Source organism: Hevea brasiliensis, chromosome 10 (assembly GCF_030052815.1).
Source record: "Hevea brasiliensis isolate MT/VB/25A 57/8 chromosome 10, ASM3005281v1, whole genome shotgun sequence".
Taxonomy (NCBI): domain Eukaryota; kingdom Viridiplantae; phylum Streptophyta; class Magnoliopsida; order Malpighiales; family Euphorbiaceae; genus Hevea; species Hevea brasiliensis.
The window spans coordinates 53,816,524-53,888,612 of NC_079502.1; the positions used below are offsets into that span (position 1 = coordinate 53,816,524).

Sequence of the window (72,089 nt, forward strand, 5' to 3'; positions counted from 1 at the left end):
ATTCTCTCAAGCCACTGTTCTGCTTCTAGCAGCTCTACTGTGCCTTTAAATTCTACTACTCCATATTTAATGGACTTGTCATATTGTCTTGCTGGAGGTTGTGGTTGTACAGGTGGTGCTTGTGCTTGCATTGGGGCTTGTGCTTGCATGTTTCCAGCCATTTACTGAAATAGTGTAGCCATCTGCTAAGCGAACTAAGCAGGAAACTGCATGGGCGGGATTGGTGCAACTGATCCACTGGCATTCTGAAGAGCTGGGGCCTCCCCCTATGCCTTAGCTACAACTGACTGCTCTACTGAATGATCCCCTTCTTCCATTTACAATCACAAAGTTTCTACTTCCTGACAACCAACATAAGGAGATTTCTCTCCATTAGTCCATATTCATGATGTAATGCACTATATGTATTAATTAATGACATTTGAACAGTTGTACTTATTAAAAATAATTTCAAATACAATTCAAAACTTATTTTAAAAACATGCTCTGATACCACTAAAACATGTCACACCCTACCCCTCTGTAAGGTATAACATGATCCCATAGTATACCTAATGAATTATCAAACTTTGCCTACCGATAACCCATTAAATATACTATAAGTGATTTTAAAATAAATCCATTTCATTTTTAAGTGAAAATGATGATAAAAAAAATTATTAAAGTGTCTTTGAGTTAGGTATATGCCATAAAATTTATTTACAAATAATTTAGCATTTTTAAAATTTTACAGAAATTTTGTATGGTAACGGCTAAAACTATACAAAACCAGTTATTCAACCTGTTGAAAATCAATCTATAAAAATATATTATATACAAATTGAATTCAAGCAATCTCAAATCATTTCCTTTCATTCCACCAACATCAAAAAAATATACTTATCTCATATACAAATCAAAATAAATGTTCATATACAAATTTACAACCCAAAAGATATTAAAATATTATTACAATTTCATTGATACAACTGCTCGTTTGTCTTTTATATACATACAGGCTAATTTAGATCAAAATGAATCGACAACTAATATGTATACCCGAAGATGATCTTTAATAGCTCCAAGCAACTCACTCTGCTACTGTACCTTTCTTTTTACCTACGAGAGTATAAAGAAGCTATCGCTGAGTATTTCACTCAGTGGTGCACAACTAAAATTTTAAAACACAATATAAGACATATTTTATCAAATCATAACAAGAAATTTGAAATATATTCAAATTTACCACAATTCATGAAACCAAAATCACAAATTTTAATAATTGTATATCATTTATTTCAATCAAATTTTATCCAAAATATTCACAATTTAAGGGTGTTGCCAATAATTCACACAGTTAGAGTCATGAGACAAAATTTTCGATTACTGCCATGTTGTACACCACGAAAAAGCAATCTCACCCCAATAACCGAGGCTAAAGGGGGACACAAAGGCTAGCTAGCTATATGAGTACTCATCCAAATCAACCTCAACTGTCAAGCCAGAGAGGGAAACTCAACCCCACAAGTGGAGGAGATCACATCAAATATCATCTCACTAGGCAAGCTAATGAGGAACACAAATCACATTGTCATGCTAACTATGGTTTCAAAACAAATTCAAATAATTTCCATCCAAAGAATCGCATTGCAAATCAAATAAACACATTTCATTCATCAAATTTCCCTTATAGGGTTGGCAACACACAATTTCTCAAAACACTTCTAGAGACATTCAAAACCGGCTCACTCCCTTGCTACAATAAAATTGATAGCCAACATTTATCTTTTCCATAATCATAAATTCATTTCACAATTTAAAATTTTCAAAGCAAAATACAAAATTCTCATATGTAATAAGAGAAAACATAATTGACACATTCAAAGTTAAATCAATTCAATTTCAAATTTTAAAACAAAAGAGTAGTATAGTTGTGCACAAACCTTTAATGAATCTCTTTATTTGTGTCTTAAGCCTTCTCTTTCTTGGAAGTCTCTTTGTCTACTGAAATCACACAATTACCAAGCTCTAATACTCATTCTAAGTTCCATTCATAGTTAACTAAACAAAATTCTTATGAATTCCCAAATTCTATTTGATTTTGGGCTCATGGAAGATTTAAAATCTGACGTACCTAATTTTAACCTAGTTCCAATCATAATTTTCGAAAGTGACCTTAATGAAAGTTATTCCTCTATGTCTTAGTTTTATTTTCCATTTTGAATCACTCAATTTGGAGTTCTGGATCTCAAGTTATAGCCAAATTACTAAACACTATTCTGGGTGCCATATCCTGAAATTCTAGGCTTTCTAAATTTGTACCTTAAATTTGTATGCTATATCCGGGCATCTTAAGCTCATAATCCCTGAAACAATGTTTTAGGCATCTGTCTTAGGTTTCCAAATCATTTTGAATCACTTCAATTGGAGTTTTTTAGAGGAAGTTATGGCCTGATAACCATTCGAAGGTCACAAGGCAAGTTGGCTAAGGTGCAGGAATTCCAGGTTTGGCATTTTCGAATTTCCTTAACTATTGCCCTACTTTGCCCTAAAACTTGGGTTTTGGTCAAAACATGAAGTTTTTAGTTCTATGTCTTATGAGAATTTTGGATTTAGAATTACTACATTTGCAATTTTGTAGCCCAAGTTATGGCAATTTTGCCAAAACTGGTCGGATAGCTAAATGTTTAGGATCTCTATGTTAGTCCAAAATCAGGGAAGGTGTGATGGACCAAAATTATCTAGCAAATTGGTTGAGTTAGGGTCATAATTAGGCTTTCTAATCTTCATGTAAATTGTTCTCCTATATCTCAGGTTTCCATAGGTTCAAGAATAACCTAAATTGGAGTTTCTTAGAGTGAATTATGCCTAATTTACTAAGTATTGTTCATTTGGTCATTTCTGTCAGGTCCAGAATTATAATTCCATATTCAAGCCTTAATTAGGATAACTTATGGTCATTTTCTGGGCAGGTTATCTTCATGAAAATTGTAGCATTATGTCTTAGGTTTCATTTCTAATTGGTTTCATATCAATTAGAGTTAAGTAGCTCAACTTATGAGCATTTAAGTGTCCTGGACACAAACCATCCAAATTCAACACCAAAGTGCAATTCTCACTTCCCTTAATTACTTTTACCAACTAACTTCAATTCATATTAATTTCACATTAGTTGGTCATAATTCAACATTAAGAACATTAATTACACTTCATGGCACAAAAGCCCTAATTCTCCAAACCCTAATTCGACATCATCCCAAATTCATGCAAACTCATGCAATTTCAACATGTACATCATATATAGCCCTCCATACAAGCTTGCATTCATATTTATTTCAATCAAAACACATCAAACCCTACTTGTACCTAAGCTGGCCAAAATTCATCCCCTTCCTAACATGCATGATTTTCATAATTTCCTAAGTTAATTCTACTTATTTAGCCTTAAATTCAAGAAATTTGTAAGAAAGGAAGGTTGGAAGATGACTCACCTTACTTAGCAAAATTTTCAATCTTCTAAACTTCAAGATTCCTTGCTTCTTCCACTTCCTGTCTTCTAATCAAAGTCAAATATCACATTTTTACTTAAGGGACTATATGTTTTATGGAGGAAAATCTAAGATTCAAGAGCTTGGAAGGTGTAGCAATGGAGGGAGAGGTCGGCAAGGGTGGCCGGCTGGTTTGGAGTTGGGGAGGAAAAGATGATAACTCTTAATTAAATGATTTTGTCTTCTTTTTACATTTATCTAATATATATGTATATTAATTAAATTTTTAATTATGTCATGATGATGTCATTGTGATGTCATAATTACAAAATTTTAATTTCCTAATCCCTTTGTTTTTCTTTTCTTCCTTTCCATACACTTCTTCATATTTTTATTCTTTTTCAATATTTGCATCTTACCCAAATTAATGGACATTTAGATCAAAAGTCAACTCTTAAAGTGAATTGACCAAAATGCCTCTCCTCGGGTTATAGTCCATCTTTTTCCATAATACTCGATGAGTCCTTAAGTTTGGATTCACTTAATTGTACTTCTTCCTTTTCATTTCTTTGATTTTCAATTTCCCAATAATTTCTAATTAATTCCTTCATTAAGGTCTCCATAGAATCCTACACGAATATATGATAGCAACTGATCTTACAGTCACTTCCCGTGTCGATCACCCATCGCCGGGACCTCGTCTCATTTAACCTATTTATGCTTTATTACTCTTATTTTCCTCCAACTTCATCTAATCTTTATTAGTTTAATTTATGATTTCTCTCTGTGATTTAAGTTTGGTTATAGACATCCTAGCTATCTAAACAGGCATTAGCCGTCGGAACAGTAGGATGTACAGAACTACTTAATATGAGGGTGTTACACATAACACTTTAGAGATTTCTATATCCCTAAATTGTTATGAAATCCTTAATAAGCCATCTATCCAATTTTCTTTCGTGACTTCACAAGCCATAATAGCCAAATAAATTCTCCTAACTCATTAATTAATTAAACTCTTTTAATTAATTGGTCAAGCATATATTGAAACACTTTAAATATTAGCTTAAACTCTCCTATTGTTGAATTTAGTTTCAAGTCATGCTAGTAACTTTACAATCTAATTGCAAACTAAATTTATTAATTTAATTAATCAATTAAATCATTTAATTAATTAATCAAATTAATTATGCTTTGATCATTTTGTTCTTGTGTGTGTGACTTCTTAGGTTCATAACTAATTGACAATAAGAATAATACTAACTCTTTAATTTTATTAGAACATTTTCCACACTAAGAGTAAAATTCCCTTTTCACTCTTAGTTCTCATAAATCATTGTTAACACCTAGCATAGTATACTATGACTACCTAACTAGTGATTAATTAATTCATCCCTCAACTCTTAAACCTTAATCATGCATACCATGCACTAAAATCTCTCCGTTATATAATCTCGATTCTAGCTAAGGTCATGGTTTATGTCAAACCCTAATTACTTGGAATCCTATGCCCTCATCTTAATTCTAATTCTTAACTAATAAGACTTTTTAGTCAGAAAATCTTTTCTGATTTGGTCTATCTATCCTTGTCAGGAACTTTATTTATCAAAAGCAATTTAGATAGAGTTATGATTTTATCCCTATTTATTTAGGGCAATGGATCCCATCTTGACTAAATACCTATCTCCATATATAACTAGTAAGAGCCAACACATGCCCATATATCCATGCCTAGACAAGTGTGTAAAAGGTACAAACTCAAACCACCTATATATGAAATAACAGTGTTATCTCAAGTTAAGATATTATATGCACTATTATGATCTAGTGATTAATTAATTCATCCCTCAACTCTTAAACCTTAATCATGCATACCATGCACTAAAATCTCTCCGTTATATAATCTCGATTCTAGCTAAGGTCATGGTTTATGTCAAACCCTAATTACTTGGAATCCTATGCCCTCATCTTAATTCTAATTCTTAACTAATAAGACTTTTTAGTCAGAAAATCTTTTCTGATTTGGTCTATCTATCCTTGTCAGGAACTTTATTTATCAAAAGCAATTTAGATAGAGTTATGATTTTATCCCTATTTATTTAGGGCAATGGATCCCATCTTGACTAAATACCTATCTCCATATATAACTAGTAAGAGCCAACACATGCCCATATATCCATGCCTAGACAAGTGTGTAAAAGGTACAAACTCAAACCACCTATATATGAAATAACAGTGTTATCTCAAGTTAAGATATTATATGCACTATTATGATCTAGATGACCATGTATTGAGGAGAGCAAACTTTATGTGTAAGTCATCTTCATGTTACTAATTTGGCCTACTTATCTTATAAGTACTCACTATGTTTGCTATATGGCATGAGACTTACCATTCCATCTTATTAGTATCTTATATTAATCTATGGAAACAAACATAGGTGGCAGTCTATATGGTTAAATCATACCTAATGAGGTATCCTCTACTGTGAACCATAATTTATACCACTCATATTCTTAACATCCTAATAATGGAACATTTAACAAGATACTAAAGGATATTTTCAATTAAAATCTAAACTATTTAAATTAAAAGAAAAGATATTTGCCATTAATTGAGAATTAATATTTACAAGATACAAATTTCAAATTATGCTCTAGGGCATACTACTAACAACCACCCCCAATCATGATTAATTAGATTTTAATTTCTTGATTAATATTAAGTGTTGACAAATGGACCAATGAGATTGGGACAAGAATTTTGATTAACCAATTAATATTCGCCATTTGTTAACTAATATTAATTGAGAGATTAAAAGGAGATAAGAAGAAGTAAATGTTATCTTTTTCTCCTCAAGTTAGCCGGCCATCCTTGCTCTCCCTCCTCTTTAGTTTCACTTTCATCCTTAATAAAATTCAAGACCATCAATTGTTGTTACTCTTGTAAAACCTTGAGGAAATTGTTTCTCCTTACTTCCAATAAGAAATTCCTTGAAACACAACATACTCTTCCTCCCTTATTCTTAACTGCCACCTTTTGAAGAACAAGGAAAAGTTCTTGGTTGATCAAGTGTTTTTGTGGAAAAGCTAGAGGACTAGCAATTGAGAGTCTTCACTATCCGGATTTGGTGGGAATTATTGATTCTGTGCCTTAAAGGTATGTTATCTCCAAAACCCTAGCTTGGTATAATTTAGGGAATTTGTTTTCTAGTGGCAGTTAGGCTTATCCAACAATAGAAGCATGATTCAGTGAGACTAAACGATGTGTTTTTCAATAGCTTAATGTGATTGCATGATGCATGAAAACACCATGTTAAAGAAAATTTTCAAATTGACAAATTCTGCACCTATTGATGAATTATTCCTACAATTGGTGCATTACTTTTTCAATTGGTGTTAGAGACGCCCTAATTTGCCATTAAGAACATAATACATGCTATAGGTAGCTTGGGACTATGTCAGGTTGCATAGGATGTAACTTGAATACAAGTCAAATTAAGGTGAAAATTTGAAGGTGCACAAATTTACTGTACATCCAAGTGGTTCGGCCAAAATTAACTTTTGTGTAGACAATTTTATCTTTTTGATTTGACTTGATTAATGGTGTTGGATGTCACACCTTACCCCTGTGTAAGGCATAACATGATCCCGTAAAATACTTAATAAACTATCGAACTTCATCTACCGATAACTCATTAAGTACCCTACAAGGGATTTTAAAACATTTTTCTTACTTTTTAAAAGTGGTGAGCATTTTCTTACATTTAATAGAAGTTTAAAAACTAGTTCAAATTTTTATCTATTTTATTTTTATGCAAATTTTAGAAAAATTTCAGCAGAGTGCCGTCTGTATTTTAAGAAAACAGTTCTTCAAAAAGCTGTAAAAAAACTTCCTATAATTCTTTTTCATCAACTCACTACTACCTCAACACAACTCAACATCATTTCTCAAACTCCAAAATTCAAATCAATAATTCACAACTCAATTGTCATCAAAATAGTACTCAATAAGTCCATTCATTTTTCATTAAAGTAAAAACAAATTACATTTATCAACCACTTTACATTAGCAAATCCAAAATAATATTATTACAAACTCTATATAACTGCTCATGACCAGTTTTTACATATACATACAGTTACATACACAAATATAAATATTACATTCAGGGTATAAATTTATACCAGATAAAACTTCAAGAAAGGTGGCTCCAAGATTCTCAGCAGCTTACTCTGCTGCTCCTCTAGTCTCTATATCTGCGATAGCAATAACAGCCATCGCTAAGTATTGTGACTCAGTGGTGCACAACATACTAAAATAATATTTATGCATAATTCAAATCACATTTATTTAAATATTGAACTGAACATGAAAAATAGATACAAAACATGATTTATAAATTTTTAGTCCTAACACTTTCATTTAGGAAGTCTCAAAACGAATTTCATAAAAACACACAGTTATATCATGCCATTCGAAACAATACTCATCTCAATAGCTAGAGGATTATGAGAAATCACAAGACTAGCTAGCTCAAATATATGGGTACCCATTCAAATTTCTTCTTCTACTGGCACACACCTCAACACTTCAACCAGAGAAGAAATCAAAATTCAAAACTAATTTGTCCCACTAGTCATGCTAGTGAGACATTCAAATATATGGTCATGACACTGTTGTTTCAAAACTATCTTATCAATTTATTAAACATTTACTGCCATTTCAAACACATACAAGTAAACTTTCAACAATTTAAGTCAAAAGCATAATAAACATTTCAATACAATTAAGTCACAATTTAATATCGCAGTTCATTCAAAACAATTTGCAGAAGAAAATTTACAGAAATTTTTATGTTGTGCACAAACCTTATACGAGTCGCCTCTTGGCCTTGACTCGATACTTCGAGTTCTTTCCTAGTATTCTTTTCAACTGAAACACACAATTTCACCGTGTTTCAGTATCATAACTTATAATAAATTTCATAATAATTTCACATCTATTTATTTCTAACTTTAATGTACTTAAATTAATGTTCTTTGAATTTTACATTTCAGCGTTACTATTCACGATACTATTCAAGTTAATTTGTTGACTTTCTAATGCTTAATAAGTATGGGAATTTCAATTTCACCCACGTATCACATTTTGGTTACCTAACTTATTGGTTTTGGTTGTTTTCCTCAAATCTTAAATCTCTTAGGTGAAATTCTAAAATTTCAGATTTGGTGCCCTGTTTTGCATTGTTCCATTGGTCATGTTGTTGTGGTAATTTGGCTAAATTTTCTTCATAGAAGTTGTTCCTTATTGTCTTAACTTTATTTTCCTTTTTGAATCACTCCATTTCGAGTTTTGTAGCCCTAGTTATGGCTATTTGAACATAGCTGGCCGGATTTAGTATTACCCAGAATTCTGGGCAAATTCTGGATTTTGGCAATTTTTATAGGTTGACTGTAGGTGGATTTTCAAATAGGTTATGGTCAAAATTTGGGTTTGTTTTCTTCATGAAAGTTGTAGGGCTATGTCTCATCTTTCTATCGATATAAAATTCAGGTCATTTGGACCTTCCCAGACCAAGTTATGGTCATTTACATTGTTACTATTCATTTGGTCATTCTTGTACAGGTAAGTGTGCCTAATTCCAAATTTGGCCTAATTGTTCACTAAGTTATGGTCACTTTCTGGGCATGATTTCTAGATAAAAAAAATGTGCCATTTTGGGTCTAGTTTCATTCCCAATTGGCCTCACACCAATTGGGTTGGTAAATTTTCAGTTTTGGTCCTTGAAAGGGACCTAGGTCAAGCTGCCTGCAGATTGACCTTCACCAATCCGAATTGGAACTTAGTTCCAACAATTCATACACTCCACAAATGGTCACAATTGACTATTACTCAACTCAAATAAGGTTAACTATATCATTTGGCCAATTCTCAAATTTTTCTCCAATTTCTTCAAAATGCTCAAACCCTAACTACACATAAAGTTTAATTTAATGCATTCAAAGTGTACATTCGTGATCTCTTCACCTAATGCACCTCAAATAACCACTCAAACACTTCAAAATCATTCATATCAAACCCTAACCCTAGCTGGATGAATTTCTTGTTTGGTCCCTCAACAATTATTTTTGTTTGATTTTACACAATTTCTAAGTTAATTGAGCTACATACACAACAAATAAAATAAGATTTTCAAATTCAATTACTTACCTTATGGAGCAGAATTTCTATCCTTCAATTTTCCTCACTTCCTTGGTTTTAATGACATCCAAGCTTCATATCAAGGTCCACTTGCAAGGTTTACTTAAGGGGGTTAGGGAAATTTATGGGTAAACTTAAGGTTTATGAGAGCTTGAGGTGAGCTACCATGGTGGAAAATGAAAGAGATGAGAGAGGGAAAGAGATGAGGACGGCAACACTAAAAAAAAAGAAGACCCAAATTGTTTTTTTTTTTCTTTTAATTTGTTTTTGTGTATTTATCATCAAATTGACTTGGTCAATATTTGTAGGAAAATTAAAATTAGTTTTGACATCATGATGATGTCATCTAAGTGATGTAAATAAACTTTTTCAATTTTCTTTTTTTTTTTGCATTTATTTTTCCATTAGTTCTTTAATTTAATTCTTGGTCCCAAAATTTTCTTTTCTCCAATTTTATTGGACAGTTAGGTTAGGAGTCAGCTCTAGGGGTGAATTAACCAAATTACCCCTCGCCGGTTCGATCCGGTTTGCAAGTAATTCCATATTTCTTCCGGATCCCTGACCTAATTATTTGACCTGCTTAACAATTCTTTTTCGTGATTTTCTCTTTTCCACTGTGTTCGCAATAGTCCTAAGGACCGCACCGTCACATTTTACAGTTCGAAATTTGAGTTTAGACTGACCTCGCAGTCATTCCTGAGAAGGTCACCCATCGCTATGACTCTCAGCTCATTTAACTTCTTGTGTTCTATTTTTCTTATTTATACTTAACTATTTGGCGATTACTAATTATTTGTGTTCAGGGCCTATCTAGGTGTCTTAGATGTGGTTCTAATTCTCTTAATTGTCCAGACTGACACCGATCACCAGAACAGTAAAATGTACCAGGCTATGCAAATAGGGATGTTACAATGGGCATGCATATGATGATGTCTAAAACCATTAGATAGAAAGAAAAATCACAAATTTTGAGTGAAGTACCATTATGCCAAGGTGGCAGATCCATATGGCAAGTGATGTGATCAAAGGTGTTTCATCAACTTTTATGACTTTTCTTGATGATTGAATTATTCAATCTAAGTCCCAAACTAAATATGACATGATTATGAATGTGATTCATGATTGAATAGGTTAATTTTGAATATGTGATATTTAGGATTAACATGTATGGTCAAGTGTTGAATATATGAACTGGCATGGTGGGTGATTATGGACTTTAGGAGACCAATGTGATTACTTCCTTATTCAATTTTATGGGCTTGTAATAATTAATTTTAATTCTTACAAGGGTTGTGTCATAAGTTGTTGTGATAGTTTATTAGGTTGTACATTTATTTATTTGAGCTTGTATGCTCAATTTTTTTTGTAATTTCACCTTGGTAAGCCAAGGATACTATATGTAATTAGCTTCATTGATGGAGATCAGTGGGAGCACAACACTTCAAGAGTTGAAGAATTGTGATCAAACTTCATTAGATGGATGTTAACCTAAAATGCCCTGAATTCATTTCTTGTGGCTAGAGTTGAATTCCCATAGAATAATCCATGATCATGCCATTTACATTACCATTGAATGAATGTATATATGTGATAAATATTTTCATGATGTAGGATATGCATAAAAAATAGTTAATGTGCAAGGTGAGACCGAATAGTAATTAGGCGGCCAAAGAAATCTTCCAATAAAATGATTAAGTTAGTAATTGTGTAATTTTGAAAATTACATCATGGCTCTCCACTAAGGCAATTATTTAAGAAATTGTAAACACTTACATTATTAGCTATGGTTGCATAGGAATGATGCATTTGGTTTAAAAGGTCTTTTCTAAAATAATTATTAAGCATGAGATGTTGTAAGTATGTAAATACTTTAGTGGCCAAGAATGGATGTGCCTAAGGTCATTGAAGTTCAAATTTGCATGCTTACTGACTTAGTGGATTCAACTTACCTAATGCAAGATAGACCAAGAATGGATGCGTCTGAGGTTTTGAGCATTAAGGGCCAAATTATTGATTGAGCCTCACATGAGATGTGATGAGCAAAGAGTTGCTCACTTGTAGATTGTTATGAATCCAAGAATGGATGTGCCAGAGGATGAATAACAAGTCTATAAGAATTTAATCACTCACTAGAAATTTAACCCAACTTAAATTTTTGTTTCCTACTTTGGAAGTGTAGGATCCGCTAAATTAGTAGGAGGACCAATTTGATTGAAAGACCATAATCATTTTGGTATATTACTTGATACAAATTACTAATTTGAATCTTTCTATTTTTTGCAGTATTTAATCTCATAAAATGAGTACACAACAACCACAACCATCCAACATACTAGCAGGCATATTGGATCATAATAGGTTAACTGGACCTAATTTTTCTAATTGGCTAAGAAACCTAAAACTTTTCCCAAATTTAGAACATATTGAATATGTCCTAGATTCAAGTGTTCATGGTCCCTTACCTATTTAGGCCTCATAGGAGGAATATGATACATTGGACAGGTGGAAGGAGCATGATCTAAGGGCAAAGTGCTACATGCTAGCATCAATGACAAATGAGTTGCAAAAATAGCATGAGAAGATGCAAAGTTCATCCGAAATCCTCTCTTACCTACAAGAGTTGTATGGTGGGCATAGCAGACATGCGAAATATGAGATATCAAAGCAGCTATTTAGAATGACGATGATGAGGGACAAAGTGTTGGAGACCATATCCATAAGATGATCCGATTTATTGAATAGCTGGAAGATCTTGATTTTAAATGGACTTTCAACTACAAATGGATTTGATCCTTCAATCCCTCTCTGAATCATTTGGGAATTTTATTACAAATTTCCATATGACAAAATAAGAATGCAACTTGGCTAGGTTGTTGAACCTACTTATGATTGCCCAAAAGAATATGCTCGGTAATAAAGGAAAGAAGGTAGCTTTAATTGCTTCTTCTTCCACTAGAAAGTTCAGGAAGAAGAAAGGCAATAAGAAAAAGAAACCTTCTGTTTTTGGACCTTCAGGCCGAATAGCCAAGTCATAGAAAAAGAATAAATTTGAAGTTGTTCCTGACAAAGGAAAGTATTTTCATTATCAGAAAGATGGGCACTGGAAGAGAAAATGCCCTAAGTATCTAGCAACTCTAGCTGACAAGAAGGATAAGCCTTCTGAAGGTATGTCTATTTCTTATTCTTTAGATTTAGATGATACTCCTAGTTCATCTACAGCTTGGGTATTAGATACTGGTGCAAGTTCTCACATATGCATTGATATGCAGGAACTAGCAAGCAGTAGCAGCTTATAGGCACAAGATGTTAAACTCAGAATTAGCAATGGAGCAACAATTGCAGCCTTAACCATAGGGTCTAAATCTTTGTATTTATCTAGACATGTTTTGTATTTAAATCGTGTATTATATGTACCTGATGCTTTTAAGAACATTATTTCTGCATCTAGTTTGACTAGAAGTGGTATGAATTCCAGTTTGTAAATGATATTTACAATATTTATTTTGGAAATAAAATTGTTGACATGGGTTATTTACATGATGGACTTTATTATTTGGATAATAATAATAAATAGAAAACCAGTATATACAATCAATTTGAATTTAATGCCATAATCAAATTCAACTCTAATCCAAAACATCTTTGGCACTTAAGATTAGGCAATGTTGCAAAAGATAAGATCACAAAATTAGAGAAAATGGAGATTTTATCTTCATTAGATTCTGACCCTACCCCAACTTGTGAATCTTGCATTTAAGGCAAAATGACTAGATCTCCCTTTGTTAGACAAGGGTTAAGGGCTAAAAATATTTTGGAGCTAGTGCATAGTGATGCATGCGGCCCATTTAAAGAAATGGCAAGAGATGATTATCACTATTTCATTACCTTTAAGGATGCTAAATCTAGGTATGGGTACTTGTATTTAATGAAATACAAACATGAATCCTTTGAAAAGTTCAAAGAATTTAAATCTGAAGTAGAAAATCAAACGGAAAAAAGTACTAAAACTCTTCGATCAGATCGAGGAGGAGAATATTTAAGTACTGAATTTGATGAGTTCCTAAAGGAACACGACATTATTTCTCAATTAACTCCTCCAGGAACGCCATAATTAAATAGCATATTTGAAAGGAGAAATCGCATCCTATTGGATATGGTACGTAGTATGATGAACTATACAGATTTACCAATCTCTTTTTGGGATTTGCATTAGAAACAACTTTACATATTCTTAATAGAGTTCCTTCTAAATTAGTCTCTTTCACCCTATATGAGATATGGCATGGAAGACAACCAAGTCTTAAACATGTCAAGATTTAGGGTTATCTAGCTTATATTAAGAAGCCAAAGACTAATAAATTGGAAACCAAATCTGAAAAGGGACGATTTCACTGCAAGAAATTAGATAAATTATGATGATTAAAATCATCACTAAATATTATATTTTTGTCATTAAAAGTTTATGGTGATGAAATATTTTCATCACAGTAATCGTCATTATAACAACGTAATTAATATATACCATGACAAATATTATTGTCGTCACTAAAAAAGAACCTTTTATGATGATAATATGAATTGTCATTAAAACTTATAATTTTACCGACAAATTGTTCACCATAATTTACATACAATTTTTGTTATTTAATCGTTCATTTCATCATTGAAAGTATCATTTTTTACTACAAATTATCCACTTCGTCACCAAATAAATAAACCTTTTATGACAAAAAAATGAGTTGTCATAAAAACTTATGTCTTTAATGACATATAGCTTGTCATAATTTACATCTAATTTTTGTTATTTAATTATTCATTTCGTCAATAAAGTTATAACATTTACTATGAATTATGCACTTGGTCACTAAGTAAATAACTCTTTTATGATCAAAAAATGAGTTGTCCTAAAAGTTTATATCTTTAATAACATATATTTCATCATCAATTACATCTAATTTTTGTCATTTAACTGTTAATTTCCTCACTGTAATTTATATTTTTAATTATAAATTATTAATTTTGCCACTGAATAATTAACTATTTTATGATGAATAAATTAATTGTCAAAAAATTTATTTATTAGGTGACAAAAATTGTCATAATTTAAACCTAATTTTTTTTTCATTTAATTGTTCATTTTCAATTACAAATTATTCACTTTGTCATGAAATTTTTATATTTAGTGACGATAATAAAAGTGTCATGTTCTTTTTTAATTACAATGACATTAATAAATTGTCATTATTTTGTTTTATGTAGTGACAAATTTATTATTTGTCATGATATTAATGCACTTTAAATGATGAGACTTTCATCACTAAAATAATTATTTAGTAGCATCTCATATTTTGTCAAAGAAAAATAATTAAAATGGTGACAATTTTATATTAAATCATGCGTCACCTAAAAATCATAATTTACATGTTCAATTATTATAAAATTTTTGACATTAAGAAGGATGAAAAAGATAACAATAAAATTATATCAAAATATAATAGCCTAAGAAAAATAATAGTAACTTCCAAATAAAATATTTGATTTGAAAAATAATAGTAACATCCAAATAAAATATTTGATTTGACAATTAAGTAAAATAAGTTGATCAATATGTTAAAACTACCAAGTAAGCAAACTATCAATTTGATAAACAAAACATCATAAATTGTTAAATATATTTAAATAATCAAATACGTAAAAAAAATGTCAATTTAAATCTTAACTAGCAAGTCTTCAATAATCTCGAAACTTCCAAAAAAATTGTTTGCAATTGGCAATTGAGTTTATTTAGCTGCAAAACAAAATTAGAAGCATTAATTCTACATACTTTTGTAACAAGTAAAAAAAAAAAACCCAAATATTTATTAGTAAGAAATAATTAGATTCGCAAGAAGTTGTGTAGAAGGACCGAGTTGATGGGTTACTAGTTTAACCAGTGGGCTATAAAAATATTAAATAAATATATATTAATCACTATGAATAACTTTCAATCTAACCTTAAGTTCATAAACATGATCCAATATAAAAATTAAAGCATCAAAATAATACAACCACCCAAATAAAACTATAGTTAAGCTCACAAACAAAAAATAAAAATTCAATTTCAGTTCAAATATCATCGTCAAAAATAGCAGTACAAGTTAAACTTAATGAAACCATTGAAGTTTCATAGCAGTACACCATCTTAATATTCTCTCTTCATGCATAATTCACATCTATGAACTAAAATTTATATCAATAGTAGAATCCAAATATTCAATAGCTTCATTTTCACAAAAGAAAAACATTCAAGCATCCATTAAAAAAAATTCACTCATAATTACTATCCATTTTCAAATGCCATAAAGTCATAATTCGCTGTATTAAACAGCTTAATTAAATACATGTATTAAATTACCCCAAGTTCGAGTATATTGTTTGCAAAATCTTAAATGTTTATACAAGTTATCAATATTGACAACAAACTAACCAGTAAAAGCCAACCTTGACCTTCAACCCAAATATTCCAAATTTACCTCCAATAGTTGATCATCAATCTAAAGTAATCAAGATTCCAAACTTAATGTGTCCTTTAGTTCACACCAATGTATACCGAAATAGAAACCCAAAAATGAAAAGTTACTTATTCAGCCTAAAAAGCTATACTTGTATACAAGTATTCATATCAGTGAATTTTAGCATTAACCATTGCTTGCACACACAAGAGCTATACAACATCAAGCAATTCTCGCAACATTAAGCGTTCAAACATCAAACAGATATGAGAGCTACACAATAATGAGAAATCCTTCGACATATGTAACTCAAACAGGAACAGAGCATATTATAGGATTGAATTGAAATGCAAATAAATAACAAAATATCTTCACTGAAATATAATATCATCTAATAGATCTAACAAATTGCTACTTATTTACTCAAAAGAAATTTTTTTAGCTCAAATAGTCTAATGCACTGTTTTAATCTGTTAGAAATGAAGCTTAGTAAATTCTACATCATTGTTAAGACATATATGAGGCTCTTATACCATTTTAATTTATCAATTTGACCAAAAGGTTCAATCTTATGAGTAAATGTACTACCTACCATGTTAATCCTCTGGTGATAGTAATTCACATTTCAAAAATCAAGGCTAGAATTATTTGAAATAGCTTATCTATTATCTCTTTATGTAAATAGTTTATCTATAGTCTTATTATATTGCTCCTTGATAATCTTGAAATATCAATACACTCTTATAAGTCTAGTGGTTTGCAGTCCTTATCATATTGTGATGGGAATGAAAAAGAAAAAGTGCTTACAAGCAAATCACAAGTCTATATCCATCTCTTTCTTTGACAATAATTCCAGCAACTTATCGAACTTTTCTCCTTAGTTGATTAGCTTATTTGTCATAGTCACCTCTGACTCGGACTTGTTGAACTTTTCTTGTGTGGCAGAAAGTTCTTTATGAAGCTTTTGGATTGTCAATTCAATTAATGAATTTCGTTTGCTAGGAGGTTTAGGACTATACCCAAGTCCTTTTATGTATCCACATGCACGGCCAAGGACCTCAAGAACTATTTTCTCTGTTGTCTTTTCAACTCCCTTGTATCATAATGATTTCGCTTCTCCACCATCAAATTCTATCATAAAATAATATGAAATGTTAAATCATATCCCATTTAGATCAATAATACACACACACACGAAAGAAATTACCCAATTTTCTTCAGCGGTAGGAGATGACCATCCTTTTTGTTTAGAAGAGTGAGTTCGTTTGTAGAGTTCTATCACATCACAAGGTTCTCCATTTAAATCTTTTTGAGACTTTCATAAAAACAAAAAAAGTAAAATAAAGCAAAACAATTGCTTAAAAAGATTAGTGCAACTTTGATAAATGTAATTTTGATTAATTGAAAAGGAAAATACTCACAATTTCTTGATGACGAATAGTAAATGGTTTTCTGCCAGAAATATGAGGGGCTTTAACCTTCTTTCTATTGAGTGCATTAATTTCACATTTTTTTCTGCAATGGAATAAAAGAATAATAATGGAAGACAAATAATAACTCCACCTAAGTAGTTTGCACTTAGCCGGTCCTAAGCCCGGATAAAGGAGGAGGGTTGCGGTAGGTGACAACCAGCGTAAAAATTTCGTCACACCCTATGATATGGATTCAAAAGATATAAACGTTGGGGCATCCTCTACTAACGACGCGCTACATCGAATCCCGGGTGTAGTGATAAATATGCAAGGGTGTAGGGCGTTCATCGAAAGCGACGCGCTATGCCGGCGCCCGGGTGTGGTGTTAAGTGAGCAAGGGTTCCCACATCATGGACGGGTGTGGGTAAAGAAGTTAGTCCATAGGACAGATAGTAGAACAAATAGTGGAACAGAATACAAGATAGACATAGAAAACAATAGAAGATATCATAGAAGGAGATCAATTAGGAAGGAGCAGGATAGGAGAAGGATTAGGGTTGGTACTTGGAATGTTGGATCACTTACAGGAAAATTAATGGAGCATGTGGATACCTTGGAAAGGAGAAGGGTGAATATTGCTTGCATTCAGGAAACTAAATGGGTAGGAGAGAAAAGTAAGGAAGTGGGTAATTCAGGGTACAAACTGTGGTTTACCGGAAAGGAGAGAAACAAGAACGGAGTGGGTATAATCATAGACAGAACATTGAAAGACGCAGTAGTAACTGTGAAAAGAGTAGGAGATAGAATTATACTAGTAAAGCTATACTAGAAGGAGAAATAATAAATATAGTTAGTGCTTATGCCCCACAAATAAGACTAGACAGTGAGAGTAAACAAAGGTTTTGGGAAGATATGGATGATCTAATGCAAAGCATACCGAATGAAGAGAATGTTTTCATTGGTGGAGATTTGAATGGACATGTAGGAAGTGATAGGCAAGGTTATGAGAATGTTCATGGAGGTTTTGGTTTTGGCAGTCGAAATGAGGAGGGAAAAAGCATCCTGGATTTTGCTATGGCATACGACCTAATACTAGCAAATACCTACTTTATAAAAAGAGAGTCACATTTAGTGACTTTCAAAAGTGGGCAACATAGAAGCCAAATCGACTTCCTCTTAACCAGGAAGACAAATAGAGCTCTATGCAAGGATTGCAAGGTCATTCTAGGAGAGGCTTTAACAAGTCAACATAGGTTGGTGGTCTTGGATGTCAAGTTTAGGAACAATTCAAGCAAGGTTAGAAGAAATAGTGTAGCTCGAACAAAGTGGTGGGAGTTCAAAGGAGTAAAGAAAGTGAAGTTCAAAAATGAGCTTCTCGAGTCCGAAGTATGGAAGCTAGATATGGAGGCCAATGATATGTGGATACAGATGGCATCAAAAATTAGAGAAGTAGCTAGAAAAGTACTTGGAGAGTCTAAAGGACATGGACCACCCTCAAAAGAGAGATGGTAGTGGAATGAGGAAGTACAAAAGGCAGTGAAGAGAAAAAGGGAATGGTATAAGAAATTACCTAAATGTGATAATAATGAGGCATATGAACAGTACAAGATAGCAAAGAAAGAGGCAAAAAAGGCAGTTAGTCAAGCAAGAGCACAGGCCTTTGAAAAGTTATATGAGAAACTTGGAACTAAAGAAGGGGTGAAAGATATTTATAGATTAGCAAGGAGTAGAGAAAGGAAATGTCAAGATCTCAATCAAGTTAGGTGCATTAAGGATAAAGAAGGAAAAGTGTTGGTGAAAGATGAGGACATTAAAGAAAGATGGAGAAATTATTTTAATGATCTCTTTAATAATAGTCAAAATGGAAATAGCGTGAATATAGATTATAGAACAATAGAAAAGAATGTAAATTATACTAGAAGGATTAGATCTTTAGAAGTAAAGAAAGCACTTAAGAGAATGAAAGTGGGTAAAGACTGTGGACCCGATGAAATACCAATTGAAGTGTGGAAGTATTTGGGAGATATGGGAGTGGCATGGTTAACTAAATTATTTAATAAGATTCTAAACTCAAAGAAAATGCCTGATGAATGGAGGAAGAGTATTTTAGTACCTATTTTTAAAAATAAGGGAGACATACAGAGTTGCTCAAACTATAGGGGAATTAAACTCATGAGCCATACTATGAAGTTGTGGGAGAGAGTTGTGGAGCATCGACTACGTCATGATACTTCTATCTCTCTCAATCAATTTGGTTTCATGCCTGGTCGTTCAACTATGGAAGCAATCTTTCTCATTAGAAGCTTGATGGAGAAATACAGAGATGTGAAGAAAGATCTACACATGGTTTTTATTGATTTGGAGAAGGCTTATGATAGTGTTCTAAGAGAGGTCTTATGGAATGTGTTAGAACAAAAGAGGGTATCTATTAGGTACATACAAGTATTGAAAGATATGTATGAAGGAGCAACTACTATTGTGCTCACAGTGGGAGGGGACACAAGAGATTTTCCGATCTCAATTGGATTACACCAAGGATCAGCCATAAGCCCTTACCTTTTTACATTAGTTTTAGATGAACTGACGAAACATATACAAGAGAGTATTCCTTGGTGCATGATATTTGCGAATGATATTGTTCTGATAGATGAGACACGAGAAGGAGTCAATAGGAAGCTAGAACTTTGGAGAAGTACTCTAGAGTCAAAGGGTTTTAAGTTAAGTAGAACGAAGACAGAATACATGCATTGCAAGTTCAGTGAAGGCCAAACTGGTGATAGGGAAGGAGTTAGTTTGAATGGAGTGGTACTGTTCCAAAGTAATCACTTTAAATATCTAAGCTCAGTCCTTCAAGTAGATGGGGGATGTGAGGAGGATGTTAGTCATAGAATTAAAGCCAGATGGTTGAAGTGGAGACGTGCCACGGGAGTTTTATGTGATCGTAAGATTCCCAATAAATTAAAAGGAAAATTTTACCGTACATACGACTGGCTATGTTATATGGTAGTGAGTGTTGGGCACTGAAAGAGTCGTATGCATCTAAGTTAAGAGTTGCAGAGATGAGAATGTTAAGGTGGATGAGTGGCCATACTAGACTAGATAAAGTCCGTAATGAAAGTATTAGAGAAAAGGTAGGAGTGGTGCCCATTGAAGATAAGTTGAGAGAAGGGAGATTAAGGTGGTTTGGTCATGTGAAGCGTAGACATACGGAGGCTCCAGTTAGACAAGTAGAGCACATTAGGTTAGAGGATAGAAAGAAAAAAAGGGGTAGACCTAAATTGACTTGGAGGAGAGTAGTACAACATGACTTAGAAGTATTACACATTTCTAAGGATTTAACCCAAAATCGTTTAGAGTGGAAAAAGCGAATCCATATAGCCGATCCCAAATTTTTGGGATAAAGGCTTAGTTGAGTTGAGTTGAGTTGAATGGAAGACAAATAATACAAACATAAATATTTAATATATAGTTATACCTTATACTCGGGTGATGCAAAATAATCATAGAGTTTTTCTCAATCACTTTGATTTGGATAATTTCCTAGCTTATTATTCTTTGTTTCCTTCAAAAAGTCGAACTTTTAAATTTTTGATGCAATCCAAAGCGCTCTTGTAGACTACTATTTTTAAGCCTATCAATCACATAGGCTTTAACCTTTGGATCATCCAAATCCATATCCAAATACACTTGCTTGTATCATTTAAATTGAAAATGTTAAATATAAAAATAGAAGGGTAATTATATATAAATTTTTATTTTCCTAAATGAAGTTTGCAAGGCAATTGAAAAAAAAAAAACAAAACAAAAAAAAGCTGCTAAAAAAATTGTGATTTAACTTACATTTAAGTTGGAAAAACATTGTTTCAATTGACTATCTTGATCTTTATTTTTATCTTTATCTTTATCAATATCACTCTATTTCTTTGGAACAGGAAGGATATCTCTAGTTACTATTCCAATTTGGCTAGCAAATTTTGCAGATTCATCCCTATTATTTGGTTGCCTAATTTCAGGATTCACAGTGATCTTCATTCTAGTGCCCATAGCTGCCGTTGTCTTTATAAGACCTTTACCCATAGTTTATCCTCTTCCTCTCTTTCTTGATGTAGATGCTGTTTACAAATCAATTTTATCAAGTTAACAGAAATTATTGTGCAATTACTGAACTAGAGAAAATGAGAAAAGTAAAAGTCTAATATCTTATGATCTTCCATGAAGGAAAGTTAAATGAAAGCACATTATATTAATAGCAAAGTAATAAATATGCACATTGGTGTAAAATCAATTTCACAAACCAAAAATTAAAATACTTAATATCTCATCGCCATTAAGTGTAGTTCAAATGTCAATACATATTCCATATTATACCTGGTATATCACTCGAATGAGTTAGTGGTGTAACGCCCTCGCAGTAGGTACTCTGTATATTCTACCGTTCCGACAATTAATATCTGTTCGGACAGCTAGAATGTCTAAAACTACACTTAAACTAGAGTGAGGAGACATAAATTGATAGAATAAATGTTAAGAAAATGCAAGAAAAATTTAGAGAAAATAAAAGAAATGAAATGCAACTGGGTTAAATGAGCCGAGGTTCTGGCAATGGGTGATCGTACCGGGAAGTAACTCAGAAGTCAGTTGCCGACCCCAGACCCACGAGCAACCCTAGAAAATAATTTTTAGGACTTAATTAAAGATTTACTGAGGCATAAATGACATTAAAAATATCAAAGAAAATCCAAGAAGATTTAACCAATCGGTAAGGACTGTTATAACTCGATAAGTCTAACGAATGGCATTTCGGTCATATTACCCTCAGTGATGAATTTTGACCTAAATGTCCATTAAAATGAGTGACAATAAATTTTAAAAATCCATTTAAAACATAAAGTAATTGTGTAATTAAATTATGGGACATAGAGGAGATTTTTGGAAATGTTAAAAATTATAATTTTTATAATTAATAAACAACTTTTATTTTGGATATATATACACATAAGATGACAAAACTTAATTAATCAAAAGCATTCCTTCTTCATCTTCTTCCTCTAGGCCGACCTCCATAGCCAACCCTTCCACCATTTTCTTTCAAGCTTGAATTCCTCCTTACTCATCCACCAAAAACCCTAAACCCCTTCATTAAAAATCATCCCCACACCATAGAGAAACTAGTAGTAGCAACAAGAAGGGAAGGAATTGAAGTTTTGGCAACTTGAAGAAGTGTCCATTAAAGGTTAGTGCTTAATTCTTCTCCCTTCTTTTATTAAACATGGAATTGGTGTTGAGATGAGTAGAATTTGTAAGGAAATTGTAACACCCCTCACCCGACTACAGTGTAGCCGAGCAAAGTGTGCTACATTCGGTGCCGGAGCACCCTATCTTATCTTACTTTATTCCTTTCATATTTTGATCTCGATATACTTTAATATTAATAAATTTTTCGACGGAGAAACCAGCGGAGTTTTCCCTATTTTATTACCAGTTGACGTATTTTACTATTTACCTGTTTGAAAGTTTCAATAATATTTTACAAATAAAGTCTCATCAATTATTTTCATAACCATCTCATAATTCACATCTCATTCATATATCTCAATTTCATATTCATTTCCATGCATTATCTATATATTTCAAATCTGTCTTCGAATCCATACAATCTCATTCATGCTCAAATCACATAAGTAAAATTTTCAAATTTCTTTAATTTACATAATTTCATAATTTACATGATATATAAATTAATTACATATGAAAAAGCTAATTTATTAAATTACATTACATTTCTATTAATTACCTGCTCATAATCTACATTATAATACAATATCTAGCATTTTATACTAAATACAAAATATGATCTATATGGGCCCTATCTATATGCATTGCTGAGGAGGTGACAACCTTGAATACTACAGCCACTTCTGCAGATCTGGGCTCCAAAAATCTTAGTCAAAGTACATGCGCGAGGAAACAAATCCATCGCGCTAAGCATTGCTGCTTAGTGGTGCAATAATAGAACAAGAAAATAAAATATACAAATAAAGAAAGAAAGAAGCATAATTTGAATATTTAAGAATCTGTTTAATTTAATACAATGTGTCTAATATTAATTATCTTTTGTTCTCATTTGTTTAGCTTTGGAAGCGTTTAATTCCAAAATTCACAGTGATAATGTACAACATACAGAATTAATAAAAATACTCAGTTTATATTTATATGGCAATAGAAGGTACATTTAAAATATTTAGTTAAGTTATACCTATTTTTGCAACTCTTTTATCATTTTTCTTAACAATTTTTTTTTTATGTGGTTTGGATCATTTCATAATTCTAACTAATTCTTTTGAAGTCTTATTAACTCATTTATTTGATGTCTAATATTTTTAATTACTAATAGTCTTAATTTATTTCAATAGATTACACTGCCCAAGTAACCTACGACAGGCTGACTAAACTGGATAACGGGTCGTTGGCACTGGACACCGCGGTGCCTCGGGCCGTCATACCATGGGACGCAGAACGTCAACCACGTATGCAGTCAGTATGGCTAAAAAGCCATGATAACACATAATGGGGCATAAAAGCCATGAATGTTGTCATAAAGCCATGAATACGGGCATAAAGCCATGAATACAGGCATAAAGCCTTTTGCAGTACTGCTAAAACAATACCCTATTGGCATGCCAAACTATCCAATCTGACACACATGTCTAGGCAATACAAGGGCACATAATATCATTAAATATTTATATATTGTGTTTTATGAGTTTATTATTTCATGATAAATTTCAATTATAATTCATACATTCATTTGATCATTTATATGATCACAATTCACATCAATTATCCTTTTATATCATTGTGCTCAAAATACTTCTCCTCTCTACAATAATGAGAACTAATGTCTCATTCATACATTAATAAGGTTCATTTATTCATTCATTATGTTATTCATATTGATCACAATTCTAAACAATGGTTCACATGTTCCATTGTATTCAAAACATTTTTCCTTTCTCATTTATACATTCAAGAATCTACTTATGTAATTACAAATTTTATATTTCAAGTTGAGTTACTAATATTTTATGAATTTCATTTGTGATGGGCATATAAGCCCTAACTATCTATTCACATCAATTAGGTGACTTATTTTTCATGTTTCAAGTAATCCATGAATATTTCATGGATTTCAAATTTATAGCCTTAATTTCTTTTTAACAAATTTGACTAGGATGCATAGTCCACATTTGTCATACAATTCTAAGCATTTAAGCTTAGAATTGATTCTAGGTCTTCATCTTAATTTACTAATCATTTTGATTACTATTCACCTTACTAGTCAACCAAAATGTTGACTTTTTTTATACTTAATGGATATATTAATTCTAATTACACCAAGATCCCATATTTTGAGTTTTATATTTGTTAGTATTAATTGCCAATTGCAATTTAAAGTCCCCTAGATGCATTTCTAAATTTTAAACTTTGAATTTCAAGTTTGGTGTCACTATTCACCTCATTGGTCAACAAAAATGTTGACTTTTGGATAGAAAATAGGTACATTGGTTTTAACACTCCCAATGCACCACATTTTACATTTAAAACTTGTTGGAATTGATTACCATTACCATTTCTAAGCTTAACACAAGAGAGCGGAAATTTCAGTGTCACACCCTACCCCTCTGTAAGGCATAACATGATCCCGTAGTATACCTAATGAATTACCAACTCCGTCTACTGATAACCCATTAAATACACTACAAGGGATTTTAAAAACTTTTCTTACTTCTTTTACAGTGGTGAGCACTATTTACAGGTATTAAAAACTTTTGTGAACTGAAGTGAAATAGCTAACTCCTTTGGATTATTTCGAATTTCTGTAAAAATTTTGGCAGAGTGCCATCTGTATTTTGGACAAAACAGTTCTTCAGAAAACCTGTAAAAAGCACACTTCAATATATTTCCAAATCTCAACTCCAACATATTTCTCAACACAACATTTTTCTCAATTCAAATCCATAGAAAATTTTCAAAGTCTGAGATAAGGAAATATAATACAATTTTTACAAGTCAAATAACTCATAATTAATTTACAACTTCAAGGTACAATTTGAATTTACAACTGCTCAAAACCAAAACAAAATATACATACAGTGAATATACATTACAGTACAAAATGCCAACTGTGATATACTCACTATACCCAAAAATCTCTCGCTGGCGGTACTAGCGACCTAGTGCATGCATCTTCCTGCGACAGCAATAAAAAGCTATCGCTGAGACAATGTCTCAGTGGTGCACAACATTAACCAAATACAACTTTAAATCACAATTCATAAACCATATAAATAATGGATACGTAAAACCATAGTTAAATTCAAGACAATGAATGTCATAAGGAATTTAAACTCCAATTCACAAATTATCAAAATTCATAATAACATAATTTAGTCAAATAGTTTAAGAATACCGTATTGCCAATTCATACACAATTTGATCAAATTACTGAATAACACAGTGTTGCCGATCAATATCACAATTCGATCAAATAACTGAATAATATCGTTTTGCAAATCAATAACACAATTCGATCAAATAACTAAATAATATCGTTTTGCAAATCAATAACACAATTCGATCAAATAACTGAAGAATACAGTGTTGCCAATCAATATCACAATTTAAGCCATGACACAATTTTTCCGTACATGCCGTGTTGTACACTACGACAAGACATACTCACCCCAATAATCGAAATCAATGAGGGAGGAAGCTAGCTATATAATGAGTACTCATCCACACTCACCTCAGACTGGGAAGTCAAAGAGGGAGGAACATAATCATACTCACCCCAGACTGATAAGCCAAAGAGGGAGGAATAATCACACTCACCCCATTAATGGAGGAGGAACATAGTATCAGTGTCATGCCAATTGTGAGTCAAAACAATTCCAAACATTTTATTCAAATGATCCGTAAGAATCCAATAAATTTCCAAAGTTATAATTTCATTCACAAAATGGCAACACAATTCGTAATTCACTTCAATTTCCACAAAAAACCATTTACAGTGCTTTTCAATCAATAAGTATCCATCAATATCATTCAAACAATTTTTCACAGTTTCAAACCATTCACAATGTTTTTCAATCAATAATTGTCCATCAAACACATTTCCACAATTTAAAACAATAATATACAAATAGTCAATATTTATTTCAATTGAAAAATTCAAGAGAAATAGTTGTTGTGCACAAACCTCTGATAATTGTCTCCTGGTCTGGACTCAGTGTTTCCTTCCCTTTTTCTGAGTCTTTGGTAACTAAGAAACACAATTTGAAGTGTCTCAGTGCTAATTTAATTTGCCTCTAACAATAATGTTCGATAAACAATTCACTGAATACCTTTGTTTGCTTAATCAATCCATATATCGACCCTCAATGTGTTCTAGGTAAATTAGGTCTTAACGTTATCAATATGTCATATTCGATAGTATTTTAGAGTTGGTACGTTTTACCAAACTCATTTCCTTGTTTAGTGCATTTTAATGCAACTTGCTGGATTCCGGAATACTAGTTTGACCTAGCCGGACGACCTAGTTCCCTCGGTTTTCGGGTTTCGGTCAAAACTACAAACTTGTAGATCTATGTCTTATTGCACGTGGGGCAAAATTTCAGGTCAATCCGAGTTAAGTAGACCAAGTTATGGTCATTATACTATTGCTGGTCAAATGGCATCAAATTAGGTCAATTTGGTCAACTTTGGTTCGGCCAGTTTTTGGACCCGAACTTGTGCAAGCTTTTTGACTTACTTCTGGTCATTTCTGGGCTTTGGTGTCTTCATAAGACTTGTCGGTATGGGTCTTAACTATTCATGGTTAAAATTTCAGGTCAATTGGACCTGTTTTGAGTGAGTTATGGCCTAAACACTCACTGCTGCCCAATTGGTCATTTTTCAGGTCCTAATTGCACCTAATCCGAATTGGTCATTTTCTTAGGTCACCTTGCAAGCAGAATTTTGGTATGTTTTCTCAATGAAAGTTGGCACATTTTGTGCCTAGTTTCACCTCCAATTGGTCTCATACCAATTGAGGTTACACATTTAAACTTATTGGCTAAAATGTACACTGCCCTTAGTTACCTTGCTTAACACACATCAATTACACATTTACCTTGCAATATGTTTACTTCCCTACCAAATCTGTTTTGGTACATTACCAAAACCATACTCCACTTCACTTTAAAGTCACTTTGGGCAGATTACAATTATCCTCAACACACCAAATATAACTCTAATTCCCAAAGTCCAAATACAATTACACATACACATAAACATTAATAGTTTATAAACATAAACTTTACACAACAAATTCGTATACATATCAATCACTCATTCGTGCTACAAATCTGCCTATATCTTCATGAACACATACACTTCTCCAAGAGGTTCAAGGCTGCGAAAATCCTCCTCAATACCCAAGTGTCCTACAATTCATCAATTTCCATCCAAATGCAAAAATCACCATATATATATGTGAAATAATTTACTAGGATATTAAATCACCATAATCAACATCATTCCTCATCAAATATATGTACAATAAATCATTAAATACATGACTCCATGGCTGTCCAAAAATGGATATCTCAATACTCTTCAAACTTAAAAATTTCCTTCACAAAACCAACACCCATAACATGTATACAAAGTTTATCAAAGAAATCTTCAAAAATGCTAACTTACCTTATGGTTGGAGCTTGTTAAACCTTGCCTAAACTTCTTAAATTTGGTATCAAACTCTTCCTTGTGATGTGTAGACAAACTTTAATGAAGAACCCTAGGTGATTGGAGTTGAAATGGAGGAGTGCATGGAGCTTGATTGAAAAATGGCCATGGAGGATTTTGGGGAGTTTTTCATTCACGGCAAATGGAGGTTTCAATGTTGAAGATGATCTTTTAGTGGAGCAATCTGCCCACTTATGCTTATTTTTAATTCATTTTATGATTCTTAGTGGTCCACTCATTTAAATTATATTATAACATAAGCTTAAATGTGTTATTTACACATTTTTCACCCCACTTTTGGCTATTTGTATTAGGTACCCCTCTTTCAATTTTTCATTTCATTTTCTAAGTGTAATATTATTTATTTTTAATGGACATTTAGGTCAAAAGACAATTCGGGGTGTCAAATGACCATAATGCCCCTGTTCGGGTTACGTTCCCGATTTTTCGGTAACAACGGGTTTTATCTGTTTTTCGATTTCTCACTTTTCTTTGTACTAATTATTTAATTTTTCTTTGATCTTTCTAATGATATTTATTCTTCAATAAGGGTCTATTTAAGTCCTAAAAATGTTTTCCAGGTTTCCCCGATCCAGTATTAGTCAACGGTCCACGCCGTGACTTCCTGCATGATCACCCATCGCTAGGGTTATCTACCGCTTAACTTGGTTACATTTCTTTGCTATCATTTTTTATTTGTTTTTATTGTACATTCTTTTCTATAATTTCATTATTTTATGTCACCTCACTAATATCAAGTACGGTTCTAGGCATCCTAGTTGTCCTGACAAAGATCGTCACCTGAGCAAGAGAACGCACTACCGAACTTAGGGGTGTCACAATTCTCCCCCCCTTAAATAAATTTCGTCCACGAAATTTTACCCAATAGCTATCTTACAATAGTCATACGTTTATTTTCTCCTTTCTATATGATCGTATAATCTTCTTTTCCTCAAATTTGTATAAGACTTTTAACAATCTAATACAACGTTTAATTTGTTTGTATAATACTAATCTCCTCTTACTATTGTGTTGTCTAATATTTCGGTTCACGTTCCTTCTTGAATGACCCTTGAGGTCATGTTAGAATCATTCATCAGTCATTGGTCCTCTGACCATTCTAGTCCATAGTCTTCCTCACATTCGTAATATTTCTTTGTTATATATGAATCAACTGTTCAAATCTCTACTTCCATAACTCTTTTTATCTGTCAATATTCTATAACTTACTTCTTTTTTGTACTGAACTATAACCTTTTGATATTCTAACTTTTAAGTTTTAGATCCCTAAGTAGGATTTTCAAACTTATTTCTAACAATTAAATTCTGTCCTGGCATAACTATACCAAAACAGATGCCGTTGGTAACTATTCTTAGCTAGGTATACTATTGGGTAGTACGTAGCTCTACACAATAATCTCAAGTCAGTACTGTAATCTGCAGCTTACAGTATAAACATCAAGAACATTGCATAGTTACTACGGCACATCCCAATAGATCAAATTTTCCTATCTTTTATCCTTTTTGAATTCACTGATATTCGAATCTTATTCTGATTACAATATCCATTAGCAAATTTCTAACAGTAACCTCCTTGCCCTTATCAAGAGCAATTCCATTACTGCATCTTACTTTTACGTCCTCTTGCCTTACATTAAGTAGGCTCACTAATTAGCTTTATAATTTATGGTGTGTTAGAAAATACTTTTCGCCGATAAACTCTTTCAAAACTAATTTCACTTATTATCACAATCCTTATCTTAAGGACTAATCACTAATGCATCAAAATTTATTCCCCTGTAAAGGAATAACAATAGAACATGTAGTTCTAACACTAACATAAAAGTATGCAAACTCCAGGTTAAACAATACATATATATATCTTAGTTGCTAATTGAGAAGGTACCAGCAATAATGTCAAAAGTCTAAGCCTCTTCTCTCTGCTGTATAGCGTATATTCCAGCTGGAGCATCACCCTGTTCTGGCTGATTCACAGTACTCTGACTTCTAGGTGTACTACCCCTACCTCTACCTCTGCCTCTACTAACTGATGGTGAACTATTTGGGGTAGAAACTTGGGTTGATCCCTTTGGTGTAGTAAATGATCCAGAACGACCTGGATTTACACAATCCCTAGCAAAATGGCCAGTCTCTCCACAGTTAAAACATGCTCCTACGGCTCTATAACATACCCCACTATGTGGTTTACCACAAGTTTCACAAAGTCGATCTGATAGCGCATTCCTGGGTTTCTGTTGAGTTTGCTGATCCGATCGAGGTGGTTTCTGTCCAAAAGATCTATCTCTACCTGCCTTCTTACTATCTCTGTCGTATCCCCCAAAGTTTTTCCTCTTTCCAGTAGGACCACTAGAACTCTGTTCTGCTGACTTTCCCTCTTTTTCTGTCTTCTCTGATTTCTTTTTCTCAGGAGCCACTTCAGATTCAATTCTTTCTAATTCTAGTGCTTGAGAAATAAGTTCAGAGAAGTTGTTATGTTTGAATCCGACCACTTGTAATCTGATACTAGGCTTCAAGCCGGTTTCAAACCTCTTACATCTCTCCCTACTGGTAGAAAGTAGACTTACTGCATAATGGCTCAGCGGAAAAATTCCCTTTCATATTCAGCCACTGATCTGCTCCCCTGTTTCAGACTTAGGAACTCTTGCGACTTTCGGTCTACATAAGCATCGGGGACATATTTCGCTGAATTCCCGAGGAAGTCATTCCATGTTAGCACCGCAGTTCTACTGCATCGTGGGGAATGGTTTTCCACCAGTCATAAGCATCCCCCTGTAGCAAAGATACTGAGTACTCAAATCTGAGCTCTTTTGTACAATGCAGTTTCTTGAATACCCTATCCATCCTTTCTAACCACTGTTCTGCCTCTAGAGGATCTACTGTCCCCTTGAACTCTGTAGCCCCATATTTCATCAATTTGTCATATTGTCTAGCAGAAGACTGTGGTTGTACCACTGGTGTCTGTATTGGGACTTGAGTAGGCACATTACCAACCATTTGTTGGAACTTTGCAGCCATCTGCTGAGCGAATTGAGCAGAAATCGCTGCATCAGAGGGGTCTGTCTTGAACTACTAACATTATGTACGGCTGGGGCATCCCCTTGCACCTCAGCCTTAATAAATTGATCGACTGAACGATCACCCTTTTCCATAGTCAATGCGAGGATTTTAGATCTCCTGAATAATAATACAAGGAGATTTCCTCTCGTTAGTGCATATTTATAATGTAATGTACTGTATATATCAAACAATGATATTGAGCAGTTGTACTGTGAAGAAAGAATATTCAAATAACATGTGAAAACAGAATTTAAAAACTTTGCTCTGATACCACTAAAACATGTCACACCCTACCCCTCTGTAAGGCATAACATGATCCTGTAGTATACCTAATGAATTACCAACTCCGTCTACTGATAACCCATTAAATACACTACAAGGGATTTTAAAAACTTTTCTTACTTCTTTTACAGTGGTGAGCACTATTTACAGGTATTAAAAACTTTTGTGAACTGAAGTGAAATAGCTAACTCCTTTGGATTATTTCAATTTCTCAGAAAATTTTGGCAGAGTGCCATCTGTATTTTGGACAAAACAGCTTCTTGAAAAACTCGTAAAAGCACACTTCAATATATTTCCAAATCTCAACTCCAACATATTTCTCAACACAACATTTTTCTCAATTCAAATCCATAGAAAATTTTCAAAGTCTGAGATAAGGAAATATAATACAATTTTTACAAGTCAAATAACTCATAATTAATTTACAACTTCAAGGTACAATTTGAATTTACAACTGCTCAAAACCAAAACAAAATATACATACAGTGAATATACATTACAGTACAAAATGCCAACTGTGATATACTCACTATACCCAAAAATCTCTCGCTGGCGGTACTAGCAGCCTAGTCTGTCTGTCTTCCTGCGACAGCAATAAAAAGCTATCGCTGAGACAATGTCTCAGTGGTGCACAACATTAACCAAATACAACTTTAAATCACAATTCATAAACCATATAAATAATGGATACGTAAAACCATAGTTAAATTCAAGACAATGAATGTCATAAGGAATTTAAACTCCAATTCACAAATTATCAAAATTCATAATAACATAATTTAGTCAAATAGTTTAAGAATACCGTATTGCCAATTCATACACAATTTGATCAAATTACTGAATAACACAGTGTTGCCGATCAATATCACAATTCGATCAAATAACTGAATAATATCGTTTTGCAAATCAATAACACAATTCGATCAAATAACTAAATAATATCGTTTTGCAAATCAATAACACAATTCGATCAAATAACTGAAGAATACAGTGTTGCCAATCAATATCACAATTTAAGCCATGACACAATTTTTCCGTACATGCCGTGTTGTACACTACGACAAGACATACTCACCCCAATAATCGAAATCAATGAGGGAGGAAGCTAGCTATATAATGAGTACTCATCCACACTCACCTCAGACTGGGAAGTCAAAGAGGGAGGAACATAATCATACTCACCCTGCATCGATAAGCCAAAGAGGGAGGAATAATCACACTCACCCCATTAATGGAGGAGGAACATAGTATCAGTGTCATGCCAATTGTGAGTCAAAACAATTCCAAACATTTTATTCAAATGATCCGTAAGAATCCAATAAATTTCCAAAGTTATAATTTCATTCACAAAATGGCAACACAATTCGTAATTCACTTCAATTTCCACAAAAACCATTTACAGTGCTTTTCAATCAATAAGTATCCATCAATATCATTCAAACAATTTTTCACAGTTTCAAACCATTCACAATGTTTTTCAATCAATAATTGTCCATCAAACACATTTCCACAATTTAAAACAATAATATACAAATAGTCAATATTTATTTCAATTGAAAAATTCAAGAGAAATAGTTGTTGTGCACAAACCTCTGATAATTGTCTCTGTCCGACTCAGTGTTTCCTTCCCTTTTTCTGAGTCTTTGGTAACTAAGAAACACAATTTGAAGTGTCTCAGTGCTAATTTAATTTGCCTCTAACAATAATGTTCGATAAACAATTCACTGAATACCTTTGTTTGCTTAATCAATCCATATATCGACCCTCAATGTGTTCTAGGTAAATTAGGTCTTAACGTTATCAATATGTCATATTCGATAGTATTTTAGAGTTGGTACGTTTTACCAAACTCATTTCCTTGTTTAGTGCATTTTAATGCAACTTGCTGGATTCCGGAATACTAGTTTGACCTAGCCGGACGACCTAGTTCCCTCGGTTTTCGGGTTTCGGTCAAAACTACAAACTTGTAGATCTATGTCTTATTGCACGTGGGGCAAAATTTCAGGTCAATCCGAGTTAAGTAGACCAAGTTATGGTCATTATACTATTGCTGGTCAAATGGCATCAAATTAGGTCAATTTGGTCAACTTTGGTTCGGCCAGTTTTTGGACCCGAACTTGTGCAAGCTTTTTGACTTACTTCTGGTCATTTCTGGGCTTTGGTGTCTTCATAAGACTTGTCGGTATGGGTCTTAACTATTCATGGTTAAAATTTCAGGTCAATTGGACCTGTTTTGAGTGAGTTATGGCCTAAACACTCACTGCTGCCCAATTGGTCATTTTTCAGGTCCTAATTGCACCTAATCCGAATTGGTCATTTTCTTAGGTCACCTTGCAAGCAGAATTTTGGTATGTTTTCTCAATGAAAGTTGGCACATTTTGTGCCTAGTTTCACCTCCAATTGGTCTCATACCAATTGAGGTTACACATTTAAACTTATTGGCTAAAATGTACACTGCCCTTAGTTACCTTGCTTAACACACATCAATTACACATTTACCTTGCAATATGTTTACTTCCCTACCAAATCTGTTTTGGTACATTACCAAAACCATACTCCACTTCACTTTAAAGTCACTTTGGGCAGATTACAATTATCCTCAACACACCAAATATAACTCTAATTCCCAAAGTCCAAATACAATTACACATACACATAAACATTACTAGTTTTTTTACATATACTTTACACAACAAATTCATATACATATCCATCAATCCTTAGTGCTACAATTCTGCCTATATCTTCATGAACACATACACTTATCCAAGAGGTTCAAGGCTGCCGAAAATCCTCCTCAATACCCAAGTGTCCTACAATTCATCAATTTCCATCCAAATGCAAAAATCACCATATATATATGTGAAATAATTTACTAGGATATTAAATCACCATAATCAACATCATTCCTCATCAAATATATGTACAATAAATCATTAAATACATGACTCCATGGCTGTCCAAAAATGGATATCTCAATACTCTTCAAACTTAAAAATTTCCTTCACAAAACCAACACCCATAACATGTATACAAAGTTTATCAAAGAAATCTTCAAAAATGCTAACTTACCTTATGGTTGGAGCTTGTTAAACCTTGCCTAAACTTCTTAAATTTGGTATCAAACTCTTCCTTGTGATGTGTAGACAAACTTTAATGAAGAACCCTAGGTGATTGGAGTTGAAATGGAGGAGTGCATGGAGCTTGATTGAAAAATGGCCATGGAGGATTTTGGGGAGTTTTTCATTCACGGCAAATGGAGGTTTCAATGTTGAAGATGATCTTTTAGTGGAGCAATCTGCCCACTTATGCTTATTTTTAATTCATTTTATGATTCTTAGTGGTCCACTCATTTAAATTATATTATAACATAAGCTTAAATGTGTTATTTACACATTTTTCACCCCACTTTTGGCTATTTGTATTAGGTACCCCTCTTTTAATTTTTCATTTCATTTTCTAAGTGTAATATTATTTATTTTTAATGGACATTTAGGTCAAAAGACAATTCGGGGTGTCAAATGACCATAATGCCCCTGTTCGGGTTACGTTCCCGATTTTTCGGTAACAACGGGTTTTATCTGTTTTTCGATTTCTCACTTTTCTTTGTACTAATTATTTAATTTTTCTTTGATCTTTCTAATGATATTTATTCTTCAATAAGGGTCTATTTAAGTCCTAAAAATGTTTTCCAGGGTTCCCCGCAGTCCAGGGCTAGTCAACGGTCCACGCCGTGACTTCCCGGTGCGGTCACCCATCGCTAGGGTTATCGGCTCGCTTAACTTGGTTACATTTCTTTGCTATCATTTTTTCTTTGTTTTTCTTGTACTTTCTTTTCTTGTATTTCATTATTTTATGTCTCCTCACTCATATCGAAGTACGGTTCTAGGCATCCTAGCTGTCCGGACAGCACTGGTCACCAGAGCAGTAGAACGCACTACCGAACTTAGGGGTGTCACATTCAGTTTTTGTGACCCAACTTTATTGTTCCATTGGGCCCTATTGCAGTGGGAATTTGAGGAAATGATAAACATGAAAGTTGTTCCTTATTTTGTCTAGTTGAATTTCTTTTTTTGAATCACTCTATTTGGAGTTTTGTAGCTCTAGATATGGTCCAAAAACTACAGCTGGCCGGATTGCCAAAACTGCAGAATTACCAAATCTACAGTACCATGAACAGTGACTGTAACTGCCATTTGAGTTAGGTTCTGGTCATAATTTGGGGTAGGTTTCTTCATGAAAGTTGTTTTTCTATGCCTTAACTTGTTGCTGCAAAACTTTCAGGTCAATTGACCATATTTACAGTGAGTTATGGCCAACTGTTCATTTGGTCATTTCTGCAGGTGCTGTTGCAGGGTATCCGGATTGGGGCCAACTTTTGGTCCTCTTGCTTTGGTCTTTTGGGCATGGTTTCTTCAGCAAAAATGTGCCATTATAAGCCTAGTTTCATGTCCAATTGGCCAAACACCAATTGGACCTACACAGCCAAAGTTATGGCTGTCTAAGTGGGCTGGAATCACAGCCACCTTTGCTGTTGTCCCTAGGCAGCATACTCATTCACTTTGCCATGCTATATTTCAGCCCAAATTATGGTCAACTTACCTAAAATGGTCACTAATTGACCATTAAAATGTTCTCTAACAATTTCCTAAGCCAAGCCAAATTTTCACTTCTCAAAACCCTAATTTCCTTATGAGTCTTCACAACATGCTTTAATTAACTATCTCATTCACTAACCACATGCATACATGGTTTAAACATAATCTCTAATCCACTTTAAATCCATCAAAACACTCCATTATTGTTCCTTCAATAGGGCTGCCGAAATCCATGGTATGTATACACATAATTTTTGTTCATTTAAGTTACAAATCCTTACTCAATTCAAGTCACTATCATGGAATATAAGAGTTTTAAGTAAATAGGTGCACTAACCTTTAAGTGGCACTTCTTGGACTTGTATTTTCCTTAGAATTTCTCCTTTTTGTGGCTGCCTAGAGCTTCCTTAGGGTGTGTGGATTAATTTTAGTGAAGATAACTTAGGGTTTTGAGGTGAGGTTTGAGAGATTTTTAAAGCTTGAAATTGAAGAAAATGGAGGGTTTCTTGGCATAGCTATGGTGCGGCTGGAATTGGGAAGATGATGGCTGTTTACTTTTTTGTTTTCTTTGGTCTTTATTTATCTCTTTTATTGGTTAATGAATTGGTTGTTTAATTGTGATTGGTGGTGGCTTTTTAAATGACATCATCATATGTCATAATTTGCTTAATTTTTTATTTTTCTTTTCTTTTCTTTTCTACTCATTTTCAATTTAATTTTTAGTAATGTTTATTCATATTTTATGTCATAATAATTATTTACTTAACTGGACAAGTCGGCCAAAAATCACCTCTGAAGGCGAAATGACCAAAATGCCCTCCGTTTGGCTTAACGGGCCAAAATTGTCTGTACCGATTGAAAAATTTTTCTAAATATTTCTTGGCATTCTAATGCCATAGGAACCTCAATGACCCTTCTCTGTAGTCCCAAAAATTATTTTATGAATTTTTCCCCGGGTCTAGGGCTCCTCGTTGCGAGAACCGCAACTTCACTCTGGTTACCCATCGCTTGGGCACCGGCTCGTTTAACTTGGTTGTATTTTATTTCAAAAATTTTTCCTAAATTTTTCTTATTAATATTTGAGTTAATTATGGCTCCTGACTTTAGTTTAAATATTTTTCCGGACGTTCTAGCTGTCCGGACAGACACCGGTCACCGGAACAATAGAATGTACGGAGTTGCTACCGGGAGGGTGTTACAGAAATAAAAGGAGTTAATAAGTTTATGAAGAAGTGAATTTCGGCAGCCTTAATGAGAAGGGACCTTGATGTCTTTAATTTATATAAATTGACTTAATGATATTGAGTGATGAAATTAAATGTATTAGAAGTTAAATTGCATGTGTATGCTTGACTTTGACACTTTGAGTTAGGGTTTTGACCTAACTATTGGAGATTTTGTGTAATTGCTGGAATGTGACTTTGTTGAGATGATTTGATGATATTTAGAAGTGCTATGAATGCCAATTTTTAGTTTGGGAGATTGGAGGAAATGAATTGGGAGCGCATTTTCTTTGCAGGTTTTGGGACTTTATAAGTCTAGTGTGTGTTTTGAGCTATACATGAATTTGTATTGCTCCGATTGGTATGAGGCCAATTGAAGGTGAAACTAGACCCAAAATAATCTATTTTTCATGAAGAAATCATGCCCAAATTCTGTCCATAACTTAACCAATTTACTGTTCCAATCCGGCTGACCATACAATAAACCCAGAAAAATGACCAAATGAACAGTACACATTCATTTGGTCATAACTCCCTCTAGACAGGTCCAAATGACCTGAATTTTATACCATTGAAAAACTTAGACATAGGACTACAACTTTCATGAAGACCACAGAGCCTAGAAATGCTTCTAACCAAACCAAATTACTAGCCCAAATTAAGTCACAAAACTGTCCAAAACCATATTACCCAAAAATTGCTGGACATAGGCTTACCCGACCAGTTTTAGAAAAATGGCCATAAAATAGTCTACAAAAATCCAAATGCAATGAAACCAGTGGCAAAATTTCCACAAGACATAAATCTACAATATTAGTATTTTGACCAAAATCCAAAAATCAAGGAAACTAGGTTAATTATCTAGGTCAAGTTAGTATGCAAATTCTGGAAATTGCCTAAGTGACCACTTGACCCCAGAACAGTCTTTTAGTCATATCTCCCACTAGGAAACTCCAATTGGGATGAGCCATATTGTTCTGGAAACCTAAGGAATAGGGATCCAACTTTGTTTGAGACACTTTATTCAAATTATGAATGTAAGAACCCTAAAAGTTGAGTCAAAACCACTGACCTAAACTGGAATCCTATTGGCCCAGGGTGTACGAGTTTAGGCCAGTGATTTAGCTATAATTATTTCTACAAAATCTAAAAAATTGAAATTCAAAATTTTGATTGACCGTAAGACATAGGGAAACAATTTCTATGAAGACCACTAGGTCTAAAAGTGGCTACAACCTTTTCAATTAATTAGGTAAAATCTAAGTCCAAAAGCTGCCTAGTTAAGGAACCAGAATTAGGAAATGAATCAGTTATGGTTATTTGACCATAACTTGAGTTCTAGAGATCCAAATGATATGATTCAAAAAGGGAAAATAAAGTCAAGACGTAGAGAAACAACTTCCATGAAGGAAGTATGGCCAAACAGTGGCCACAAATTGATCAAATTGATACGTAAAGTTAAGACTTTAAAACTAAACTTAAAGAAAGGTTCAAGAGACAAATTATTTATGGCAAGGTTTTAACCCTAATATGTTGCTAAACTCTAAATTACATGAAATAGGCATGTAGAACCCACTTTTCCACTACAAATTGACATAAAATTCTAATAAGTAATTGATAATGCTTAATTGCCTAAAGTAAACTTAGGCTTAAATATATAGCTTGGATTGATTGGTATACCAATTAGGGACTACAGATAGCAGTACTGTCTACATGAATAATCATTGATCGATAAAATATATCTGATATGATTGTTCTACAAGCTATATGTCTGCCCATTGGCCATTGAGCTTAATTTTATTTTTAGCTTTAAAAGCCTATCCGCTGGCCTTGTGCCTGACATGACAGTTGTATACAGGGTAGACATATGATTGTCTAACTAGTATACTCCCATGTATCCAGCACTTATAGTCTGTTATAGATTACTTGGGCACTATTATAAATTAATTAAGACTAAAAATAAGAGAAATGAACAGAAAAGATACTGTTAAATCTAATTGTTCCCAAAGTGTAGAAAATTCATAAATAACTTAGATTTTATGAAATTAAGCATAGAATAATTATTTTAATTATTTAGTTACTTTTATTTTAAAATTATGTACCACTAAGCAATTCACTTCGCGCATTGGTTTTCCATCACGTAGGTACTGGAGACCAGACACAGCCGTAGCAGCAACAGTAGCAGTAGTTTTCTGACAGAGCTTTGACCATATCTGTCACAGTCCAGAGTCACCTCAGCATTTTGTATTTTATTGGTAGGGCCTATGTATTAGACTTAGTATTTTGGTTTATTGTATATAAACATTATGTAGTTATATTTTGTGTTGTAAATAAAATTTGTAAATTTTTGTATATGGATTTCCACATGCATGAAATATATCTTTTTCTTGAAATTAAATGAAAATTTGTGAATGACATGATGTATAAGGAAATGAGTATAATATGATTATGTTGACAGGTAAATATTGGAACCCGCTAGATGCTAATAAAACAGAGGAGGCTCTGCCCAGGTCTCCACAGAAATAAACAAAAAAAAATATTTCCACACATGAATAAATAATATTAAAAATTAACAATGGACAGGACAAGATAAGATAGGGTGCTCCGGCACCGAATGTGACACGCTTTGCTCGGCTATACTGTAGATGAGTGAGGGGTGTTACATTTAGTGGTATCAAAGCAATAGTTTAGGCGGTCCTAGACCTATATAAGTAGAAATAAATAGAATGCATCACATGCATGGGCCTTTAAATAGAGTTGAGATTACACTAATGCAGATATGTTTTTTGTCTGTTTTATAGGATCAATGGCATCTGATCCTTCAGAGCACGGGTCTCCTAGACTGATCGAGGAGGAGGTAGAGAGCCACGCACCCCCACCTGCTCCTAGTAGGGAGCAAAGTAGCAGAGCCAAGTCATCTTTGGGTGCTGCGGGTAGAAGGAGGATGATCCAGCTGCCGCAGAGTATTGGCTGGAGATGATAGAGAGGGCATTGCAACAGCTACACTGCATCCCAGAGCAGCAATTGGAGTGTGCTCTGTCACTACTTCAGGAGGATGCGTATCGATGGTGGGTGACAGTGTCGAGAGTGATACAACCTGCACGGATCACCTGAAATTTCTTGTTGGCGGAGTTCAGGAAGAAATATATCATCCATATACACTTAGAGGCCAGAAGAAGAGAATTTTTAACACTGAGACAGAGGGAGCTTATAGTCTTTGAATATGAGCGAGAATTCGTGAGACTTAGTGGATATGCATTGGAGATAATGCCCACAAAGATTGATAAATGCAGGAGGTTTGAGAATGGACTGAATGACAACATCAGACTGATAGTTACATCTCACCACTTCACTGACTTCTCTTTGTTAGTAGCATCAGCTCTGGATGTGGAGAGAGTCGGAGATGAGAAGTAGTCCAGGAGGGACAGGCAGCATAAGAGGGGTTTTGGATCTGGTCAATCTAGTTCAGCAGCTACTGGTAGTAAGAAGCCCAAGGAATCTCAGGGTCAGACTCAGGGTCGAGGTAAGAAACAGAGATCTTGATTTGCTCTGAGGAGAGGAAGACAATCTGGTGCATCAGTGGGTAGTTCTTCGAGTGCAGCTACACAGGGATCAACCCCAATACCAGCTTGTATACACTGTGAGAGGAGCCACCGAGGAGAGTATAGACTATTGACTGAGGGATGCTTTAGATGTGGATCTACGGATCACTTCTTGAAGGATTGTCCACAGAGGAGTGCTAGTGCTCCCACTACTACACCCCAGATAGAGAGGTCTACCCCGGTAGCATAGAGGGGTAGAAAACCTGTGAAGCCTAATACAGTTGGTACATCATAGAGGCCTATTGCAAAGATAATCCAGAGGCAGGAGGTCAGGGTAGCACCTCGTGCTTATGCTATAAGGGCTCAGGAGGAGCCAGATCTAGCAGATATCATTAGAGGTACATTTTCTCTTTATGACATGTTAGTATATGCACTGATTGATCCCGGCTCTACATATTCATACATGTGTATTACACAGCCAGTTGATAGAGGGGTACAGATAGAGGAGTTAGAGGAGGACATACAAGTTACTAACCCTTTAAGCCATAATGTCATAGTGAAGAAGGTCTATAAGGGTTGTCCTATGAGGATACAGGGTTATGAGTTTCCAGCCGACTTGATTGAACTATCATTCCATAAGTTTGATGTGATACTGGGACTGGATTGGTTATCACGTCATCAGGTGATGGTAGATTGTCCGTTGAAGAGGATTTCATTACAGACAGTAGATGGGGATAAGATTACAGTTGTGGGTGAAGGAATGGGTTGTCTTTCTACCATTATATCAGCCACAGCAGCCAGGAGATTGATAAGGAAGGGTTATGAGGCTTTCTTAGCGCATGTGGTCGACACTAGGAAAACTAGCTCGAGTTTACAGGACATCCCCACTGTATGTGATTTTTCGGATGTATTTTCAGAAGAGTTGTCGGGTTTGCCACTAGAGAGAGAGGTAGAGTTTGCTATAGACGTTATGTTGGGCACTGCACCGATTTCCATTGCTCCATATAGGATGGCACCTACTAAACTGAGAGAGTTGAAAATTCAATTACAGGAGCTACTAGATAAGGGCTTCATACGCCCAAGTGTGTCACCATGGGGAGCACCGGTGCTATTTGTGAAAAAGAAAGACGGTACCCTTTGGCTTTGTATAAACTACCGGCAACTGAATAAGGTGACTATGAAAAATAAATATCATTTACCATAGATAGATGATATGTTTGATCAACTAAAGAGAGCCGGTATATTTTCCAAGATAGATCTCAGATTATGCTATCACTAGTTGAAGGTAAAGGAGACAGATGTGCCAAAAATTGCTTTCAGGACTCGGTATGGACATTATGAGTTCCTAGTGATGCCATTTGGGCTGACGAATGCACCAGCAACTTTTATGAACTTAATGAACCGTATCTTTCATTCCTACTTGGATGGGTTCATTGTGGTCTTTATAAATGATATTCTGGTGTATTCTAAGAACCGGGAGGAGTATGATGAACACCTGAGAGTAGTACTATAGACATTGCGGGAAAAGCAGTTGTATGCCAAGTTGTCCAAGTGTGACTTCTGATTAGATGAGATATCTTTCCTTCGGCATATTGTATTAGCAGATGGGATCAAGGTAGATCCAAAGAAGATTGAAGCAGTAGTTAAATGGAAGCCTCCCAGAAATGTAACAGAGGCCAGAAGCTTCTTGGGTTTAGCTGGGTACTACAGGAGATTTGTGAAGGGATTTTCCCTTATAGCAGCCCCACTGACTAAGTTGCTACATAAGAATGTCAAGTTTGACTGGAATGACAAATGCCAAGCTAGCTTTGAAAAGCTAAAGGCTATGCTCATAGAGGCCCGATGTTGACACAGCCAGAGTCAAAGAAATACTATGTGATCTACAGTGATGCCTCTCATAATGGGCTTAGGTGTGTTCTAATGCAAGAAGGGAAAGTAGTTGCCTATGCTTCCAGACAGCTAAGGCCACATGAAAAGAACTACCCAATACATGATTTGAAATTGGCGACAATAATATTTACATTGAAGATATGGAGGCATTACCTATATGGTGAGAAGTGCTATATTTACACGGATCACAAAAGTCGGAAGCACTTGCCAAACCAGAAGGAACTTAATTTGAGACAAAGGAGATGGATTGAATTCCTTAAGGATTATGACTGTGTGATCGACTATCACCCTGGAAAGGCAAATGTAGTGGCTGATACACTGAGTAAGAAGTCCATTATGGCTTTGAGAGCACTAAATGTTCACTTGTCCTTAATTTCAAATGGGACTATTTTGGCTGAGTTATGTGTAAAGCCAAGCTTGCTACAGCAAATACAGGAAGCACAGATAAAGGATGAAAAGCTTATGATAATTATGGGCAGAGTTAAAGATGGGAAGGAGACTGATTATGAGCTGAAAGGAGATGATTGCCTATATTATAAAGGCAGAATCTGTGTACCAGGAGATGAGGAACTGAAGAAGAATATCTTGACAGAGGCGCACAGTAGCTTCCATGCTATGCACCCAAAAAGTACCAAGATGTATCATGATCTGAAGGCACATTATTGGTGGCCTAAGATAAAGAAAGAGATTGGTGATTTTGTGACATCCCAGCTGTCTGATATCCCAGCAGGTTAAAGCTGAGCATCAGGTTCCATCAGGGTTACTGCAACCTATCTCTATACCAGAGTGGAAATGAGACCGCATCACCATGGATTTTGTAACTGGGCTACCTTTGACACAGAAGAAGCATGATACTATCTGAGTGATTGTTGATAGATTAACAAAATCAGCTCATTTCTTACCTATCAGAATTGACTATTCATTGGAAAGATTAGCAGAGATTTACATTGCTGAGATAGTATGGTTACATAGAGTGCTGACATCAATCATAACTGACCGAGACCCGAAGTTTACTTCGAGGTTTTGGAAGAAGTTACAGGAGTCGTTAGGCACTCAACTGTGCTTCAGTACAGCTTTTCATCCTCAGATGGATGGACAGTCTGAAAGGGTGATTCAAGTAACGTTTAGAACTTAGTAAATTATTATAAAGGTTAAAGAAATGATAATGATAATGACATGACATGAATGACATGATAGGTGCTGGAAGATATACTTAGGAGCTGCAATATTGACTTTGAAGGAAGTTGGGAGAAGTACATTTCTTTGATAGAGTTTGCCTATAATAACAACTACCAAGCCAGCATAAAAATGGCTCCATATGAAGCATTGTATGGAAGGAGATGCAGGAATCCCTTATGTTGGACAGAGATGACTGAAGAGAAAGTAGTGGGCTCAGACTTAGTGAGGCAAACTGAAGAAAAAGTGAAACTTATCAGAGACGATTTGAAAGCCGCCTCAGACAGACAGAAGTCATATGCCGACCTGAGGAGAAAGGACATAGAGTATGAGATTGGCGATAAGGTGTTTCTCAAGGTATCACCTTGAAAGAAAGTGCTAAGATTTGGAAAAAAGGATAAGTTAAACCCTAGGTTTATTGGTCCATATGATGTCATTGAACATGTGGGTCCAGTAGCCTACAGGCTAGCTTTACCACCTGAGCTGGACAAGTTTCACAACGTATTCTTTGTGTCAATGCTCAGGAAATACATATCAGATCCTTCACATGTCATCTGAGCAGAAGAGATAATTGTATAACCTGATTTGACATATGAAGAAGAACCAATCAGAATCTTGGTAAGAGAGGTAAAAGAGCTTAGAAACAAGAGAATTCCATTTGTGAAAGTCCTATGGAGACACCACAACATAGAAGAGGTGACATGGGAGAGCAAGAAGACGATGAGGCAGCAGTTCTCTCAGCTTTTCATATCAGGTAAATTTCGAGGATGAAATTTTTATTTAGAGGGGAAGAATTGTAACGCCCTCATTGTAGGCAGTCCGTACATTTTACTATTTCGACAATTAATGTCTGTTCGGACAGCTAGAATATCTGGAACTACACTTAAACTAGAGTGAAGAGGTATAAATTGATGGAATAAATGTTAAGAAAATACAAGAAAAATTTAGAGAAAATAAAAGAAATGAAATGCAACTGGGTTAAATGAGCCGAGATTCCGACGATGGGTGACCATACTGGGAAGTAACTGAGAAGCCAGTTGCCGACCTCAGACCCGCGAGGAACCCTAGAAAATAATTTTTAGGACTTAATTAAAGGTTTACTGAGGCATAAATGACATTAAAAATATCAAAGAAAATCCAAGAAAATTTAACCAATCGGTAAGGACAGTTATGACTCGATAAGTCTAACGAATGGCATTTTGGTCATTTCAAATGGATTTTTAAAATTTATTGTCACTCATTTTAATGGACATTTAGATCAAAATTCATCACATAGCTGAGATAGTATGGTTACATAGAGTGCTGACATCAATCATAACTGACCGAGACCCGAAGTTTACTTCGAGGTTTTGGAAGAAGTTACAAGAGTCGTTAGGCACTTAACTGTGCTTCAGTACAGCTTTTCATCCTCAGATGGATGGACAGTCTGAAAGAGTGATTCAAGTAACGCTTAGAACTTAGTAAATTATTATAAAGGTTAAAGAAATGATAATGATAATGACATGACATGAATGACGTGATAGGTGCTGGAAGATATACTTCGGAGCTGCAATATTGACTTTGAAGGAAGTTAGGAGAAGTACATTTCTTTGATAGAGTTTGCCTATAATAACAGCTACCAAGCCAGCATAAAAATGGCTCCATATGAAGCATTGTATGGAAGGAGATGCAGGACTCCCTTATGTTAGACAGAGATGAGTGAAGAGAAAGTAGTGGGCTCAGACTTAGTGAGGCAAACTGAAGAAAAAGTGAAACTTATCAGAGACGATTTGAAAGCCGCCTCAGACAGACAGAAGTCATATGCCGACCTGAGGAGAAAGGACATAGAGTATGAGATTGGTGATAAGGTGTTTCTCAAGGTATCACCTTGAAAGAAAGTGCTAAGATTTGGCAAAAAGGATAAGTTAAGCCCTAGGTTTATTGGTCCATATGATGTCATTGAACATGTGGGTCCAGTAGCCTACAGGCTAGTTTTATCACCTGAGCTGGACAAGTTTCACAACGTATTCTTTGTGTCAATGTTCAGGAAATACAGATCAGATCCTTCACATGTCATCTGAGCAGAAGAGATAATTGTATAACCTGATTTGACATATGAAGAAGAACCAATCAAAATCTTGTTACGAGAGGTAAAAGAGCTTAGAAACAAGAGAATTCCATTTGTGAAAGTCCTATGGAGACACCACAACATAGAAGAGGCGACATGGGAGAGCAAGAAGACGATGAGGCAGCAGTTCCCTCAGCTCTTCACATCAGGTAAATTTCGAGGATGAAATTTTTATTTAGAGGGGAAGAATTGTAACGCCCTCATTGTAGGCAGTCCGTACATTTTACTATTTCGACAATTAATGTCTATTTGGACAGCCAGAATATCTGGAACTACACTTAAACTAGAGTAAAGAGGTATAAATTGATGGAATAAATGTTAAGAAAATACAAGAAAAATTTAGAGAAAATAAAAGAAATGAAATGCAACTGGGTTAAATGAGCCGAGGTTCCGATGATGGGTGACCATACTGGGAAGTAACTGAGAAGCCAGTTGCCGACCTCAGACCCGCGAGGAACCCTAGAAAATAATTTTTAGGACTTAATTAAAGGTTTACTGAGGCATAAATGACATTAAAAATATCAAAGAAAATCCAAGAAAATTTAACCAATCGGTAAGGACAATTATGACTCGATAAGTCTAACGAATGGCATTTTGGTCATTTCACCCTCAGTGATGAATTTTGACCTAAATGTCCATTAAAATGAGTGACAATAAATTTTAAAAATCCATTTGAAACATAAAGTAATTTTGTAATTAAATTATGGGACATAGAGGAAATTTTTGGAAATGTTAAAAATTATAATTTTTATAATTAATAAATAAATTTTATTTTGAATATATATACACATAAGATGACAAAACTTAATTAATCAAAAGCATTCCTTCTTCATCTTCTTCCTCTAGGCCGAACCTCCATAGCCAACCCTTCCACCATTTTTTTTCAAGCTTCAAGTTTGAATTCCTCCTTACCCATGCACCAAAAACCCTAAAACCTTCATTAAAAATCATCCCCACACCTTAGAGAAACTAGTAGTAGCAACAAGAAGGGAAGGAATTGAAGTTTTGGCAACTTGAAGGAGTATCCATTAAAGGTTAGTGCTTAATTCTTCTCCCTTCTTTTATTAAACATGGAATTGGTGTTAAGATGAGTAGAATTTGTAAGGAAATAAAAGGAATTAATAAGTTTACGAAGAAGTGAATTTCAGCAGCCTTAATGAGAAGGGGACCTTGATGTCTTTAATTGATATAAATTGAGTTAATGATGTTGAGTGATGAAGTTAAATGTATTAGAAGTTAAATTGCATGTGTATGCTTGACTTTGACACTTTGAGTTAGGGTTTTGACCTAACTATTGGAGATTTTGTGTAATTGCTGGAATTTGGCTTTGTTGAGATGATTTGATGATATTTAGAAGTACTATGAATGCCAATTTGTAGTTTCAGAGATTGGAAGAAATAAATTGGGAGTGTATTTTCTTTGCAAGTTTGGGACTCTATAAGTCCAGTGTGTGTTTTGAGCCATAACTGAATTTGTGTTGCTCCAATTGGTATGAAGCCAATTGAAAGTGAAACTAGACCCAAAATACTCCATTTTTCTTGAAAAAACCATGCCCAAATTATGTCCATAACTTGATCAATTTACTGTTCTAATCCGACTGACCATACAATGAACCCAGAAAAATGATCAAGTGAACAATACACATTCATTTGGTCATAACTCCCTTTAGACAGGTCCAAATGACCTGAATTTTATACCATTGGAAAGCTTAAACATAGGACTATAACTTTCATGAAGAACATAGAGCCCATAAATGCCTCTAACCAAACCAAATTGCTAACCCAAATTAAGTCACAAAACTGTCCAGAACTATATTGCTAAATTGCTAGACATAAGCTTACCCGACCAGTTTTGGAAAAAAGGCCATAACTTAGTCTACAAAAATCCAAATGCAATGAAACTAGTAGAAAAATTTCCACAAGACATAAATTTATAATATTGGTATTTTGACCAAAACTTATAAATCAAGGGAACTAGATCAATTGGCTAGGTCAAATTAATATGTAAATTCTGGAAATTGCCTAAATGACCACTTGACCCCAGAACAGTCTTCTAGTCATATCTCCCACTAGGAAACTCCAATTAGGATGAGTCATATTTTTCTAGAAACCTAAGGAACATGGCTCCAACTTTGTTTTAGACACTATCCTCAAATTATAAATGTAAGAACCCTAAAAGTTGAGTTAAAACCACTGACTTGAACTGGAATCATGTTGGCACATGGTACACAAGTACAGGCCAGTGATTTGGCTATAATTAATTCTACAAAATCTAAAAAATTTCAATTCAAAATTTTGAGTGACCATAAGACATAGGACAACAATTTCTATGAAAAATACAAGGCCTAAAAGTGGCTGTAACCTGTTCAATTAATCAGGTAAAGTCTAAGTCCAAAAACTACCTAGTTAAAGAACCAAAATTAAGAAATGAACCAGTTATGATTATTTGACCATAACTTGAGTTTTAGAAATCCAAATAACATGATTCAAAAAGAGAAAATAAAGACAAGACACAAAGGAACAACTTCCATCAAGGAAGTATGGCCAAACAGTGGCCACAAATTTATCAAATTGATAGGTAAAATTAAGATATTAAAACTGAACCTAAAGAAAGGTTCATGAGACAAATTATTTTATGGTACGGTTTTAACCCTAATATGTTGCTAAACTCTAAATTACATGAAATAGGTATGTGGGACCCGCTTTCTCACTACAAATTGACATAAAATTCTAATAAGTAATTGATAATGCTTAATTGCCAAAAGTAAACCTAGGCTTAAATATATAGCTTTGATCGATTGGTATACCAATTAAGCACTACAGATAGCAGTACTACCTACATGAATAATCATTGATCGACAAAATATGTCTAATATAATTGTTCTACATGCTATATGCCTGCCCGTTGGCCATTGTGCCTAATTTTATTTCTGGCTTTAAAAAGCTTGTCCGCTGGCCTTGTGCCTGACATGATAGTTGTATACAGGGTAGACATATGATTGTCTAACCAGTATACTCCTGTGTATTCAGCACTTATAGTCTGTTATAGGTTACTTGGGCACTGTTATAAATTAATTAAGACTAAAAATATGAGAAATGAACAGAAAAAATAATGTTAAATCTAATTATTCCCAAAGTGCAAAAAATTCATAAATAACTTAGATTTTATGAAATTAAATATAAAATAATTATTTTAATTATTTAGTTACTTTTATTTTAAAATTATGCACCACTAAGCAATTCGCTTAGCACGTTAATTTTCCATTGCATAGGTACTGAAGACCAGACACAGTTGCAGCTGCAGCAGCAGTGTTCTGACAGAGCTTTGACCAGATCTGTCACAGTCCAGAGTCACCTCAGCATTTTATATTTTGTTGATAGGACCCATGTATTAGATTTAGTATTTTGATTTATTGTATATAAACATATGTAGTTATATTCTGTGTTGTAAATAAAATTTGTAAATTTTTGGATATAGATTTCCACATGCATGAAATATATCTTTTTCTTAAAATTACATGAAAATTTGTGAGTAGTGACATGATGTATAAGGAAATGAGTACAATATTATTATGTTGACAAGTAAATATTACAACCCACCAGATGCTAATAAAATAGAGAAGGCTCTGCCCCGGGTATCCACAAAAATAAAAATAAAAAAAATTTCCACACATGAATAAATGATATTAAAAATTAACAATGGACTTGACAAAATAATATAGGGTGCTCCGACACCGAATGTGGCATACTTTGTTCGGCTACATTATAAACGGGTGATGAGTGTTATAAGTGGAGCATCAATGCTTTCAATTTCAGCTACACTATCAGATAAGTTATCCAAAGGTACTTGTGATGAGACTTGATGATTGCCATTCAATGGAGGATTAGGTATTTCAGATTCCATCTCCAAAGATGTATCATTTGGCATGCTAGATATACCTTAAATGGGTTCAACACGTGCTTGACTCAGCAACCCTCTAACAAACCTCTAATATCATGATTAGAGGAACCAGACGTAGAACACTCGGCAAAATGTCTTGATGAAAGACTTGGTTGCTTCTTCTTTACACTATAACTTGCCTTTTTCTTTAGCAATAAACCACTAGAGCCATTGTTCAACCTGTAATTATAATCAATTACAACCATGTATGATATAATTAAAAGAATTTAATAAAAATGAATGCCTAATCATGATCAAAAAAGAAAATTTAGATTAGATTACCTAGACACATTAGGCATCTCAAATCAAACATCATCATCATCATTAAGGGTGTTTTGAACGTCATAACTATTCACATAAGAAACTAATGTGTCATCTAAGTCATCAGTTTCAACATCATCTATAAAATTATCATCTTCATCACCTTCAGGAAGTTTTAAAATTAGTAATGACTCAATATCTTCTGGATCAACATTGACTCTAAGTAGCAAATGTAATTTGTCCTCCTTAATTTCAATGAACTTCATTCTCTTGATATACTTCATGCTCTACAACTTGCAACTAATCCACATCCATAGCTTCATTCTATAACTCATCAACATCATATATATATGCCTATGTTGAAATGGTCGTACCACTCGCCACTCACTTCCTAATTATGGATCATCTATATAGAAAATTTGTTTTGCTTGGTGTGCTAAAATATAAGGGTCATTTTGATACCAACGCCTAGTAATCTTAACACTAACTATATTTCCTTCCTTTTTAACTCCTCTTTTTTTTTTTTCTCAAGGTCAAACCAACTACATTTAAAAAGAAGAATGTGTTTGTCATTAACATAATCTAACTGAATAATATCAATAAGCTCCCCATAAAAATCAATAGTCCCGTTATTATGGTTTCCTTCAACTGCAATCCCACTATTTTGACTTGTACGACGATGATCGCATTTTTTTATAAGAAACCAAACATCGGTCACAATGCAGCTTGTGTACATTTTAACACACGTATGGAACATATGATAACGAATAAAGAGCTTCAATGGATTCTGATGGTTCTTTGTAATATGAGCGTGCCATCTAAACATAAAAGATATTAAAATAAACATTTTGTTGTTACCCATAAATCTACATTAGACATAGGCATAACACATGCTTACACGTTGGAACCACATCAAAAATTGTTCTTTATGTCTTTGATCTATATTTCAACAACCTTGCAATTGTAGCTCTATCTTATGCTCCCTAGGAAAAAGTTATTAGATGATTAATAAATTAATTAATTTTAGAGCAAATGGAAAATAATATATACTTTAACGAAATTAGTTAATATATACTTACTCAAAATAGGACTCTACTTCCTAATAATTTTGCAAGATATACCATTATGCCATGTTGAATTCTTCATTTGATAACTCAACAAATTTTGAGGCACCAAATGGGCGACACTTTTGTGAGAATATAGATAACCCACTAGAATTAGTGATATCATAGTTTCCCTTATCTCGATTAATCGTGTCTCAATACCATGCAAATACATCGAAAAAAGTTTAAACACTCCTTTGCAACATACGCTTCTGCGATCGAACCTTCTGGATGAGCTTTGTTTCGAACACTTTATTTTAATTCACATAATGACCTATTGAAAAAAGTGATTGGATTATGAGATTGCTATTTGAAATTTTCTATTGGGAAAATTTAGTAAAGAATTGTGTTACCTTTGAATGAGATACATCCATCTAAATTGAACTAGTCGACCAAGTAATGCCTCATTAGGTAAATGAATAGCTGAATGAACCATGACATGGAAAAAAGCAGGTGGATAGATCATTTCCAGATTGCATAGTATGATTATGATATCTTTCAATTTCTCCACCACTTTTCTATTTAATATTTTGTAACATAATTGCTGAAAAACATCACCCAACTCGACTAATAAGTTGGATACCTCTTTGTTTACGCACCCACGAATACTAACAGTAGTATTCATTGCAAAAGAACATGACAATCATGACTTTTCAACCCCGATATCTTTTCATCTAACTCTTATCCATTTTATATATAACCAAATTAAAAATAGAAAATTCCAACAAAATAATAAATGAATCAGTTAATTAATAACCTAATTAATGGATAGTTTTATATATAACCTAATTAATAAAATTTAAAATAATAAATAAAATATAAATTAATGGATAATTTTATTGATAATAATTTATTAAAAATATAATTTTATTCTTTTTGAGAGAAAGGAAGGATTGCTTGAGATCCTGCCATGTGGAGATTCCACTTTTTCCTTCAATTTTCTTCTTCCTTTAGCTTTATCAAAGATCATTTAACAAAAACTTATCTCCCTATTTTCATTTTGGACTGAAACCTTGAGAGCCCTACTCTAAGATAACTAAATCCTCCTTTTCCTTCTTTCTCATTATTATAATGCATCAATGAGAAGACTGTAGAGATTAAAGGAACTTGCTTACAAGTGAGAGGAGTAGGGTTCGAGTAAGAGTTCTTCACCTTAATTATTTTATTTTCTTTTATTTTACTCATTTCTGATGGAGGCTAAAATTTATATGTTAAGGTGAAGGAAAAAGCAAGCGTTAACCACGGAGAAATGGGTTGTTAAAAATGGGTTCAAAACCTTAGTTGAGTTATTAACTATTATATATTTTCTTCTTCTTAATCATATCCATATTTGGAGAAAATGTAAATGAAAAATGGTTGAATGGGTGAACTGATTAGTATACGTTAATGATTTCTATGGTCAATTAAGGCAAGGGAAGGAGACTTTAATGCTCTGGGGAGGAATCAAAGGCCTTGTTTTAATAAAGTAAATGTAATTTATAGAAATTTCAATTATGATTCAATTGTTGGAATTTTTATTTGGGTAAGAGTACATCTACAGGATCTTATATTTAAGTATATGTGTCAAGGTGGTTTATATATATATATATATATATATATATATGTGTGTGTGTGTGTGGTTGTCTGTTGTTTGACTGGAGAATTGAATTCTAATGGAATAAATGGATATAGATAGATTTAATTCATGAATTAAAGAGGGTATTTCGTTGAATAAGTTGCATGACTTATTCCTTTCAAGTAAAATTGGTAAAATTATGGACAAAAATCAAAGTTTAAAAGTATATATATTGAAGAAAGTATTAATTATTAGGTAACATATCCCAATATAAGTTAATAAAAAATAATAATTTGGGAAATGGTAAATTGAACTACGTGAATGTTTAGACATGATCCAAAATGCATAAATCAACAGTAAATTGGTAATATGTAAAGGGTGTTGCAACTTTTGCCAACTAGGATTTGTAATTTTGGACCACCCTAGGGCTGATGTATTTCACAATAAGCATAAGGTGTTCCTAGATTGATCAAAAATCATAAGCTTGCAAGTGAGTGTGTGTTTTCTACACTGACAGTCCTTACTCTTTCTTAGCACTGGGCATTACATGAACTTCATAGTCCATCATCAATTTGGAAGGTTTAGTGGGGAATTTACTTGATTTGGTTTGGAGGAAGCTGATGCTCTGTTCAGCCCTACCCAGTACCCTCCTCCCTTTTCAATTTTGTTAGCTGAAAAAAGTGAAGAAGACCACCAAATAGGTTAAATTTCTTGAAAGGCCAAACTGAATGAACTTAGGTTCATTATCTCAAGGCCAAAAAGAAGATGGATTCCCCAAATCCAAAAGTTAGTATTAGATATGGTTTGCCTCCTTTTTGAATTATTTATCTCTCTTTAGTTATCTCATTTTGTTGAATGTTGCCAAGAATTCCATAAGTTTTTTAATTCTACTTTGTTGGTTTTGGCACCATATTTGTGCTCATTTCATGGATGGAAGCAAAAGTTTCTGATCAAGATACTTATTAAACTTATTGACTTCTTTTTTACTAAAGAAAAGTGGTTTGTGATTCTTTAGCCTAGGAAAAAGAAGGGCATCTTTAGATTCAATAAATTCTTTCACAATCTACAGTTTCTTTCATCCTTTTTCTTTTGATGCTGTATGTATTTTGGAATGACTAAAAGTGTCAAATAAATAGTGGGATCATTCCATTTCGTTTTGTTATTCTACTTCTACCCTATATGAAAGTCCTTATAAAATATGATTCTATATAGTAAAATCTCCCTAAACAAAATTCAGCTTTGCAATTTGGTTAGTCATAATATTAATTAATACTGTTCGGTAATCATTTTAAAAGCAGGCCACTAACATTTTATTAATAAGAAAAAGAAAGAGAAAATTGCTTCATATGGAATAATAATAATAATAATAATAATAATAATAATAATAATAATAATTACTAAAGGGAAAAAAGCCTTACTTGACAATAGTTTTCTTCAAAATCAGCAAGATTAATCAATGATTGTAACTGGTTAAAGAACACCATGCAACAAAGTATTAATAAGTGAGCTATCATAGAATTATCATCTACAACTAGCTAACAAGTCCTCAACCTCAACATCTTGGCATAATGACAGATGTACTTATCAGTACTCCTTGTAGTCAATTTATTTCTGGCTTAATTCTTGATTTGAGGATGCAACAGAGCCCAATATAATTTCTGAATGGGCTACTATGTAACTAGGTATGCCAATTTTTTGGAAGAGATAAACAATTCTATTACAGTGAGAAGGGAATATATGAAACCTCAATCTGCAAGTCAGTCACTTGGCAATTTGTTTCTAAGATTGGTCAACCAAAGTTAAAACAGATCAATAAAGCTTATAGCAAGGGCCACTCAACATAATCTTTATCAATTTTGCATTAAATTCCAAGCACATCAAATGCCTTTAGAAGATTCAAACATCTTGGTCTACAAAGGTAAAGCCTAATCTAATATCTAAAAACCTCACCCAATAGAGAAGTGCGGCTTCAACATCGAGTAGCTATTAGGCAATAATAAGAAAAAGCATATTTAATATTATAATTGACACACTCAAATCTATAGCTATTAGCTACTTTCAAAAGTAAATTTCTTAACTAAATTGCAAGAATAAAAGTAAGCACCTGAAGTTAAAGGTTTCAAAAATTAGAGAATATGAACTAATCCTAAAATAGTGATGCTGTGAAAACAAACTTATTGTTACCATGGAGACATGCAATGGGAACAACTCACGGTCAACCACTTCCCATAAAGAAAAACACTCGAGTTTTTAATGGTTCAGCCAAGAAGGCTTACATCCATGGCTATATCTATACGGCTTTTATTGATTGACAATAAATATATAAAAGAACAAAACTCTAAGAGACAACTCTCATACACACATCAAGTAGAATACACATTCAATGGTCTACAATCATAACATTCTAAACAGAAATTAAAATTAAAAATTACCTGAATAAATTAATGCAATTTGTTGATTTCCTCACCAAAAGCTTTAGAATATGCTGTGAAACAACTTCAAGATTAGGGGTTTTGGGAGAGAGGGATAAGAGAAATTTTTTTAGGTCACAGTTACCTACCCACTAAAAACACTGCAAGATATTAAGATTTCCTGGTTAATTTTAATTAGGTGTTTTTATTTTAGGAAATTCTAGGATAATATTTGTAATATTTGTCTTATTAATCAGACTATATATTTTTTCCCCTTTTTTATAATAATAAACATATCTTAATTAGTGGCAATTTTTTCCCTAAAAATTACTATAATCTACCAAAAAAATTCTATTACTACCCATAGAGAACATTATCCTTAAATTAAATTGCTTCATTTTGGCCTTAGAATTTATAAAAATAAATAACAAAAATTGCTAGAATTTATAAAAATTAATAACAAAAATTGCCTTTATGAGCTCAAATTAAACATAAAATCAATTAAAAAAATAAAATCAATTTGTACCTTGGGGGCAGAAATTCGATTGTTTGAAGGTAACAATCAACTTCTCAGCAACAAATTCAACAAGTTGAAGATTCTATTGGTTGAAGATTCAGTTGTTTGACCCTGGATGGATAATAGGCATTGCTGGATCAAGGAAGAAAGGAATATGGGCTTTCATGCTTGACAGCGTGTGGTGAAGCAAGTGAGAAGAAATCGGAGCAAACAGGAAGATGATGTTGTAGTCGAGACTGTTGAGAGGGGTTTGTCCATTTGTAGTTGACACTGATGAAGAAGAAGATGTCTAACCATGGGTAATTTGCGGGATGCAATGGCATAGAGTTTCATATAGAAAGGGATGAATGGACAGGGTAGAAGGTGAGGGGAGAAATGGCTAGGGCACTAAGATATATTTTTATTAATAAATTTTCTTAACAAATATCTTTTATTAAAATAAAGTACAACTTTTATCAAAAAGTATAATATATATGTTTTATTAAAAGAAATGTGAGATTTTGTTACTTTTATAAATATGTCTAATAAAACACATGTTACCTTCCAACATATATATTTTATTCAGAAGGATGAAATTATACCTTAAAATATGTAAATTTTCTATGTGAGAAGTGGAAATTAATTACCACAATAGCACTTTAAAAAAAAATGCCAACAATAATACCACAACCAATTATAAGGTATTTAATTTTATTATTTTACTAAATTTTAAATTTAGTATTTGAATACAGTGAAATTATAAATAAATAAGTTATATATATATATATATTTAAATGACCATGGTTTGTTTTATATTTTGACATTTACTTAAAATAAAAATATTAATAAAAAAATTAAATGATAATATTGTATAATATTTTTAAATAAATACGGTAGAAGAACAAAATATTAGATTAAGTAAAACTAATTTAGAAATATCACTCCCACAATAGGAATGATTCCACTAAGAGAATCTTGCAATTGGATTATACCCAATAAACCATAAAACATTTTCAAGGAGAGAACTATTAATAATACTTAAATCATTTCGTTCACCAAGTAATAGCTATACAAATAAACAAATTATCTATCTCAACATGAATTGCTCGATAATTAATATCTCAATGAACTACTTATCATTTTTTTTTTTATAGAAAATTGAAAAAGTAAAAACTCAAATTTGACTTTACAAATAAGTAATATGTATTTAGCCATTGAACCAAATTAAGCTAGATAAATAATTTTTAATTTCAAAATAATAAATAATGTGTAATTTTATACAAATAAATAATTATAATTTAATTTATTATAAATTAATATTAATTAAATATTTTTATTATGTAAATTTTTTTTAATTATATAACAAAGATTAGATAATATAAATTATAGATGAAATTATATAAAACAATCGGTGGGACTTATATGATGAAACAAAGAAATTAATTTGAAATTGTAAAAAATTTCTTGCCACAGCACATATTGTGCCATTGTCATCTGAGTCACTTCAAAGAGAGGAAGGATTCCATGCTTCTAGAATTTCCGCTAAGATGCAAGGTTTGTATCGCACGCTACATGGATGCAATTAGATCCTAATCAGCACTATGAAGTGTATTTTGATAGTTCGGCCCATTGGGTTTGCATATTGAAATTGAAACATATATTGAAATCAAAATCGAGTAAAATAGGAAGTGGAATAATGAATTTAATTTTATTTATATTTGCTTTATTGTAAAATTAAAATTAAGTTCCTTTTTAAGATAGTTGATTTGTATATATAAACTACATAATCAAAATCTAACTAATTTTGTACTTCAATGAAAATTAACCTAAAATTATTTCTTCTTTTTAATTTTAATTAATTATTTGAAAATATAAAAAAAAATTACATTTTTAAATTTAAATAATTAAAATTTGTTATAATCATAATTTTTAATTTTAATTATTGAACCAATTTTAATTTTAATTTTAATTTTTTTATTTTTAATTAATTATATCAAAATATATAAATAATATTTTTATTATTATAATTTTAATTTCAATTTTAATTAATTATATGAAAATAAAAAATATTACTTTTTAAATTTTTATTTTACTTAATACTATGAAATGTAAAATTGAAACATTCTAGTAACTATATGAGTGAAATTGAGCATTTAGGTTTCAACAAAATAACTATTCCCAATTGTATGTTTTGATTCCTTGTGTTAGAAAGGGAAATGGTGATTCTCTTAATTGCGGTGTAGCACCTCAAATTAAGTAATTCTGTACATTCTACTGTTCTGATGACCAATGTCTATTCAGACAGCTAGAATGACTAGAACCATACTTAAATCATATAGAAAAGTCATAAATTAAGCTAATAAAGATTAAATAAAGTTGGAAGGAAATGGAAGAAATGAAACACAAATCGGTTAAATGAACCTAGGTCCCGGCGATGGGTGACTTACACGAAAAGCAACTATAAGTTCAATTGCTGCCATAATTTCGAAAAGAACATTATAGAGACCTCAATAAAGGATTAATTTAGAAATTATTGGGAATTCGAAGATCAAAGAAATGAAAAAGGAGGAAGTACAAATAAGTAAATCAATACCTAAGGACTCATCGGGTATTATTGAAAAAGATGGACTATAACCCAATGAGGGGCATTTTGTTCAATTCGCTTCAAGAGTGGACTTTTGATCGAAATGTTCAATTAAAATGAGTAAAACTAAAACATTAGAATGAAATTAAAATATGGAAAAATTTATGGGGACACATAAGGAATTAATTGAATTGTTATAATTATATTAATTATAATTAAAAATAGAATTAATTGAAAGGAGACAAATATACATATAAATACAAAATCATTTAATTATAAGATAAGCTTCATTTTCTTCTTCTTCTCTTCATGGCCGGCTCACCATCCTCCCCATTCTTCCTCCATTTTCAACTACTTTAAGTTCTTGAAACCTTAGTTTTTCTCCATAAATTCATAGCTACTTTAGTAAAAGCTTGATATTTGATTATGAAAAGAAGATTGGAAGCAAGAGATTGAAGGAAAATTGAAGATTGTGAAGTTGGGAAATTTTTCAAGTGAGGTAAGCCTTCCTTTATGCTTGAACTACTATGTATTCATTGATTTAAGTTTAAATATGGGGAAATTGCATGAGAAAACATGAAAATCATGCATGAAATGAGGGGCTTGAATTTCGATCAACATGGTAGAGATGGGGTTTTGATGTGTTTAATGAAATTGAACTTGAATTTAAGCTTAGGTGAGGTTGTATATATAATTTACATGTTGAGATTGTGTGAAATTGTATGAAATTGGGAAGATGTGAAATTAGGGTTTTGGAGAAATTAGGGTTTTGGTGATATGAAGTGCAATTGATGTTCTTAATGTTGATTTATGGTCATTTGGTGTAAACTGAATGAGAATTGAGGTTTGTTGATGAAAGAAATTAATGGAATAGAAGTGTGGTCATTGTATTGGAATTTGGACAGCTTGTGTCTAGTGCACTTAATTACTCATAACTTGAGCTACATAACTCCAATTAGTATGAAACTAATTAAAAATGAAACATAAGATATAATGCTCCAAATTTCATGAAGAACCCCCGCCTAGAAAATGACCATAGATTACCCTAATTAAGCTTTGAATCTGGAATTGTAATTCTGGATCTGGAGAAAATGACCATATGAATAGTACTTATTCAATTAGACATAAATTACTTTAAAAACTCCAAATTAGGTGATTCTTCAACCAGTGGAAACGTGAAACATAGGAGAATAATTCTCATGAGGACCATAAAGTCAAATTATGACCTTAACTTGATCAAATTACTAGACAAAATTAGTCTAGCAAATCTACCCTGATTCTGGACTGAACCTGAAAAATGTGAAGGATTAGGCATCTGACCAATTTTGGCAAAATGGCCATAACTGGAGCTATATAAATGCAAATTAGGTGATTCCAAAGCCAAAATACTTATAGGACATAGAACTAAAAATGTCATGTTTGGACCTAAGCCCAGTTCTTAGGGCAAAGTAAGGGAAATGTTGGGGTAAGTCAGAAATACCAAATCTGGAAATCTTGCACTTCAACAAAATTACCCTGTGACCTTTGAATGATTATCAGGCTATAACTTCCTTTACATAACTCGAATTGAAGTGATTCAAAATGATTTGAAAACCTAAAACAAAGGCCTAAAACATTATTTTGGGGACCTGATGCCAATTCTGGGCCTAAGGTGCTCATATATTAGATACAAAATTTGGTAAAATTTTGGAAAACTGGAAAAGGACAGTATTTAGTGCCCTAGAGCAGTACTTAGTAATTTAACCATAACTAGTGATTCGAATTGGAAATTAAACCTAAAACATAAAGGAACAATTTTCATGAGGGTTACTTTGGCAAATAAGGACTGCAATTAGGTTGAAATTGGGTTCTATAGTGAGGCTTCCAACCTGTCCAGAACCCAGAATTCATTTAACTTCCATAGTTAACTTAGAGATTCATTAGGCATTTCTTTGATTAGTTATTGGTGATGATTGGGATGAGTATTGAGACACTTCAATTGTGCATTTTCAGTAAAAAAAGAGTCTTCCAAGGAAGGGAAAAGTTGAGCTAAGTCAAGAGAAATATAAAAAGGTTTGTGCACAACTAGACTTTTCTTTTGTTTTAACATTAGAAATGTGTTGAATGGACTTTATATGATTTAAATATGATTTCTTTTATGCATGTAAAAATTAATTGCATTATTTTAAAAATTATGAATTGTGAAATGATTTTATATTATGGAAAGACAGATATTGACCCTTAATTTCATTGTAGTGAGGGGGTGGGCTAGTTTTGAATGTGTTTTGAAGTGCTTTTGAGAACTTGATGCATTGCCAACCATGTACATAAATTTGTAACAACTAAATGTGTTTATTGATTTGTAAATGTGTTTTGTTGAATGGAAATTATTTTGAATATGTTTTGAAACAACAGTGGACATGGCAATTTGATTTGTATTCCTTATTAACATGCCTAGTGAGACGACTTGGATTTGTTTCTCCCCCACTTGTGGGGTTGAGTTTCCCTTTCTGGCTTGCTAGTTGAGGATGTCTTAGATGAGTACTCATATATGCTAGCTAGCTTTTGTGTTCCCCTTTAGCCTTTGGTTATTGGGACGTCATGGCTTTATCATGGTGTATAACACGGTATAAATTGGAAACTTTGTGTCATACTCTAAACTGTGTGAATGTTAGTAACACCCTTGAAACATAAAATACTTTGATTCAAAATGTGATTGAAAACTTGTGTTTTATGATTATTTAAAATAAAATGTGATTAAATAATTTGGTATTGATTAAGAAATATTGTGTTGTTGTTATAGTTCATGGTGAACATGAATTCTACAAATATAGTATTATGATTTGATAAATTGTATTCCTACAAAGTGTTAAATCATTAGTTGTGCACCGTTGAGTACATTACTCAGCGATAGCTCTGTATGCTATCGCAGGTAAAGGAAAAGAAGGGGCAGTTGAGTGAGCTTACTCGGAGAGACATTGGAGTAGCTTGTGGACTTGAGTATGGGTATATTGTAGGTATACCCTTGTAAAGTCATTTTGATGTAATTGTAGCTATTTGTACATATGTTAAGATAGTTGAGCAGTTGTATAAGAAGTTGTAATATTATTTTGAGATTGTATTTATGTAACATCTTCACTTTAGCTAGTTCGTACAGTCTACTGTTCCGGTGCCCAATGTATGTCCGGACAGTTAGAATATTTGAAATTATAATTAGACTAAAGTGGGGAGTTATAAAGCAACTAAATAATGCTCATAAAAATCAAGGAAAAATTTTTAGAAACCAAATACACTAAGGTTAAACGAGCCGAAACCTCAGTGATGAGTAACCCGAAGGGGAAGTGACGGTGAAGGCCGTTAACAACCATAGACTCGGGAAAAAAATTATAAAATAATTTTTGGGACTCCAAAGAAGGGTCATTGAGGTTCTTATGGCATTAGAATGCCAAGAAAATGCTTAGAAAAATTTTTCTATCGGTACACACAATTTTGGCTCATTAAGCCAAACGGAAGGCATTTTGGTCATTTCGTCTTCAGAGATGATTTTTGACCAACTTGTCCATTTATGTAAATAATTTATATGACATAAAATGTGAATAAATATTGTTAAAAATTTAATTGAAATTAAATAGACAAGAAAAGGATAGAAAATGAGAAAAAAGGAGGATTATGACATCATTATGATGTCATTACTATTCTCCCACCCAATCACATGTTGACACATGGCACTAATATGTTTAAAAAGACTTAATGGGCAGAAAACAAAAGAAAAAAAAAAATCAAAAGCCTCTTATTTTCTTCCTTGCCGTTTCACTCTCCCTCCATGGCCACCATTATCAAGCTTTTTAAAGCTTGATTTCCATAGTTTTTACCCAACTAAACCCTATGTTCCCAACACAAAAACTTATTCTTACATCTTGGTGAGTCTTTTGGGAGTAAAAAGAAAAGAAAAAGAAGAACCCTAGCAAGTTGGAATTTCACTCCATTAGAGGTTAGTGACTTAAACTTGATTTTCTCTTTAAATTCATATTTAAGGAGTATGATTGAGTGCAAAATTATAAAGAAATTTAATAAATACTATTCGTATGCCCATCCCATATTTTTGGCAGCCTTGGTTGTGGTAAGATTTTGATGATTTTCATGGAATTAAAATGGTAGTATGGCTGCCCTTGGCATTAATCTCTTAAGTGGAGTAATGAAATGCAAGTTATAATACATGGTTTGGGATAGTTGAGTTAGGGTTTGGGGTGAAAATGAGGCCTTGATCATGTGATAATGAAAGTAGGTTTTAATGGTCAATAAGTAACTATTTGGTTTTGTTTGAATAAAAAATGAAGTGAGTTGTATAGTGGGAATTGAGTTTGGTGTGCCTGCCCTTGGTGACCTGCAGGACTGGGCATGAGTCCAACAGGTTTGGGCAGTAATAACTGGAGTTGTAGAGGTTCAATTGGTGCAAGGCCAATTAGACATGAAACTAGACACATAATGGCACAACTTTAGTGAAGAAACCATGCCCAGAAAATCAAAACAAGTTGACCTAAAGATTGTCCTAATCCGGGTGACTTGCATTCTACCTGGGCAAAATGACCAAATGAATAGTGTTTAGTCATTGGGTCATAACTTAGTGTAGGAAGGTCCAATTGACCTGAAATTTTACCAGCAACAAGCTGAGATATAGACCTACAACTTTCATGAAGAAACCTAACCCAAATTATGACCACAACATATTCAAAAAGTGACTTGCAGTCACTGCTCAAAATACTATAGATTTGGTCAGTCCAGAAATTCTGGAAAAATTATAATCCGGCCAGTTGTGGTTTATGGGCCATAACTTGAGCTACAAAATTCCAAATGGAGTGATTCAAAAAAGGAAATATAACTAGACAAAATAAGAAACAATTTCATATTGATCATTTTGCCAAATTCCCACTGCAAAAATGACTAATGGAACAGTAAACACAAAACTTGAAAACTGAAAATTTTGAATAATTAACAATAAGCTTAGAAATGGTATTAGCAACCAATACCAACAATTTTAGAATGCAAAATGTGGTATGTTGGGAGTATTAAAACCAATGTACCTATTGTCCATGTAAAAGTCAATATTTTGTTGACTAATAAATTGAATAGTAACACCAAAACTTGAATTTCAAGAATTGTGAAACTTAAAAGTGTAATATGCTCTAGTATACCTAGCAAAATTGGTTTGGATAGGTTGACATGCCAATAGGGTTCTGTTAGCAGTACTGCATATGGCTTCATGCCATTCTGAGTTTTATGGCCTCACATGCCATTTTGTGATAAAATAGCCTTTGGCTATATTGATTGAGATATTATACTTGCGTTTCATCCCTGATAATTATTACAGCTTATTAGCTGTTCTGTTGCACACCAGGAGACACAATGTGACCGATGGTGTGATGGTCCGAGGTACTTAGTACCCAGTGCTAGTTTACCCGTTTATCCTGTCCAATCAACTAGTATGGGTTACTCGGGCAATGATAATAAATTTTACCAAATTTTAATAGAATAATACTGTAATAAATATCAGAAATTTAGTCTACAAAAAATATAAACATACATTCTGCATATTTACTTTATTTTAGTTATTTTATTTTATATTGTCACCACTAAGCAGAATTGCTTAGCGAGTCACTTTTGCCACGCCCAGGTACTGGAGACATAGCTAGGGAGTCCAGCAGGCCTCATACAGGGTGAGCCTTCAGATCTGCGCCCAGAGTCCAGAGTCACCTCACATTGCAGTGCATTTGGTAGGACATTAGGCCACTTTTGATATTTTGATATTTTGTATTTTGTAAACTTTTGTAATTTATATTATAAATTCATGTAATTTGGCTTTTGATGTAATTATCTATGAACTATGTTCAGTAATAAATAATGTGAGCATTTCTCATTGAGTTGACTGTAATATGAATTGAATTAAATTTTGAGATATTGAAGTTAATTGAGAAATTGCTGAGAATATATTGGTGGTTGACTGAGAATGATGTGATGATTTTATTGGAAGTGTTTTTAACAGATTCAGAAGAACTGTTTTTCCAATTTACAGCCGGTACTCTGCCGGATTTTCTATAAAATTTGCGGAAAAATTTAGATTAATAAAAAATTGTAAATAAATAAGTAAAAAGGGTAAATTGAATTAAAATATGATTTGGTGCTCTGGCACATTGTGTGGCATATCTTGCTCGGCTACACTGTAGACGGATAAAGGGTGTCACAATTTAAATGTAAATTTTTGCAATATTTATTCCGTTAATTCCAATGAATGCAAATGTTAAAAATTTCTTTTAAATTGCGATTGATGAAATAATATCATTTCTTGATGTTGAATGAAAAAAAAAATTTCTTTATTATGAGGTGATTTTAAAATTATGCATAATAATTATTACAGGTGATTTTCAATAGGTTTAAAAGAACTGGTTTTATATAGTTTTAGCCATCACTACGTAAAATTTTTGTAAAATTTTAAAAATGCTAAATTATTTCTAAATAAATTTTATGGCATACACCTAACTTAAAGATACTTTAATAATTCTTTTATCATCATTTTACACTTAGAAATGAAATGAAATTATTTAAAATCTCTTATAGTATATTTAATAGATTATCAATAGGCAAAATTCGATAATTTATTAGGTATACTACGGAATCATGTCATATCTTACAGAGGGGTAAGGAGTGCCATGTGGAAATCAGATTCCCGAACTTGTGGAAATGAGAATGAAAAAAAAAAAGAGTTCTCAAACACCCAATAAGGGGAATGAAACCTATTCATTTCCATTTTTTAGTTAATTTTTGTGAATCGAACAATGCCCTAAAAATATTTTGCAACGATTTATTCTGCTTCAAAAAATTTTAAAATTACTACATAAATTACATGACAAATTTTAATATTTGTCACGGAATGAGTATTTATTATTATAAAACATTGATTTGTCAATAAACAAGTTTTCATTTTATTATGATTAATTTCATAATAAAATAGAAAAAAAATCTTTCCACTAAAATATATCATGACATATTTATAATCAACATCATAAATTACTTTCAGATGACACAATAATAATTATCACAATAAATATTTTATCTATCACGATATTTATCATCGCAAAATAACTTTTTTCACTACTAAAATTTTCTATTATCGAAAATTTTTTTGGAAATATTGTGTGCAGAATTTTTTTTATCAATTTTATAATTTTTAATAAAAGATGATATTTAGTAACACATATAATTTGTCATTATTTATTTTTACTAATGAAATAGTTGATTGTCATGATAAAGTATATTTTGCCACGATTATTTTTGTCATTAACACTTTTTGATAACACTTTTATTAAAAGTTGATTAGTCACAAATTTTATAATTCATCATTAAACATTAAGTTTTAGTGACACAATATTATTTGTCATAATAAGTTATTATTTTTTGACATTTTATTTTGTCACAAACAATTTAAAAAATTTCCCTATAAAATATATGACGACTTTTAATATTTGTCATTAATCAAGTTTTTATAATGACGAAATATGTATTTGTCATAAAAAATTGACATTTTATTATGATTAATTTCATCATATAATGGTAAAAATAATTCCTTAAAAATAAATTGTGACGTATTTATAAGTCATCATAAAAGATGATTTTCAGTGACAAAGCTAACATTTGTGTCGCGAATATTGTTAATTTAACCAGGTTAAGTATCGTCACAAAATAAACATTCTTTGTCAATGAAAAAAAATTTACATATAAAAATTTGAGGGAATTTTTGTCTCTAATATAATTTACGATGATTTTTATAGTTCGTCTTTGAAAACATGTTTTCATGACAAGATGATAGTCATCACAATATATTTTCATTTTATTATGATTTATTGTAACACCCCCTTACTAGATCTATAGTGTAGCCGAGTAAAGGAATGCCACATCTTATGCTGGAGCACCTTGTCACATTGAGTCTGTTATAATTTAGTTCAATTTTTTTTTTCGGAGAAACTACAAGAGTCTCCCCTGTTTTATTGATATTTTTTCTGTTAAAATATTTACCTGTTCAAACATTTCAATAAAATAATATCAATTTCATAACTGCTCAATATCATACATCATATATCCATATCATTTACATCCATTCCATACATGAATTTCTTCATTGCATTAATTTACAGAATATACATAATTTACATAACTTTTGTATCTCTCAAAATTTAATTACAAACTTTATATTAAATTACAACATACAAAATATAAATTCTTGTGGATCTGTGGACCCTACCAAAATGATGTGCTGAGGTGACACCAATTCCTACTGTAGATCTGTTGTCAAAATCCCAGTCCAATATCTATTGGGTCTTATCTCTAGTACCTGCGCGAGGAATAACTATCGCGCTAAGCATTTCTGATTAGTGGTGCAATAATATAATAAAATGCAATATATATATATATATATATATATAAATTAAATGAGCTAACATGCTATGTGGAGTAAGTATAATACACATATGAGTTTTCATAAAACAACTTGATAGTAATGTGGGTTTTATAATGTCAAATGTTTATGACCTCTACATACGTTTACTATGTAATAAATTATGGGTACTTTCCATATTTTCATGATCATTGAAATCGTTCATTTTAGAGGATCTTTACTCTTTTTTTTTTTACTTGGTTGTGCAACTTTCTTGCTTACTTTCAGTGTCTAAAGTAACCTCTAATATACTGTTAAGATTGGATACATGGGTATACTGACACTGGACACTCGGTGCCTACTGGCCATCATACCGTCAAACACTCGATGCCTGCCGGGTATGTAATATCGAGCATAAAGCCATGGGAATAATCACATTAGACACTCGGTGCCTGCTCATGATTATTCAAGTCATCATCAACAAGGGGTAACCATATCGGACACTCGGTGCCTGCCCATGGTATCCTAGCATAGAAGCCATGTGCAATACTACTAATCTCATTCCTTCTTAGCGTACCAATCTATCCAACCTTTACACTACTGCCTTGGTATTCTTGGGCTTATTTATTATCATTAGCATCTCAGTGTTCACATTGTTTCATCATTCATCATCATTCTTTCATCATGGCATTATCATCTCAATCATAGTGGGAACATAGGTTCCAATCACATATTCACATGTCGTATATATTCATCAAGCTATTGGCATTAAGCACAATTTATATTTCAAGCCATTTTATGGATATTTCATAAGTTCTAGATTTGATCCTTTAAATTCTTTAATAGATTTGGCCAAGATACAGTAATAATTTGGCCATATTTTCTTCATAAAATTTATAGGTTTATGTCTTATATTTATTTTGGATTTGAAATCACTTAATTTGCATATGTGTAACTCAAGTTATAGCCAATTTACCAAAACTAGTCCAGTGACCAATTTCAGGTTTAGGATATTCTAGAACAGGGCATATTTCTAAAACTATATTATCAAGCCATTTTGGGTAGGTTACAATCACAATTTGATTTCATGTTCTTCTATGAATTGTTCTCCTACGTCTCAGGATTCCACAGGTTTAAGAATCACTTAATTTGGGATTTTGTAGAGTGAGTTATGACTAAATTTCCAATCCTGATTCACAAATACATTATCCTGTGATTTCCAGGTTTCTAGGTTTTTTGGTCAATTTTGCACTCAACATTTAAGTGTTTCACACCCCGAATTTGGACAAAGTCTCTAAAATAAAGTTGTAGGCCTATGTCTTAGGTTTCTATATCATTTTGAATAATCTCAATTGGATATATACAATGAAAGTTATGCCCTGATTACTACATGGAGGCCAGAGGGCATTTTGCTGGAATCGCAAGGAGTTATAGTTTCAACCTTACAGATTTTCTCTAGGAATTTGACCTATTTATTATTAGAACTAGATAGTTTGTTCTTCATGAAAGTTGTTCTATTATTCTTAGCTTTCCAACAAAATAAAAATCACCTCATTTGAAGTTTCCTAGTACAAGTTATGCTCATTTTAGTGTGCACTATTCATTTGGTCATTTTCTAGGATTCTAAATTTTCATTTTTGGATTCAACTCAGAATTTAAGTGACTTCCAGTTAGTTTTAGGTCAAGTGTTCCTCACGAAAAATTTAGTATTTTGTCTTATCTTTAATTTGGCTCTAGTTTCACATCATTTGGAGTTGTCTAGCTCAAGTTATGAGCATTTGAACTCACTGGACTTAGGCTATCCAGAAGCAGTTCGAATCCAACACTTCATATTCACTCCATTATTTTGGCATTTCATCAACATTTCACAATAATTGCACACCAAATAGTCTTAATTGAGGCATACATACATCAAATAGGGCATAATAATTGAAAACCCTAATTTGTACAAACCCTAACTCAATTTGTAGAAACATTCAAAATTCATGAATATCTTAGCACTAACCTTAATCACAAGCTTCAATCAATTCCCAATCAACCTTCAAACCAACCAAAACTTGGTCTTCCACTTGAATTCACCCTTGACCAAAAATCCTAATTCAATTTCATCCATGATTCACATTAATTTCATGGAAGTTTCCACATCTAAACTTGAATATCATCAATTCCATAACCAAATAAGCTTAGAACTTAGCTTACCTTAATTAGGTAGAATTTCACTTCACCAATTTCTTCCAAATCCCTTGAGTTTCTTGTGAGCTTCCTTCAAATCAAGCCTCAATTTAGTGTTTTCTTTTGATTTCCTAAAGAAATTGTGGAGAAAAGTTAGGGCTTGGAAGCTTGGGTGTGAGCAACAATGGTGGAGGATGATAAAGAAAATGTGTGAGAAAGAAAGTGGATGTTGGACGGTAAAAAGATGAGGAAGATTCAAATTTTTGTTTCGATTTATGGGTAATTTTATTAATTTAAATTTATAATGGCAATTTTGTTAATAAGTGGAATGACAAAGTTGCAAATAAATTGAAATTCAAAATAATTATAATTCAACTTTTTATTAATTATATTTAATTTTACTAATCTTGATTAATTTAAGTAATTTACCTTCATTAACTTATTTTATCTCATTTTTGGTCAATTTTGAGCTCTTAAATTTGATTGACCAAATTTTTCTCTTACTGGGTTTATGTTCATCTTTTCCTAGTGAGTTACCCATCACTGTGTCTTGTGCTCATTTAACCGATCTGTACTGCACTTCTTTTATTTTTTTTCAACCTTAACTCATTTTTATTTAATTTAATTATGACTCATCACTCTAGTTTAAGTATGGTTTCAAACATTCTAGTTGTCCGAATAGACTTTAGTCACCAGAACAGTAGAACGTACAGAACTGCTTACAGTGAGGATGTTACATTTATTTCATAATAAAATATATTATTTTGTCATAAAAAGATTTGGTGCCAAAATTTTGGTGAGAAATCTAACCTCAAATATATTTCATGACAAATATTTAGAAATCGTCATCAAATAGATATATTTGGTGATGAAATAACTACATTATGATGACATAATCATATTATTTTGTCATAAAAAGATTTGGTACCAAAATTTTGGTGAGAAATCTAACCTCAAATATATTTCATGACAAATATTTAGAAATCGTCATCAAATAGATATATTTGGTGATGAAATAACTACATGATGATGACATAATCATATGTTATCGCTAAAAAATTGTTAACATGACAATTTAACATTTTTCTCATAATATGTGATTTTTTTTAATGATGAAATATAGGTCGTCAAAAAGAAATTCGTTGCAAAATATCAAATTTCTTATAGTGTTTATTGGATATCCAAAAGAAGATTTTGGATATTATTTCTAGCTCCCTTCATCACAAAGGATTGGGATAAGTAGAGATGCCATTTTTTTTGAAAAAGAGTTTATTCAAGAAGGTGGTAAGGGAAGGCATATAAAATTGGAATTAGAGAATTCCAACCAAATAATAGATCAAATGGATATAGATCCATCAGTCAATATAAACCTGTTGATGATTCATCCACATCACTTCCACAAAGATTGACCCGCATATCTCATCTACCAGAATAAGAGTTGTTTGTCTATGAGAAAATAGATCACAGAGATGATCTTTTAAACTATGAAGAAGCTATATCAGATATAAACTCTTCTAAATAGATCAAAGCAATGAAATTCGAAATAGATTTCATGTATAAGAACCAAGTTTAGGATCTTATAAACCCTCCTGAAGGTATTATACCTATAGAGAATAAATGGATTTTCAAGAAGAAAATTGGTTTTGATGGAAAGGTAGAAACCTATAAAGCAAGGCTAGTTGCGAAAGGGTTTTGCCAAAGGCAAGTGATTAACTATGAAGAGACCTTCTCGCTTGTTGCCATGCTTAAGTCCATTAGAATTTTATTAGCTATAGCTACATACCATGGTTATGAAATTTGGTAGATGGATGTCAAAATAGCTTTTCTCAATGGTTACATTAAGGAAGACATATTCATGGAACAACCTATGGATTAAAACAAGCTTTGAGGAGTTAGAACATCCGTTTTAATGAAGCCATTAAATCGTTTGGTTTTATAAAAAAAGAGGATGAATAATGTGTATACAAGAAGGTTAGTGGGAGTGCAATCACTTTCCTTGTCTTGTATGTGGATGATATATTATTAATAGGTAATGATGTAGGTATGCTTACTACTATAAAAGTATGGTTGTCAAATACATTCTTCATGAAGGACAAAGGGGAAGCAACCTATATTCTAGGAATTTGCATCTATAGAGATAAAGCGAAAAGAATGATAGGTTTATCTCAAAGTCTATATTTAGAAAAGGTGTTAAAAAAGTTTAACATGCTCAATTCCAAAAGAAAATTGTTACCAGTAAGACATGGTATCTATCTTTTTAAGGATAAGTCTCTAAGGACACCTGAAGAAAGAGATCACATGGCCAAGATTCCATTTGCTTTAGCTATTGGAAGTCTAATGTATGCAATGTTGTATACTAGGCCAGATATCGCTTACGCTGTTAGTTTGACTAGCAATTTTCAATTGAATCTAGGTTTGAAACACTGGATAGCTGTCAAGAATATCCTTAAGTACTTGAGAAGAACTAAGGATTTAATCTTGATTTACGGAGGAGGTGATCTTCAACTAGATGGCTTTACTGATTTTGATTTCTAGTTGGACGTGGATGATAGAAAGTCTATCTATGGTTTTGTAACACCCCTATATTCGGTAGTGCGTTCTACTGTTCCAGTGACCAGTGTCTGTCCGGATAGCTAGAATGCCTAGAACTACATTTAAATGTTAGTGAGGAGACATAAAATAATGAAATACAATAGAGGAAAATATAAGAAAAATAAAGGAAAAATAATAGCAATGAAATGTAACTAAGTTAAACGAGCCAAAAATCGTAGCAATGGGTAACCGCACTGGGAAGTTGCAGCGTGGACCGTTGACTAGCCCTGGATTGCGAGAAACCCTGGAAAATATTTTTAAGACTTAAATAAACATCTATTGAAGTATAAATGACATTAGAAATGTCAAAGAAAATA

At 32.9% G+C, this 72,089-nt stretch overlaps 1 long non-coding RNA gene across 2 annotated transcripts; it reads right to left on the bottom strand.

Annotated features, from left to right (window-relative positions):
- Positions 1–49,800: 49,800 nt before the first annotated feature.
- On the bottom strand, positions 49,801–56,439 carry LOC110659859 (uncharacterized). Of its 2 annotated transcripts, XR_009140805.1 has the most exons (4): positions 56,051–56,439; positions 55,546–55,598; positions 54,532–54,579; positions 49,801–50,374 (listed from the first exon to the last, which is right to left on the bottom strand). It is a non-coding gene; the product is annotated as an uncharacterized LOC110659859 (long non-coding RNA). The 2 variants fall into 2 exon arrangements; XR_009140804.1 differs by lacking the exon at positions 54,532–54,579.
- Between the last annotated feature and the right edge of the window lie 15,650 nt (positions 56,440–72,089).